Source organism: Tyto alba, unplaced genomic scaffold (genome assembly GCF_018691265.1).
Source record: "Tyto alba isolate M040663 unplaced genomic scaffold, T.alba_DEE_v4.0 Super-Scaffold_2, whole genome shotgun sequence".
NCBI lineage: Eukaryota > Metazoa > Chordata > Aves > Strigiformes > Tytonidae > Tyto > Tyto alba.
This window is the reverse complement of record NW_024881282.1, coordinates 44269655-44341743: the sequence shown is the minus strand read 5'-3', so window position 1 is coordinate 44341743 and position 72089 is coordinate 44269655. Positions and strand designations below refer to the sequence as shown.

At 36.6% G+C, this 72089-nt stretch overlaps 1 protein-coding gene across 5 annotated transcripts; it reads right to left on the bottom strand.

Annotated features, from left to right (window-relative positions):
- Window positions 1-12055: 12055 nt before the first annotated feature.
- SLC6A15 (solute carrier family 6 member 15) lies at window positions 12056-49947 on the bottom strand. Of its 5 annotated transcripts, XM_042792197.1 has the most exons (14): window positions 49699-49947; window positions 44458-45639; window positions 44238-44343; window positions 38557-39037; window positions 29609-29766; window positions 29012-29138; window positions 27055-27236; window positions 25650-25760; window positions 22328-22569; window positions 22032-22224; window positions 20631-20823; window positions 17693-17852; window positions 14905-15067; window positions 12056-13461 (listed from the first exon to the last, which is right to left on the bottom strand). In XM_042792197.1, the coding sequence occupies exons 4-14, from the start codon at window positions 38843-38845 to the stop codon at window positions 13090-13092; spliced, it is 2190 nt and encodes a 729-aa protein (XP_042648131.1). In that variant the 5' UTR covers window positions 38846-39037; window positions 44238-44343; window positions 44458-45639; window positions 49699-49947; the 3' UTR covers window positions 12056-13089. The 5 variants fall into 5 exon arrangements, with proteins under 5 accessions (XP_042648131.1, XP_042648129.1, XP_042648130.1 ...); XM_042792195.1 differs by having other exon boundaries at window positions 44238-45639; XM_042792196.1 differs by lacking the exon at window positions 44458-45639.
- Between the last annotated feature and the right edge of the window lie 22142 nt (window positions 49948-72089).

The following is a 72089-nucleotide window of genomic DNA, read 5'->3' as shown; positions in this document are numbered from 1 at the left end:
AACAAACACATTTTACGAGGACAGGGAAAACTTACTTTCAAATGAAATTTAGCCTCATGAAATCTGCAGCTCTGGCAAGTGTCTCCAATTGGCTGACCTACCCATCACCAGCAGTTCCTGAGGCGGGTTGAGGAAAACTATCAACAAAACACCTCATTCCCATGAGCATCAAAACATCCCAGCTGCCAAAAATAGTCTCATTTTTATGACTGTATAAACTTCCAGAGTCTAAATATGACTATTAGCCACAACACTGTGGAGAAAACAACTGCTTTGATTTTGTGAGGAGCTGAGTACTCAGTTCCTCATGATATAATAGTCCTAATAAGAAAATCAGGCCTGATATGGCCTGTGGTTGTCTAAGAACAGCTACTCCAACCAAGGTTTCAATATCTGCATGTACATTAACCATAGGGGTATTATTTCACTGAATATAAAGCCACCAAAACTGCTTGCATCAGTCTACACATGGTAGAGTTTTTATAAAAAAGAGAAATAGATCCCCCCATTACAAATAAAATCAGGATTTAGTACAAGGTTGCAAAACATGATGTTCTCTCCCTCTTTCTTCGAATGTTTTTTACCAGAAATAGCTGGAAAAAAAATTATATTTTCAAGAAAATTTCCATACAAAATGAGCATCTTTTTTCCACAAAGAATTTCCAAGTAACTGCCAACTTCAGCTTATCTTCTTTGCAAATTGATTACTAAACTCCAAACCCTCCTTGAAACCTGAACATAAACCTTTCTTTTTGTTCTGTAGTTCTCTGAATGAAAGCAGCCTTGACTGCATTCCTCTCACTCTATGTGATGTTGACTGAATCAAACCTGGACTAAGAGTGCCAAAATTATGGTGCTAAACCACTTGAGAAGGGCTCCAGCTAATGTCCCTGATGGATGCTTTTTCAAGTTCCCATTCTGTATGGGGCAGCTTTATGCATCGTTCCGTCTAACGCACTTTATACTTGATTACCTCAAGCCTGTTTCCATAAAACTGAAATATTATGAACCACACTGTATTGAATAGGCTGGATGCACACTTATGACTACATTTGAGAATGAAATGGGTAGACACTCTGCCCAGAATATAGTGCTCTATACTACCATAATGGAGAAAACAGATCAGTGTCATAGACAACTCTGAGGCATTTCTGTCATTGAGAGAAATGGTTTTCATGGGGATTGACTGATCTGCCTCTGTGCCTATCCACATTTCTGTCTCCATAAATCTACTTCCCAAGATCTATGCAGTGTTTCACCAGATGTGTTGCACAGATTGGAATCAGTTCTCTTATCAGAAAATCTTTGGACCAGAAGCACTTTAACAATATGCAATGGACTCACAAGAAATGAAAATGTACTTTTGTTAACAAATCTGTTGATCTCAGCTGGTATTTTACTGTATTGTTTTGAATTTATGAGCAAACTTTTGACTAAAATCTTAAAATTTACCTGAATTTCCTTATGCCTATGAAGGAGAATAGTTTTATTATTCTCCAGATCAGGTCATTATTACTATTATTACAGTGATAGGACTCATGGTTGTACTATTCCACACCAAGTGTAGTAATATTGGTAGTAAATTGGAGCAGTACATCAATGACTCCTGTCCTTACAAAGAGGATTTCCGTCCTGACCAGCCACAGCCTAATTAAAAAGGAAAGTGAAATTAATTATACACCTAATTACAAAAATACAAAGCCACTTTCCTTCAGAGAAAGAAAGAGCATATATTTATCTCTCCAAGTGGCCCCCAGCACATCTGGCTTAAGATATAAGCAACCTGAGCATTACTTGAGATCTCAGGCTATGAAAAGTCTATGTTATGGCTAAGTTAGGTAGTAGTGAAAGTTTTCTGTGGAGAACAAAAGTCAAGGGAAACTCTACTGCCTGTGGAGCTGCCTGAGCCTAATACCAACTATAAGACACCTAGCATTTTATCACTGCTGATCCCATATAACTTTCCTTCACTCGAGTGCAGCTAGAGTCCCTTATACCTTCCTGAGAAGAAACTAAAAGCATAAAACTTTTACTAACTAGGAAAAAGAATGCTCACTATCCTATTTTGACTGTCTTCAACGTATCAGTGAAAAATTTATTGTCATGGGAATGTTAAGATATGGGCTGCAACATATTCATACTTTATGGAGAAAATAATAGATATGAAAAGAGATTAATTAAATTATGTCACACAAGAAATCTGTGTCAAAGTTAAGTTTAGAACTGGTATTCCCTGTTGCCTAATTTTATACTTGAACCTTAAGAAATTATTTTCTGTCAGTTATTTACAGCAATTGTTTGTAGATACTTGTTGCATATGTGAAACAGACTTCAAGCTTGCATTGTACGTCTGTCATGACATTCTTGGTGCTCATCTGTTTGGATGTTCATTCACCTTATGTCACAGCTCGACAGGTACATTGTCCATACAGCATCTGCCGCCACATGGTCTCATTCTCTCAAAGGACAATCAGGTGCTATACATAACTACACACCAGCAGAAAATGTCAGTGTGCATTTGGATTCTCTACTTTTAAAGTAAACAGCCGCAACTAATTTTTTTACACCTTAAAAGCAAAAGCAATGGAGAAAAGAATAGTTAAAATCCTCAATTAAGCTAGGTAACTGTCTGCTCTTGCTGTTAGCTCAAAAAAGCTATGAAACAAGAACAGAAGAAAACTTAAGGTAAACACATTGGCCAAGGGCTACACTGATAACCAGCTCTATACTAGCCATGGGAAATTGTATCAGTATCCAGCATCTCTTAATCCCAGAAAAATAAATTTTAAAGTAAGGACACATTACTTCTTTTGGCCTCATAAGGAAAGTGTCAGCTCCTTCATGTTCTTTCCAAATAATGTGATCTGATCTTTGTATCTAGATCTGTTATAAACTTAATTTATGATTGTTCTAGTCTTTGTCTTCCCTCCAAAATGGAAATCACACATCCTATTTCATGGGAGTTTGTGCAAATACAAATTTAAAGTAAAAAAATAAGAAAAAACAAACAAACAAACAAAACAACAACAACAAAAAAACTCAAACAAAGCAAAACGTGCAACATGGGCCTCACAGTTCTGGGAAGGTGCTATAATGATCTAAACTATTCTTGCATTCTCCCAGGCTTAAACTGTTGGAGAATCAGTTTTGTCATAATAACATCAAATGGACAAGTCCTGTGTATCCTGTGTAGGTTGTGCAATCCACTTTGCACTGCACCGTTGTTTTCAGCAGCTCTCACAACTCTTATTCCTTCATTCCCAATTGCTGACAGTGCCCTGACTCCTGTAGGCCGGTACCTGACCCTTTCCAAAAAAAAAAAAAAAGACAGAGATGAAAAGTTAAAAGTGGAGAAATACCACGTATACAGCCACCTACAAGTCATACTCTTTTCCCCTCCCATATAACATATAGTCTCAGCAAAAGGTTTTTTTTTTACAAATAGAATAATTTAGTCTTAATAGCACCTACCAATGAGTAGGACTGACTCCACCATGTGGAAAGGAAGGACTTGCCAGCACAGATGAATTCTTTCTAATGCTGTTGATGATGCAGCTATATTAGTTCAAGACTAGACTGTCAACCTAAATTAGGGGCCAGAGCACTGAAAATGAAAAAGATACTGGCACATACTGCACAGTTTGGCTCAAATATGTGACATGCGAGCCAGGATGTGTAGTACATGAAAGATTAAAAAAATAAAATCTTCATCCTTAATGGTTTCATAGGGACACATTTTCACATGGTTAAGCTTCATGACACCCATTAAAGTAAACAGAAGTTTAAACCTTAAATCTTCTGTCCCACTTTGAAGACTTCCTCACTGTAGCATATACAGAACATGAAATACCACATTTTCCCCTTAAGACCTGCAGTTAACAAAATAAGGGGTTAATTCATTTGCTTTATTATGCACCATCTGACTCACCTTCTTAGCATCATACAAGCAATGAAAAACTGAATAGAGGACTTATTTTCTCAATTTTTGAGGGGTTTATGGCTGTACTTAAGCTACAACCTTTTATTAGTAGACTGTTTCAGAGAAGGGTCTGATCTCTTTGTGCACGTGTCTAGAGGTGGTGGGTAATTCTGGCTTTATACTGCTTTCCACAGTGGAGTTTATACCTAGCTAGGCTCCTGGGACATGTTAGCAGAATGAATAAGAAACTGTCTGGATCTGTTTGTCCCCTGCAAGGCTGCATTTTGATGAAAGAGGGTCCAGAAACATGCACTGTGCATTATGCATGTAGTATATGTAAGGGCGTACAAAGTCAGAGCACAAAGAAAATTGTTGCCCTCTCTGTTGCTGTTTGCTTGTTCCAGGCAAGTAATACTTGCAAAATACCCTTCATTCTTGATGCTCACAAAAGTTAGAAACATTGGAAATATCTTTTTCTCTTTATTAACCAAATGAAAGCAAATTATTTTCAGGTCTATATCATTGAGATATTAATGTTTGAACATATTTTTTCCTCTGAATTTTCCTTTCCTTGACTTTACTCCACAGCTTCCCTTTTATTAGTTTTCATTGTCCAGTCACCTGAATGATTACCAAAGTACTTTTTGACTTCAGTAGTATAGGATGTCTTGTTGTCTAAATGATCACTATATAGTGAGCTCAGTGGCTTTCTGGCTATCTGCATACTTTCCACAGATAACATGCATAGAATCATAGAATTGTTTAGGTTGGAAAAGACCTTTAAGATCATCAAGTCCAATCATTGGGACTGAGATGCTCCTGAGGAGCTGATTCACTCTGTGATGATAAAAGGGTTAACTTTCTGTCTAGTATCTGCTCCTGAAGCAGCTGAGACAGGGTATGCTCATGCTTCTGAAGGCAATGTGATACTTGTTGCCATTTTTCTTCAAATCTTCCAGCTGAAGAAACTCAACTGCCTTAACATAGCTGTAAACCATTCTGGTTTTATTCCTGATGTGTCTTCAAGTGAGATCTTCTACATGCTGTATGGCATGTAAATATTATGTATGGAGCCAGAAAGGACACTAAAGTGTTGCATTTTCATTATACATTTTTCTTCATTTCTAGACACAGTTTTAAAATATGTTACATCACATACTGAGTTTCTGAAGTGTTTTTCCTAGGCAGCACTCAAAACTTCCTATGTGTCTGCAAATGTGCTAGGAGTCAAATCTCAGATCTGAGTTAGATACATTTGCATTGTCTTTGAAGAAATGGGTTCCCATATCTAAATAATGATATTCTGTAAAATAAAATTAGCCATTCAGTATTATGACTGTGATGATGAGAGGTCAACATCACACTCAAGCACATGTCGAGACTGGGAAACCTATTGAGTCAATTCAGCAACAGTCAACATGCAGAGTTAAAAACTCTGGAGTGGCAAATTATTATATTCACATTAAAGTCACGATAAGGCACTAACTTTTCCCTCACAATTTGTTCTAGAGGAATGTTAACCTGCTTTACTAAGAATGCGCTTTATGAATTCAATTATTAATACATACTGTGAAAGTTTAGGTACACATAAAAAGGCTTTTTAATGATATAGTGGATGAGAGAATTGTTGCTACTAGGCCAAAACTCAGATTATCCAGTCATATGTCTCCATCTTGGGATAATGTTATATGACTGAGCAGATATAACAATTTCATTACTACCAAAAGAGAGAGGTCCATTCCCCATCCCACTCTGACTGTCTATTCCTTTTCTGACTCCATAGTCCTTCCCTCCCTCCTGCATCTGTGTTTATGCTCATTTCATCCTGTGACAAATCAGTTTAATTCACAACCTAACAAAAATTAAACTGGAATAAAAATGGACATGTTTTGCTGGGCTAATGAATTGGATCTGTCTGTGAAGGTCTGATGAATGCCAAATTGGACAGGAGAGTAGGAAGATAAAAACACCCTCCTTCTCCTCAAACTGTAAAATTTGTTCAACTGCTTTTTGATAGCACAACATCCCACAACAGGTGCTTCACCTAAGAATAGTTTGAAGTGTTTCAGAGAACAAGAATTAGGTCTTTGGGTCCTTTATACAACCAATACAGAGAGATGCATCATGTGTACACAGTCAGAGTGTGATCCTGACCAGACTCTTCCTGACCTGTGCAATATTGGCATAAGTGTTTTCTGTCCAGCATAGCAATACAGACTCAGCTTCTCTGCATTCAAACTGCAAAAGCAATTAAGAAATCCAATGCAGATAGCTGGAATGTAATTTGTGTGTGCATGATAAATGCTCTTAGGCTGCTTCTGCAAATTCCAGATATTTCACCAAACTGTGCTAGAAAAAGTTACCCCTGAAAACAGAAGGAAAGCACCATGGAAAGAAGATTAAGAATCGTAATTCAGTCCATTCTGTTGTTCTTTAATGGTTGTGATAAACTCATGATTTAGTGACACCAGTGCTTTTTATATGGCTATATGGTCATGTAACTGTACTCCATGTGTTGGCTAATTTTCAGCTACCTGCCAACAGTAAATTATATAAAACCCTTAAGAGACTGTGGATATTTTTGCTATTGTTTAGTTGTTCATAACACAATCTTCATAGAGAGAACTGAACATTTCTGAGGCTGAAAGCAAAATTCCATGTCTTTTATTTCAGTGGCAGTGGAGGTTTAAGCAATTTTCACCCTCAGCCCTTCCTTCCTGTTTCCACACCACCACATCCATTGTGCCAGCACAGCTGTTTGTTCAGCCTATGGTGAAAATGGGAACCATCTGAGAAATCCTGGGGCAGCAGAGAGGAATCAAAATCAAAAGGAAGCTTATAACAATGTGTGAATTAAGATGTATAAGAGATTGACCTTGCACTGGGACATCTATGAGGTATATGGAGGTCGTCTTAAGCTGACTCTAGAGAATCTGAGGTCTGGGGAAGATTTTACAGTTTCTTATGAAATTCAAAAATGTGTCTCAAGAACCATCTTATTTCTCCATTTCAGCAGCTCTTTCTTTATCTAGTGATCTTGTTTTTAGTCATTTGTCATTGTAAGACTCTTTATGGAATAATCTTCAACTTATTTGAAAATATATCTTCCTGAGGAATACAGACAGATCCTTAAGTGCCAACTGCTCCATCCCTCTTTTGCTCTTCTCTCAGGAATCCAGTTGAATTGTAGCTAGATATATGTTTAGGTATATGTATAGGTATAGGTAATGTATACATATATTGCTTACATCATTTTTGCAAGACACTCTATTTTTTATGTCAGGTAAGCAGTTTGTCTTGGATGTTTTTGCTGTCTAGGGGAGAGCAGAACATTCATGACATCTTCATTAAATACATCCATGTTATTAAACAATTTTTTATTCAAAATATTTTATACTTGAACAGAGCTGAACACTCAGTTTTCTTAAAGACCTGCAGACATTAATGTCTGACCTGATTTTACAGTTTCTCCAGAGTGCTTCAGTTTCTCTTTTTGAGAACAAGGGGTTCTGTCACACGTAAGTCCCACACCAAATGTTGATCAGTTATAGAGCTATAATTTTGGAACACTTCACTGTACAGATGTATTGCATATGGAAGGCTGGGTATCTGGTTTCCAGTCCAGGGACCAGGCAGTAAAATGCATATCATTTAGGTGCTTTGAGTTTTTGGCTAATTTCAAGTCTGTGAGTAATGGCTGGGTCTATTCATATCCTTGACGTTACACAAATGCGCAGAGATTTACTACAATATTAAATCACAGTAACATAGTGGTCTCCGATTCAGAGCTTTTAGTCGCAAACTCTTATTTTTCTTTGCCTCATATCCTCATACATTGAGTTTTCTGTGCTTTTAAGTAATTATTTTTCTCCTTAAACCTTAAATGGATGTCACAATTTACCTGCTATTTTACCCTGATAGTTTTGTCTTCAAGAAAGCTATGCCAAAATAGTTTTGTAAGGCTGCATTTCTTTAACATCTTTCCCTAGAACATCTCAAAATGCTTTATGAAAAATAACCAAGCTTTTCGGTATGTCAAAGGCACTCAAGTACTTAAAGGGAAATTGACTTTGACACAACCCAAGTCTTTCTTCCCAGCCCAGCGTTCTCCTGTCCTTCCCAATTCATTTATCCTCTCTCCCTCTCTTCCTATGCTAACAAAACTTCAACCACCTTTGATTCATATCTCTCTTTAACAGCTCTATCTAACTGTAGATTATTTTTTCTAAAGGCTTGATTACCCCATACTTCGCATAGACATCAAAACCTGTTTTCTTTCTGAAGTCCTTTTTTTAACCATACCTCTTTATCTTTCTGGTCACCTCCTACCTATTCAATTTACACTTTGTCATTCATTAAGTGAGCCTTTTTTCTGTAGTAACATTTTCCTTCTTCCTTCTTTTAATGAGCTCCATTTCAGTTCTATCCCCTTTCAACACGCTTTTAACATTTTCCTTAATTTATTTGGATTGCAAATCTGACTTTTCCTTTGCATGTATTTCCTTTTTGCTTTAATCAAAAATCTGAAAATCAACTAGATTTGCTTTGAAGCAAATTACTTTTTTCTTTCCATATCATTTTTCTTTTCATTAAGTTCTATGTCTTTTATTTAACTGAGTATCTCTTATCCTTGAACTTCTAGTGGTGGAAAACACATTCTTCTTTTTCATGAGACATCCAGAGGACATCTCAAAAGCAGAAATATATATGGGACTGAATAAAAAGGGAGAATGTCTACATCTGTTTTTTCACTGAATGAATTCCTTATCTTAACACCATAATTTACAGACTATGGCATGGGAGCTCTCATTGCCATTCTGTGTACTTTGTCGGGAAAAAAATTGACAACAAAGGTAGGTATTGATGCTGATTTGAGACAAGAGGCCTGTTTAAGAAGCCATGCGACATTTAAAACACTACCAGATATCAGAGTAGTTGCTTTCCTCAGGAGCAAAGCTGCAGGCTTGAGTCACTCCTTCAGCTGCTGTCCCTTCTCCATGCTCCTTGCTGTCCCCACAGCTCTCATCTCCCTCCTTGCAACTCTTGTCATTTACTGATGACAGCAGTCAGAAGCACTGAAGTCTTGAATATTATTAGTCTTAGTAGTAACATTAGTCTGAGATTCTCTTACTCCACTAATTAATTTTACAACTAATTAATTTGCTAATTTAAGAGAGTAGCAAGTAATAGGATATCTGAAAAAAGGCATGTTAAATTACTGATTTCAAAATATTGACTGAAGAAGCTGCTGCTTGCTTTCACAAACCAAAAACATACTACGTGGCATTGGGATACTGACAGTGTGTTGTTGCTTTTACTAGCATTAACAACTTGTTACATCTTGTTTTCTTAGATACAAAAAAACAAGTATCTATGAAAGCAGATGAAGGTATAGAAGATTAGTTCAGTTCTGAGTTTTAATGAGACCATGATCATTCTGAGAGTTCTCTGTCTTGATAGAGAATAAAAATATAGCATTCTTCCCTTTTAAAAACTCCCAAACATGTCATTTTACCAACACACATGAAATATGAGCACCATCCAGTGGCAAAGGAAGTAAATTGCATCTTATATTTCAGAACAACAGAATCTAACTAGGCATTTAAATGTTTGTATTGAATTTGCTGCATTTTTTAAAAGTGGCATAACTACATTTCTGCTAATTTCTCAAAGATGCTGTAGCAGTAGGAAGGTTTTTTTGAGCACACTGCCTCTCAGTTGAACAGTGCATATTAATCTTTCACGGCAGTCAGTATGGTTTTTTCAGAGTATCTAAAACCCTTTTGCAAACACATCATTCTTTTCTATGGTTAAGTATTTTCAGAGTATCTAAAACCCTTTTGCAAACACATAGTTCTTTCCTCTGCTACTGCTATCACATCCGTAACTGATTCCTCCTTAGTGTGACAAAATCATTGTTGCCTTTATGCCAGCATGAGGATTCATCAGCTTACATGTATCTGCTGCACCCTGAGAATAAGGTTGTGATTGCTCAACTTCTGTTGATTTGTGTTTTTTGTCATTCCTACATTTTTCTCTGTTCTCTTTTTCCTTCTCTGCATGATACTCTAAGGTATTGATAAAATTTTGATACATGACAAAAGACTAAAAACAGGCAACAAGACTGTATAATCTTTGTCTTGCACTTCACTGGAGAACCTCTATTGACGAGTATCGAAGTAATGACATGGCCTTCATTTGTGCCCTGCTGATGCTGACTGATTTTGTTAGCTTGCTTTGGGGAAATGAGATCTCACAAAGTATATTGGTTTCAGAAACCTTAGGCCTTCTGCAATAAATTGTATCGGAAATCTATTTTCACTTTCCACATGGAAGATTTTGTTCTTAGGCTATTTCTGATTGTGTAAAACACAAATAGGATTTATTTTAAGCATGATGGCCTTTTGCAATGATCTTTTGCTTAAAAAAAAAAAAAAAAAAAAGAGGCAAGTTAATGGTGGTTATGACTGACACGACACGCATTTTGTCTTTTAAGTACATAAACCTCTCTCCTACCTTCTACTCTTCTTTTACTTCTTTTTATCCATAAGAACAGCAAGTAGCAACTTGCTCCCAAAGTTGAAGTATGAAAGCAGTGTGAATTCCCTTGGTTTTAACATTAATCACACATACAATTTCATACTTTGCTTCAGCAGTTCCTTCACTAATATCTAAGGTCTTGAATGTTACACTTTATAGTAATTAATGTTTTTAAACCTCCACATCTAGGGTTTTTTTTGGACCAGTCCTTCTTCTTTAGGCAGGACAGAGAGTACCTTCGGTTTTAGCCCATCAGACTAAACCAGGTTGAAAGAACTTCTGCACTTCAGGGTGTTTGGTCATGGTTAAAATCAAATTATGAATTGAACATCTGGCAGAAGACAGGACATACATTCTAGGTTTTCTCACACCTGAAAAATTTCATGAAGCTGAGGTGAGACATGGTAATTGGCATTATTAGGAAGAAACTGATCAAAAAACAGTGGTTTAAATTAGTGGAAAATCTAACTGCTGATTAAAAATGTTCAAGACAGGCAAAAGGGCAGAAACAACATATATATTCCCCAGCGGAATAATCTTCAGCAGACTGCTTAAGTAGCATTAGTCCCCTTTGTGATGCTTTAAACAGAAGTAGCTATTCCACTTAGTAAGATCTTGCTCACATTCTTTTTAACAGGTCCTGTGTAGCAGCAGACATTTGGCGATCACTTCAGATTTAAAACTAGGATCTGTATAACTAGAAACACGTCACCACAGGCAAGTAGTTTCTAACAACAGAATTCTGTGCTCTGTGGACTGGGCACAGAGGGGGTGCATGGCAATTCCCCTGAGCCCAATGTGATATGGTGGTGGAAGTCTGCTGCTGCCCTGCCACAGCAAGACTACTGTGTACATACTTGCTGTGTGTCTAACGGCAATCCATTATACACGTACTAATATTGCCAAACGATCAATTATGAATGAGTAATCTGCTTAAATTATGCTAGGTCTCCCCTCTATGTTTTAATACGTGCATTTTAGAGGACTACTTTAAATCCCATTTTATGTGCACAACTTGTAACAAATGCAAGATAAGCTTTAAATATAGCTTTTTCTCAACTAATGCTAGTAGTTCCACTTTCTGATGTTTGGAAATTACTTCAAAAGCTCCCAGGTTAGAAACTGAAAATTATCTGGGATTACCCTACAAAGACAAAAGAGGTATCTCTAAGTAATTTTATCAAGTTGCCAAGGTGGTTTAAGATTTTGCTCCTTTTCATTTGTTTGGCTTAGCTTTCTCACACTGACATACTCAAAACAATTCTGACAGTTGTATTTACCTCATATGAACTAATCTGGTTCTTTGTCTAATGCTGGGACAATGTTAACTAAATTCTGCTCTTTGCTTACTAGACATAGCAATGTCAGAATTTATGCCTAACTTTAAAGCTCTTCAAGGTAAGGAATAAATCATGCACTAGCTTCCAGAGTATCATGGCAGTTTACAGTGCTACATCAACTATTGTATTCACAGTAAAGTTCTTGTCCAGTAGTTTATTAAGATGACTGATACAGCATTTTTTGTTTTCAGATTCTTTTAGCATCTCTATTCAGCTGCTAAATGTTATCCTTTCAGATAATCCAGCTGAAGGAAAGGCAGACAGTGTTATAATAAGTGTATTAGGAGATCACAGAGAAGTACCATGTCAATCTCTTTATTTATAGGTTAAAATGTAATGACATACAGCTCTTAACAATTACTGACTGAAAAAAATGGTCTGCATAAAACAGAAGCAAAACTGAAGGAGACTAATTAAAAAAGCCATCTTGCTTCAACTTTTGAAATGATTACATACAGAATAATATACATATTTACATTACAAGTATATTATATAAATATAATATATATGTAATCTTGTAACCACAATAAATATCAAGGTCTTTTTTAGGCACACAGCATAGAAAAAAATGCAGAATCTGCACAATCCTTAAGATTCTTGGAGTGACTCACTCTAACATTGTTTTCACACTGAAAAAGCAAATATTTTACACAAAATATACAGCCACAGTTATGCAGTCCCCAGTGAACAGGGACTCTTTCCTCACTTTCCTGTAAGTCTACTCCTTGATTTTCTAATCCTATTGCTCTATACAGCTATTACATAAGAAAATAGTTCACAGGTTTGTTCTTTACTCAGCTAATAGCCTAAGTAATTATCAGTGCTAACAAAATAAGTACAGCGTATCTACAGAAGGTATACACAAGTGTTTACACAAACATGGGTTTGGTGAACTACTTCTGAGCTCACTTTTAATACTGGGGAGTTAACCTGAAAGCACAAAATAAAAGATTTTCAGTGATATTACTTCAGAAATATTTTATCATTTGAGTGAGATCTGGGCTTTAGAGATAGAAAGCTTTAGATTTAGAAATTAATTAAAAAATCAAATTCTTGGCTGTGCTGGCAGATGTAGGCTGCAATTGATTTTGAATGTGTTCCATTCAGTGCAAATGAAAACCCAGAGAATTAATCCAAAGAGAGTTTTCTCTGTACGTACAGTCATGACATTTTAAAGACTGTTGCTGTGGAGCACCTGAGATCACACCCTAGTAAGTAAAGCTGACCACTTCTCATAGGAGAGCCATGATCAGTGAGAGAGGAGAAACAAACAGCATTTTTTTTCTGCAGTTACAAATCAGACTCTGGCATATCAGGCATATCTGCCATCAGGTACCCAATACCATAACGTCCATTTGGAGCAGTGTCCAGAGTTGGTGATCCAGTCTGTTTTCGATATATGTTTTTGCCAAAGTTTGGAGACGGCACTTCACTTGGACTCTTCCCATGGATCAGACTTGTATTATCTCCCTCCAGATTAACAGGTTCCTTTATTATCCGGCCTCTTTTGTAGGATACAGATGCCAAACTACCGGAGCTGTCATCAATAAGGTTGCAACGGCGCACCATGAAGACTATTGGAACTGGCAGTATGGCCAACACCATCAGAGATATACAGACAATCATTCCCCATGTTGGATAGCTGTGGAACTCTTCCATAGCCTGAGCAACCCAAGAGAAGCACTATTAAGACATCTTTACTTAAAAAAGAGCAAACCTGCAGCCCTCACCAAGGCCTGCAGTTTTCAAACACATACTCATCTTTTTGTCACCTTGCACCTACAATGTGGGCACCACTACAGGTCTCAAATTTGAACAGTCATGGAGATGTAGGATCGCTATCTTTCTGCCAGTGAGTAAGACCAAAACACTGCCGCACAGTTTCTGAGATGCTGAAACGACTCTAGCAGAACCCCAAACAAGATTTTCACCTTAGGCTTTCTGCTACATTTGTCTGTAGTTGTTCCCTGATCCTTTAAAGGATGTTCAGAACAGAGAAGTGTGCAGTGGTATCTGTAACTGTGCCTGGAAAATAAGGCCTTGCTCTGTAGGCTAATAGCTGGTCTAGACAGGGACTGACTCAGATCAATCTGTGGAATTGTCTCATTTTGTATAAACTTCATGTAAACTGTAGCACATTTACTGGGGCAGTGACTACACCCCACACCTCTGCTGCAGCCATGAATCACTGGCCAACAGACTCAGTTTGCCTAATTTTATACATGGAAAGGAATGGTATGTTTGGTATTCTAAGGTATTTCTCCTAATTTTTGAGAGCAAGAATCAAGCATAACAAGAGTATTTTTCTGAGAATCCTGAGAAAGTAGTAGTGGTTGTCTGGAAGGCATCTACCCCTAGTAAAGCCAACCTCTTGTATTTACACCTTACCTGTCTTTGCTGTGATTTTCCCTGCTGGCTAACTCGGACAACTGTCCATTCAGAAGCGTCCCTGGGATTCATTTCTCTGACATTTTACTCTCCCTATATCTTGTATGACAAGTCTGTAAAAACAGCTGAGGGCTGATGAACCTACAAGCTAGAACTCTTAGGAGTTAGCTTGATTGAATCTCTTTTTGGAGCCAACATGCAGCACTGACTGCAGTTCACACAGAGAATTTTTTTACAAATCAGACATTCTTATCAGGGACAGGTTTTAATGCAGCTGTTACCTACAATCTGGTATATGTTCCCAAAGGGGAAAATTTATGACATGACTAAATCTCAATATTTAATTCCACATAAAAAATTGATGTGGTATATGAAATGATTTATTCAGTGTTATCACCCAACTATTTTCTGCAGTAAAGTAAGATTTAATGAAAATGAACAACCTCTTAACCTTAAGAATTTCTTCAGCATACATCAACAAAGTAAAAGCCACAAGAAGCATGAAGGTTCATGTCAAGCAGCTATATTTTAAAGCAGAACTACTCTAAAATTAAAAAATGGTTGGTTTTACATTAATGTTACTTTAGACAAAAACAACTATGTCATTATTTAGACTGATTTTGAATTTAAAATTCCAGAATTTTTGTCTTTTCACGTATTTCTGAAATACTTCAGCTATGATCATTAAGATGGTGATGTCATCTGTTATATACATACCGTATCTTCAATCCAAGCATTGTAGCCAGGAGGACTTAATCCCATTTGGACAATGCTAGCTACCAGCAAACATAATAATACTAAAGGTGAAACATATTTCCACATGTAGTAATAATACTGGCTTGGAGAAAACCCAAGCATATCCTTCAGATCCTCCATAAATCTGTGAAGGGAAAAAAAGGTTATTGTTAGTTCATACACTGAGATTCCAAGTGCTGTAATTGATACACTTGATTTGAGGGAACAGACACACTGAAAAAATGTATATGTGTAAATCGCTGCAGTCTAGATTACTAGATCAGAACAGATGAACAGAAGGAATCATTACACAGTGCAGCAACTTAGTAAACTGCTTGCTGGACCATGCTGGAAACACGTTTAAATTTACCTTTCTTTTGTAAGGTTCTTTTTTACATCTTATTATATTGTCTGTTAGGTTGTTTACTAAGGCAAGTGTAATTACTTTTGAGGACATATACAACCAGCACATCTTACAGATTCTGCAAAATTAGTTTTGAACCTACATGTGTGCTACAGTGTAAAAAATAACTTTATGCATACACTATGGTTTGCAACATGTAAGTTGCTGAAATAAAACCTTGTTAAGTTTTAAATCTGCCTCCTTGTGCCTCAAAATTGCAAGTTATGATACGAACAGAACTCCTATTTTTGTACTCTTGACGGAGGAGTACATAGTTCCAGAGCCAGTAGAAAAAGAGAGAATATTTTTAGAATTAATTCTTTTGTAGTGTGCACAAGCACCAATTCTGTTTTAACTCCCTTGTGGTCCCACTCCCTTTTGAAATTTGTGTCTCAAAAAAGCTCTTATAGCAATAAATACATTTTCAAAGCAGTTACACATGTGAAGCTACTGTCATATAAACTCAAAAATTTTTTTGAACTGCTTAGGTTGGAATATTCTATCCTTTGTTTACACTGCAATGACACACATCATTAAAAAGAAGCTGAATTTACAAATGGATCACGCCCTCTATAGATAACCTTTTATATCTGGGATCTCCAGTTCTTCATCCAGTTGAACATAAATGTATCTTCACTTTAAAGTCTTTCATCATCTCTATCCTACTTATCCTCTTTTAAAAGCTATTAAGCTCCTTTAGCACCAATTCTAGCATAGCACATTTTTCTTCTTGGCTACAGGGATTCATGTGTTGTCTTTTTTCCTATCCTTTGGTTGCAATCCCTTTAGATGCAATAGTTGCTATTTTTTTTTTCTATCTGATGAAAGACAATGTGTCTAATAAGACATATATATGGATCTCCACCTACGAGGAGGACCCCTTGGTACTATCACAGCCAATGACAACCGGAAGTTGTTTCTGGCAGTTTTTGCAAACAAGAATGCTAAGTTCCTGAAGAAGGATATTCTGGAGAAATACACATCAGAAGAAATATTAAGAATTCTCCAGAGCGAGGTTCAGGTGGCTGTTACGAATGAGAAATGTGGCTGTTAACTTTTCACTATATCCTGTCAGGACCCCTTCTGAAAACATGAATCAACTGCACTCTAATTCCAAAGGTAAGTATTACCAGATTTTAGCTACTCCTAAACACCAGCTTCCTCAGGCAATTTGCTGACTACTGCCCTTGCATGTCTACTTCCCTTCACAGTGGAACTCTACCTGACTGAACATTAGCAACCTGATAATCAGGTCACCCGTTTCACCTTTTGTTTGCATGTGTAAAAACATCTACATGGTGTTTTCATGTCTATGTGATCAATTTTAGGATTATACATGTGGCCCAAGTGAGAATTCTCCCTTAATGAGTAAGTAGACCATGTACTGCTTGCACAGACCAGAAACAATGTCTGGAAACCATAAAACTAAATTTTCATATAGTTTTATTTCATTATGGCAAGGGACTGGCCGATTACTCAGATTGAACAAGTGAAAAGTCAAATGAAAACCCACCCATTCTTTGTCACCCTTTGTACATGCAAAGGAATCACAGATGTTTAAATTACTTCAACATGCTAGTATAGCATACTCTCTTTTATCTGTGGATGGCATGAGTTATTTCTGATATAAACTCTTCTATTCCTTAAGTGTGGCACACATTGATCTCACTTAGTGAACACATTCTGGTGATTTCAGTCATACAAGGTAAAAAAATTAGAGGGATTTAATGGTCTTTTCAGCTGTCACCTAGACAAGGTCACTTCACTGTCAACTGTGCTGTTCTCCAGTAAGTTTTGACCCTGTTCTTTTCTATCATTTCCTCTATTTCCTCTCTCACAACTAATGTAAAGAACAAATAATTGCTACAACACCTCTAACTAAATCTAATTATTAAATTGAAACTTTTTTATTGTTACCACCATTAGAGTTTGCTTTGTTCCTCTCTCTGGCTGCCTGGAATACTGCAGATGTGTTTAGAATACTCATTATTATCTGCTGCTTAGACCATGGTTATTACTTCTTGAAATTTTTCTCTTGCCGTCTTATTTCTACATACTTGCGTTCCTCACACTTGCATGTCCAGCCACCTTTATAACTCTCTAATTTTGTCTCTTCTACTGCGTTCTTCTCTCTTTGGATCTGTTTTAATAGCTCCTTGAGTTTCACTACGCTGTCCCGATGCAGTGTATCTTGCTCCAAACCTGTTCTTATAAACAGAAGAGATTTACATCCAGACTGACCCACTCTCACATGTACTTGTATTTGTGTGTACACTGCAAATACTTTGCACAATATAATTAAAATCGTAATAACTATTGCAATTAATACTGTTGATACAGACAAGGAGATACATTTCCTTTACTCACTTGTCTATTCCATAAATTCGGATGACTGCAATATTCTCCAAAATGACCACAATAAGCAGGGGTAGAGTAGCTGAGTAGTCATCAAACATTGTCACAAAATAATTTCCAGAGCGCTGCACAAAGATCAGGCCAATAAAAAATGCTACCAAGCAGCAGATGACTGGAATAAAGAACAGAAGTGTGAGCTGTAATTATATCAAAGCTTCACAGACAAAGAAGAAATAAAGAGTTCAAACCAGCAAAGATATACTATCAACACATTATTTCATATAAACAAATCTGATAACATTTTACTTTTTAGGAGGTCTCAATTTTAAGAGTATTAAGAATCCTACCTGTCCCCTACATAACAGAGAAGTTATGAAATTAGAATTATTATAATTGCCATATTACAGCAGTCCTGATTAAGCTGCAGAGACTAATCAAGTAACTATTTCTCATTTAACATTTAACTTAATGTGAATGCAAGGCTAAAATAAACAGAACTGGTAAGCTAAATGTTATACATCATGTTACTTGGTTGCTAGATCAATTTTTGGAATTTACAAGTGAAAAGAACCAAAGTTTCAGACTGTGATTCTAAAATATATAAAGACTGAATAGACTTCTCCTAAAAGATAATTTGCTGCATGAAGTTCCATTAGGATCTGAATAAATGTATTTGTGCACTAAGCAACAACATTTCTGACCCTTCTCTTGTTTAGGGACAACAGGAAATATATTTCTTGAATGCTTGATGCCGCATAATGAATCTCAACAGAATTTTTTGCTACTAAATTCATCAAAAGTACGACTGAATGCTTAATAGCCATAAAATAAGCTAAATTTCAATAAATTGTGAAATCAATTGTAGGTTCCTAACCTGTAAGACTGGTTCTCCCACTTGAAGTGCCCGCTATTATTTTCCCCACTGGGAACTTAGGCTAAGGATATGCCTGAGCAGTCTAAAATTAGTTGCAATGAATCTGGGCCAAAATGCAAAATATCCTTATAGAATATACCCACTGCATAAATTCCAAATTACTAATTAATATTGATTATAATAGTGAAAGGAAGACGATGACACTTTTTAAAATACTGTGGTACAAAACAAATGGCTCTTTTCAACCTCATAGCAACTATTGTTCTAATGCCATTCAGAGAACAGAAATTCATGGGATTGAAGAGATCATTACAAATTGATGTCAACTCCTGATGCAAGACAACAAAGCCAAAAGAACACAGATAAAACCTCCTTGACCTGAGTCTCATTTTTCACACTGAATTTTACTACTGACCCTGAGAAAACAATTAGAGCATCAGAACCATGTGTATGTGAATTTAGAAATCCTTGGTTTTCTCATGTTCTCTCATTGTGTGTTACCCTTACAGCCCCAAAACATGCATCTTTAGTTGTAAACTAAGGCTCTGGTAGGCATACTCATCATAACTCAGCACATGCACATGCAGAATACACTTGAACACGAAATAAGTTTAAGCATATGAGTTGGTTTCCCTGGACTCAAAAGGAACTGAACTGGAACCACACTGCAAAAATTTGCAAATGTGCTCACACTTCTGTAAAAATTGAAGATTTGTGTTTTTTAAGCACAAACTCTAGTGCTGGCATAATCCTGTTAAATTCCACTGATACTGCATGAAGGCAGGCAGTACCAGGCATTTTAATTTTACAAGTTAATTACAAAAACACCACATCAAGTTGGAATCCTTTGAGTAAAACTGAGTTTAGCAAAAATCATGCACGTACATCACTCAAAAAAATTACAAGACAAAGGCAGTTCTTGAACATTTCTTTATCTTAATAAGTTATTGCAGTTTTTGTTAAGCTCAATAACAAGGAATTACTGTAAAATGATCCATTACTCCAGAGTAATGACTATGTATCATAGTATTTGCATATATACTTAGGAAGAACAGCTAATTTTTAAATGTTACACTGATTATTCTGAAAGAATTTAAGAGAAGATTAAGGAAAAAACCCAAAAGAATCAAACAAGTGCTCGATAGGTTAGGACATCTGAAAAATCAACTAATTTATCTTTATTAAGAATTTTATTCTTTGATCTAGCAAAGCAAAAAATACATGTTTCCTGTTAAATATTACCAAAGGTAAGGAAAACAGTCAGGGAAGAGCAGTTTTCTGCTGCATCAGGGGTTAATTCTTATAAAATACATTATTATTTCCTTATTTCCTTCACGGAGCTAGATAAAGCTAAAGCAGCTTATTATAGTTTTTATTTTCTATCCCTCCTGTCGCAGGTATTGACAGGAAATCTGAATTTGTGTGTAATACATCAAGTCTCTTGCAGCTGTCCTGAAGATTTTCAGAAACCTAACTTTCACATTTTATGCTGATGTTCTATCTCAGAAAGAGAAATTGGTACAGGATCATCAGAGATACATGAATATGCTACACCTCAAATAACTTTGGGCATTTAGATTAAAAAACACAAAAAAAAACCCAACTAGACATCTTATTTAAGACCCTTTCACCTTCAACAGGGAAAAATATTTTTCTCTAGAAAGTAACTGTACTGATTTGTAACATAATAAACATTTCATCATAAATTAAAATTTCATTTGGCCTATTTGGGTATAATTTGTAGTAATTTGCAATGTATTTTCACTCTTTCCTTTTCCTTTCTTTCCCTGATGGGTGACAGAGGCTGCAACAGAAAGTATTCTGGAACAGCTCAGTAAGACTGACCATACAGAAACTTGTAACAGAAATCCTCCATTAAAATTTAAGTTCTAGGATAAGGTTTACTTGCAGATATTAATGTGCCTGTGCATGGAAGTACAGTCTGCAATTTAGTTGTTTACTGCTCGGTAAAGTATCAGCACTGAAAACTTTCATGTCAAAAAACAAGACTTCATACTCTCAAAAAAAAAATTTAGCTTAGAGCTCTAGTGAGAAAAGAAAATGTGTGCAACTCACCAGTAAGAATTTCTTTCCTGACTTTGAAGGTATCAACAATGGGTGTGATGATGCCTTCAATAGTTCCAAACATACTTCCAAGTCCCAAATTTACCAACATGAGGAAGAACATGACTGACCAGAAAGGAGAAGCAGGGAAGTGGGTCATTGCTTCTGTAAAGGCAATAAAAGCTAAACCAGTTCCTTGAACTGCCTGTCAGTGAGAAAAAAAATCCATTAGTATTCATGGACAGTATTTTTTTTGTAGTGTGACAGTCTGACTTTGTGTTCCTGCAATGTTGTCAATTAAATCTTGAAGGTACAGTGGGAAGCTGCTATCTAGTATGCGATTCTTCCAAACCTACAAACTTAATGCTATTTTACTGAACATCAGATTTGGTTGAGAATCGGTAAGCTGATTGATACTAACAACACACTTCTTTCACAGAGTCACAGAATACCAGGTTGGAAGGGACCTCAAGGATCATCTGGTCCAACCTTTCTTGGAAAAAGCACGGTCTAGAAAAGGTGGCCCAGCACCCTTTCCAGCTGAATCTTAAAGTGTCCAATGTTGGTGAATCCACTACTTCCCTAGGGAGATTATTCCAATGGCTGATTGTTCTCATTGTGAAAAATTTACCTCTTGTGTCCAATCAGAACTTCTTTCTCTCTTTCACTGATAATTTGGCATGATATTTATTATATGGAACTGCTACAAAATACACCGTTTTCTCCATCAAGTACGTAAAGGACTTTGTTTCTATATCTGTTTGTTTCAAATCTAAATGGCAGGAAGAGTAAAGAAACTTTAAACATCTATGTCACCGATTTTAGCTTCCAATGCTGGTGCAACTGTATAGAGGTCAGTGCTTAAAGCTGCAAGTTGCTCTGAAAAAGCTAGAAAAATATATTTTCTTTTACAGCTTACTTTTAAGATTTCAAATCAGGATGATACTCGTTAAACAACTACCTAATAAGTAAGGAGTAACTTTTTTACTTTCTAGTGAAGTAGTTTTAATATTGAATAGTTATATCTTAACATTAGAAGACATCACAATTGGAGATGTTGAATAGGTACACCTCTGCTTAGTCTTTGGAAAAATTCTCATGCTCAACTCTTCTTAAAAAAAAAAAACCAAAACAACTTTAAAAACTCATCATCTTCCAAGGAGAGAGATATCATGATCAAAATACATTATAAATCACTGAAGACTGTATTAAGACATCAGATCCAAGAGTCCTCAGGTGAGCTGGAATGCAACCCTGCACACAACCATGTTTTCATATGAATCTCTATAGCTGCCCTGCTCATAGGTACACTGCGATGATACTCTGTATAAATATACTTCACAGTTTATTTCAGGCTTACAAATATTCATCCATTCATAATCTCTGTATTTAAGACTTACTTATTACTCTTACCTTGTTAAGTTCATCTTCAATTTGACAAGATTTCAGACCGAGAGACTCAAACTCTTCTTCTTTAACTTTCTGAATAATGTCATAAACTAAATTGTAATCTTCTGCTGTAATGCTTGAGAAATTTATATGATGTGGGATCATATCCTGACTCAGATTGCCTATTTTCAAAAGTTTTAAAATCTTTTCTGAATTTCTGTAAAACACAATAAAACAGATAAATTAATGATCTGTGTTAATTCATAAATGAAATATACCATTAAAAAAAAAGTAAAAAAAAAAGAAAGGGATATTCATACTGGATAACACATTTTTCATTTATGATATTGGCTTTGAAGCCCAGAACTGCAAACACCACCAAAGTTGCCAGCACAGAAGTGAAAAAATTGATGAAGGACACCAGTACAGCATCAAAATGGCAGTTGTTGTCTCTCTTGTTGTAGCTTGAAAAGGCAATGACTCCACCAAATCCAAGCCCTAAGGCAAAGAACACCTGAGTAGCAGCTTCTCTCCAGACCTTGGGCTCCAGCATTATTTCAAGCTGTTTGAAATTAGATATAATATATGTCAGCTATAAAATGCATTTCTATTACATGAAAATACAATAGAAAAAAAAACAGGAAGACAACCTACATCATAAAATGCTAATACACTACTACAAAGGTATTTTCATTATGATAAAATGAAAGCTGAATGTGACACCTGAAGTTGAGCCATGTATTTGAGTGACAGCTAAGCCTTTTATCAAAAAAATGAACTGTATTGCTCCTTCGGATGACCATACTTCAAGAAATCTTTATTACAAAGTTATGAGTCATCATCTGTCTATCTGAGATTCTTCTAGATACTGAACCATAAAAAAGAAATACATGTGAAATGTAAACATTAGATTTTCTCAAGTTGATTCAGGACCTCCATTTGTTTAGCAGTGAAAGACCTTACATCTGCACATGTGACTCTTTTTTTTTAATATTTTATTTAAACCCTAGGCTCATTGAAAACAGTAAAACTAAAAAGCATCAGCACAGATGTCAGCATCATTAGACTGACTCCGTTGCTCTGAGGAAGAACAAAATCTGCTATTGTTATGATAACATTTTGAAAAAAATTCCGTTTTTCCATAAAGGTATAGTATTTATTATATAGATAGATAATAGATATTGTATTTATTAATTTATATGTAACTAAAATATAAGATATTTGGGGAAAAAAAGTGTTTGTGGTGATAATCTTGTTTCTGACTTACAATTTTTGTTATAATTGCAATGAACAAGTAGCTTTTGCACATATTTCAAGCTGTCTCACAGTCATGCTACAGATTTTCCACCAGAGGGAGCTCGAGGAATAGTCTTAATTTTACTTAATCTGTAAACGGTTTAAGTATTGAAATACTTCTCGCTTTCTGCAAGGTATCCTTTGGTATCATCAGAGGTAGTATATTCTCAGATGAACATTACTTAGCATTTCAAAATAAACTTGTAATTGATTTGATATTGGAAGACATTTTCTGTGAAATTTTGGGGGCTCTGTATTTAAGTTTCATACAGTCCTACAGTCTCATTGCAGTAGTTTACTTCAGTGGGCTTTTCATGTATCTTTCTTTAAATTTTTCACTAAGGTTACTATTTAGAATTTCTGCTTTGTTCATCAACCATGCCAAACAGAGAAATTCTCCCCTTCTTCATCAGCCCTGTGCTCTCACACCTGCATCAATGTGTGCCAGTCCTCTGCTGTGCTGGCACAACTCTTCTGTGGCAATGTGTTGTGATTGTGGTCAAAATGTGGCTGTTTGGTAAACTAATTGAGGCTGAAAAGATGTCTCCCCCTCCCTTCTCATGTCTATCTACCTGGATAACTTTCAACCTTGATCAGTTTAGAGATCTTTTTTACTGTCTGCCTGCCCAAATACACTGTTTGCACAGGGAAGTGAATGGAAACAACAGGTGGGGGAGTCTGAATTCCTTCAGGTAGTTTCATATGAACCTACAGTCCAAATCAGTGCTCAAGTACAGAAACAGAGATTATAATGAAAATACTTTTGAAGGTTTATTTCACATATACTTTATGTGACATACAGGCCTCCTAACCTCAAATTTAAACGACAACTTAAATTTTGGGATACAGAACTGGAAACCAGTAGAGGAAAATAAAAACATTTTTTCTTTCAAGACAGTTTATCTGAACACTTGAAAAAAATGTATAATTAGTTTTTAACGTAACTATAAAGTAAGCATCAGCAGCAACATATTTTAGGTCTAACTCATGAAAGATAAAATGGTGAAGAGGTGTTGGTATTCAAGGGGAGTTTCAGTGTTTACTTTCGCTCAGTATCTCTTGATATTTTTCTAGTTAAAGAAAGGATTAATACCGTGATTGAGAAACCAAATTATAACTTTGGGAGGTCTGTATTCCATCTCTGCTATAGACTTTCTCTTCATCACTAAGCATTTCTCTGTTCCTCAGATTTCCCAAATTTGCCTGAGCAGCCTGCAAGTTCCTGGAGAACCATGATTCTAGCAGTGACAATGAGTGAAGTGGAGCACAACTGTGTATCACAATGCAAGAAATAACAATGTGATAGCTAACAAAGGTCATTTTTATACAATGACAGTTCTCCACAGACTCAAAACACCTGGAATTAAAACAACTGACAGGACCCTGTCATCAGGCATTAGCCATTATGTGCACTGATTTTAATAATCTTACTTTCTGGCCTTCGTTTTTGAGACATCAGTCCTGTTCTGCTCAACTGTATTATGAAATGGACTTGCTGGAAAGAGCATTTCATAATACAATACGAAGCCCAGCATTATGCATTCCTGAGTATGGCTCTGACTACTCAAACATGCTGTTCCTGTAGTACAGATACAGTTACAAGCATTTGAGGTGGGTGTGAGTAGAATTCAGATATTCAGACTAAACAATGATTCGTAACATGCCTTCTAACCTCCATAGTTACAAAATCTAAAGTTCTGCAAGACACATTCCCAGTAAAAATGTTGACAATAAAAAATGTATGTTTAGACCTGCTGATACCTTGGCATGACAACCGTTAAGAAACATGGTAAGGAAAGCTGAGAGGTGAGTACTTACACTCCTTTAGTATTAAAGACTCCTGTACTTTGGGCTACTATGAAAGCAGCATTTATTTATATCTTAAAAGGAACAAATTTATCCTCTTTCAAAAGGGAAAAGTTAATTAAGTAAAGCTTTGACAGCATTCAAGGTAAGGCATTTCACTGTGACACCCCAGAACTAGGCATTTCAATTCTAGAGAATAGCAAGATTTAGGATTCGCTTCTCTTTTCTGTATTTGGAGCTCTCTAAACATCCTGAATCCTGTAAATAGCACTTCCAGTTGCTTAGCTTTGTAAGGGCATCTAACTCTGGAAACCTTTCACCTAAGGGAGGTAACTCTACACAGTTCCTTGGAACGCTTAGAGCCTTTGGACCTTATGGCTTAATATTGTGCCACTGAGGTCAACAACAATTTCACAACTAAACCAAACAGAAGTACGGCCAAATGTTCTATGAAAACAATAAGCTTAAATGAGAGCATTCATACATGGTCAAACTGCCACTGAAACTTGAATATACTGCAAACAAAAATTAAGCACGTACCTTAGGTGTGAACATGTGACGAATTCCATCCACTGACCCATTAAGGAGCAGTCCTCTGATCAGAAAGCATAAAAGCACCACATAAGGAAAAAGGGAACTAAAATACATGATCTGAAAAACATTAAGAAGAAATTTAACATGACATCCATGGACTTTATTTTCAATAGCTTCATTCACTACTCAGTATGTTTTGGATATATGACTGAACTGATAATCATATGCTCTAAGAAATATGCAGAACACTTCCCATTCCCCTTGTCTCTGCAGAAGACAGCAAAATCACATGACTGTAAAATAAATTATGTACTGTATCAAAACAATACAGTCACCATTGTGTTGAATGATAACGAAGTGCTGGGCTTCCAGGGAAATTCAGTATGAATTCAATGAGATGATGATGATAAGGACAGAAGTAGATTGGTTTAGAAATGTTTCACTTTACAAATTCACTTTGGTTCAAGTACGTATCATGGTAAAAATATGTAGCATGAATAGAAACTCATTCTGTCTTCAGAAAGAGAGAAGACAAGAGTTAATGGAAAGTACATAACAAACGGATTCCAAATCTCTAAGCAATGCTTACGGCCAAACCAAAACAAAATAGTAATCAAATATGATCTTTCATTCTGCATCACTGAAAAGCAAATCTATTCTGTACTTTAAAGTTTAGTAAGATGATTCTCTCACTAAATTTGTAGTTGTTTCTTTAACTGAAATACACTAAAGAGGTCACAGAAATTTTCACCTCATTGCCAAACTTTTTAATAGCAAAGAATTTTGCTATTAGAACAGATTATTTTTCATCTGAAAATCCCACTGAGATCAACAGAGCTAGCAAATCATTCAGTAGTCAACCCAGCTGCCTGCATGGAAAGGAAAAGACAAGGTGTCATGCTTAGACACAAAGGGATGGTTAGCCATTAGTCAAAACAACCAATCCAGAATCCTGAAAAACGTCTGTGTTAATGAGAGAAGCACGGATATCAGTGACAGTAACAATAAAAAGAAAAATGGCAAGGTGTTTTGAGGACCTGGGTGCACTGCAATCATACTGTGAGTATACATGGAAACCTAATTCCTTAGACATTCAGAAACACACAGACGCTGCACAATAAAGTTGAGGTACAGTTACTTGTAACAGTTACGCTGATAAGAGCAGAAATCATTATTCTTTGCCTCTCAATTCCCATTAAATTAGTACATTTTCGATTAAAATTACTACAATTTTAATGCTTAACTACTAACATTCCTCTACTTGACATTATACAAATAATGGGGCGAGTCACAGTTTGTAACCTGCTCCTACAGATTTTGTGAGAGAGTAAACAAAGGGTGTGGTGAGCAAAAATGTTGTGAAGTGTTTCAAAGTAAAAGGTGAAACACTGTAGGTAAACAGTATACTCACTTTGCCTGAAGATTGAATGCCTTTGATCATGGCTAGGCATACCATGACCCAGGCAGCCAGCAAGCAGATAGTCATCTTCCAATTTAAACCTCCGCTCTCTGACAGAGAGCTGGAAATATTCAGTGCTTCTCTGTACCAGTAATAAGTGGTTGCAGAACTTTTTTCACACTCTGGCTCCACAACTGTCAAGAGATGTTAGCAAGTAAAGAACGGGTTCAGGACAGAAGTATTTTCCTAACATTCTGTAACAATGTTCCATCAGTTCTCAATATCTGTAATTGTGCCGTCACCATTTACTGAGAAACTAAACTCACAAAGAGTTTTAAGACATTGTCTAAAGGTGACTGCTATCAGTGAAAGGTTCTGGATATATCTTTTTAAAACACCCTTATGGAATAACGTATTCCTCTGCATATGGTCTATCCAAGTCCTAGGCAGAATGTCTTTTTCTCTTAAGTACTAAATAGTAGGCAGGCCTAGATGAAGACATACATTCCATTTATCACACATAATATTAGATTACCTACATATATGAAAAGTATCTCTCTGAAATTGAACACAATTTAGAAAATGTATAGCAAACAAATCCTCCATTGTCTGTTTTGATATGACACTCAAATAAACAGACATGTAATTACTATTATAAGCAATAATGTAATGATACCAAAGTGATGAGAAAATGAAAAAATGGCTCCTAAACAGCTGTTAAATGAAAGTTGCTATGAGTATCCCAGATTTTTTTCTTATACTGTAATTCTGCTTTACTCACGTTACAAAAAAGGTTAAGAAATTGTGTATATCTAGACATATAGCACATATAAAGAATTCTTAACTTTTTAATAAATTATTTATATATTACAATAAATCATATCTCTAAGTTAGGTTCTGAGTTAATTAATTAACGAAAAGAAGGGAAAAATATAGTAATTTTAAGAAACCTAACACAGGTGTCAGATCTTCACTGAAATGAACTATCAAAAATGATAGGATGTTATCAAATATAATACTTTTCTTTGTTTAAGCTTAGTTCAGATGACCTTTGCTGAAGTTAGGCTGACATACTATAATATTTAGACAGGATAAGAGTACATAAACAACCACTTTGGCTCAATTAATGGACAATAGCTTCTGGGCTACAGTCAATTTACTGTGTGCCAACACTCACAAATACTGATTATTTCAAACAACTGAAGCAAGCAACTCTGGCAAAGACACTATAAAAATTGTACAACTCTTCAAATGTCCCTGTTACATTCTTTAATAAAGTGGTAAAAAAAAAACACAAAAGGAAATTAAAGAAAATTTAGGAGCTGAAATAAAAAGAAATTAAAAGAAATACTTCATATTTCAATAACAAGGATAATGCAAAGTTTGTAACTATTATGAGATAACCAAAACCAAGGAATAAGGAACTTTTAACACTGTTGTATATGTCCATGTGACACCATCTCACTATAACAACAAACCAATGACCAACTGTCTCATTTCTACTGGTTTAGAAAGCAAACAAAGCTTTTATCACATGAATTTCATTAATGTTTACAATTTTCCATTTTCTACGTTGTTAGAAATGCATTTGTTAGTAATTTGCTTTTTGCCAGGAAGTATGCTACCAAATGAAATGCAGAAATATCCTTCCACCTTTCTTTTTCACCAAGTAAGCAGGAAAAGCAGTATCAACATCAGAAAAAATGTAATCACATTTTTTTTTTCTGCAACACACTAAATAGTACTCTCTTAATTTCATTACTCTTTAAAATGCTGTTGACAGGGATGTTCCTTTCCAAATACAGTATATTTATCTTAAGGTGTTTTGTTGTATTTTTGAAAAACAGCTTTGCATTCAATGCTTTTTCCCACAAATACCTCTTTGAATTGTATTTTTTCTCCTTTTTGTTTGAAAATCTCAAATCTTATATATTTTATATGTTTTTTAGGAACGCTAATATAGACTTACAGGTATGAGATGCATTTTTAACTAAAGGACACTGGTCCCACGGTAATGGATGCTGAAAAGACTGGGAAAAGTAAAACAGACTCCATCCAATAATGACATTGTAGTACAGGGCAACAAAAAAACATACCTATAAAAAAAAATAAAGATAAAATGTTACAGTTATTAATTACATTTGTAAATTAAAAAAAAAAAAATTCCCTCCTAAACTTCCACATATCTCTGCACATCAGCCACTGAACCTAATTTTAACTAAAATAAGTCAGAGTAAGAACTGAATGGCTTGTCCCATTAAAATACATGACATTTTCTAAATTTTCACTTTTCTCTGTATTTATCATGTAGCACCTATACTGTTACAGGTGTTTTTTCTCCAGAACACTACTCTGTTCCCTAGTTCCTAATTTCAAAGGAATCACAAAATACAAGTTGACTAGTTTTACAGACATATCTTTTGATGTACTAATTTAAGAACTTCCAAAACATTGTAAACTGACTTTGATGCCCAGCTACAAATCAGTGGCCTTTCCCTGCAGCAAAACAGAAAGTCTAAATCATACGGACTGAAAGCAAACCATACAATTAACATTAAAAACTTACTACGCAGCTTGCAAATCCGATTCCTCCAAGTTTAGGGCTGATATAATTCCACACACCGATACTCCCTCGGCGGATCCTCTGCCCCACAGCAAGCTCCAAGAAAAAGAGCGGAATCCCTATTATCAGTAGCAAGATTAAGTATGGCACAAGATAGGCACCTATGAAGGGAACAAAGTATAAACCAGAGTGATCGGAAGATAAGTCAGAACATGACACAACAAATGTGAAACCTTCTAACAGCTTCAAGTTTGAATTGGCACTGCAAAGCTTTTTTGATCACATGCAAAAAGTAATTTTACCTGAATCTTAGCCATACATATCATAAACTATAAAAACACCAGAGACACTGACTTTCTAAAGCACTGTAACATTCTGAAGCAAACCTTACTGAAAATGAGTTACTATCTAAACTAGCTGTTCACCTGTGTGAAACTCTGGGCATCTGATCAAACTTTTTAAAAATATAGTGAGGCAATCAGGAGCTGAATCAACATTTCTTAAAAAATGAAAACAATCTACACTTGTAACAGAGCAACAAGACTGCATTTATAAAGGAAATGCAGAAAATACTGTGCATACAACATTCTGAACTTCATCCAATCTTAAGTGATTCAGAAGATCGTCTGCTGATTTCTCCATGTGCACCTCAGAGGCTCAGAAAGAGGATTTCACAACGTACAGAACAGTGATTCTATCCAGCTAAGCAAGAAAACTGTATCAGCCCATTTCTACCAGGCTCCAGACAGAGACCAGAGACATGAGGTGGAAATGAAATGGAGTATTGTAGATCCAGATCTTGCAGTACTCACAAACCCTCCTTAAAGACATATTTGAAAATGCAACTGTTACTGCACCTTTATACATATAGATATAAAAAACAATTCCTTTTTTTCAAGTTCTTATTCCCAGAAAGTGGTCATATACAATTCTAACTTAAGGATGTATCTCCATTTATTTCAGTAAAACCAATTGCAAGCAAATATACCCACACACTAAATGTACTGACAAGTTCAGAGCCTAACTTCCTCCTTGGTGTTAAGGAGTATTTAGTACTAGAGCTAGACAAACATTTAGGTATCAGCAGTTAGCAACATGGCACCTCATTTTCAAATGCATGGCTCTTATGCTGCAATACAGAGTACTGTGCTGGCCAACTAATTCAAAGGGCTTAGGACTTTTGATTGAAACCACTCAAAGGCTAAAGAAAAGTACTTGAGAGATGCAGACTGCAGCATGTTGGAGCAAGCTACAAAGCAAAGATCTAAAGACCTCAGAGGCTTAGACTCAGAGCTATTAAGTTATATAATCAGTCTATTCATCTCCTTGATGAGAGAGAAGCTGAACAAAGTTCAAAAACCAATTTGGGATTTATCCTCGACTCCAGCTAAGTCCTAAATTTCTTCATCCATCATCAACTTTCCAGGGCTTTTTTAGGAGTCTATCAAAATACACTGTCATTTGCACATCCTTAGTAGGCAGCTTATCTCATGGAATGCAGTTTATTTTAGACAAGTTTAACTGTCCTAAACTGTGCAGGTGGTCTCAGATTTTCTGGTACCCTATTTAGGTCCACTTGCTATTATGCTATTCATGAAATACACACAAATTGGACATCACCTTCCATTATAAAGATCATACAAAGATCCTAAGCATGGAGTAACTACAGTCTTGAGTCTAAGAATAGTAGGAAAACAAGATAGAGGACAGAAAATCTGAGAAAAGCTACTGCTGGACCAGACAAAGAACCTTATTTACCTCACAGCCTATAGGCTATTGTTAACAATGAAATATCTCCTTGAGTTTTCTTTTCATGACATGATAATATGATATGCAATTATATTGTTTATGCAGCACTTGGTCAAAACCTGTGTCAGGCTTGGAACAATATCCTGGTTTTGAAATTACAATAGTCCCTTTATAGAGCCAAACATCATGGTCTATACTCATTTCAGCACACTATGAAGTGTCTATTTAGGTATTATTTCTACTGAGGTAGCAGCTACATTCCCATTCAGTGCTTTGGTGTCTCTTGTAGTTCATCTTGTATGTGCACATAATGGAAAGAACACAAAGGACTTACTTTCTACTATGAAAAGAGGCAACAGAGACAGAAGGAAAAAAATGTGAGGAAACTGAGGAATAGATTAACAACCACATTCCAAAATGAGGAGGATTATCTGTCTTAGGAATATGTAACACAAATAATACCATGAAATAGCCTTGATTTATCATTAACATTCTCTCAAAATTTCTGGGAGACAGATATAAACTGTTAATTCACGTTGCAAATGAGCAGCTTTGGCATCGCTACCTTTAAAAATTTGGTCACACAAATAACTGGAAGCCAACAGTACACAGTTTTTTAAATTTTGTAATACCACTGTAAATGATACCTAAGGCTTCAATTAGACAGATGTTGCATAGCTGAGCAGAGACAAACCTAAACAGCTCAAAAAAATTGGGGCCTAAGTGACTTACCCTGTATCCCACTGGATGACTGTACTAGAGCAGGAACTGAACCCAGCTCTTCAGTGTCCCAGTCCACAACCTTAATCACAAGGCTGCAAAGTTAAGCACATGTTTAAAGACTGGGCTGACGTGGGTGTTAATGGTGCAGTATCAATGTAAGTTGCAAGATTTATCAGTTAGATTCAACTAAATGCACTAAATAAATGTGGTGTTAAATCCACATTACATTATACATGACACAACCCTGTAATTCAGTGTGGGTAGCCAGCCGAGTTCACCTCTATACTGCAGGGCTTGTGCAGTGCACCTGAAGCACTGGTTTTCTCATCACTCAAACGTGCTGAGCTCCCTCATCATCTTGTACCCCTCCCCAAAATTAGGACATTATGGAAAATAATGCTCATATGAGTTTCAGTGTGATACAATTTGGACGTAGCTGGATTCTACAACTGTATATCACAGCTGCAAAGGGCTTCTGTGCCCTATCATCAATATGAAACCACAGTATCTCTGGACAAGTATTTTGTTTCAGCCTTCCATTGAAGCTAGACATACTTCAAAGCACTCAGACATCTTCATCATAAAACCAAATCACTATGGAAACAGCTCAGCATGTCTCTTATTTGCCAGTACATGAACACATGGGTCCTGGGAGTTACAATATTGAATAAGGATCATTCTTACTTGAATTAGAAAAATAAACTACACATGCTGGCCTTGGACAGCATCCCACAATTAGTTATATTGACTGCTACATCTATCAGCTAAGCAGCCTTCTGAATATTACAATCCTGTGCAGTTCAGAATCCTCAGGTCTCCCTTCTACATCTTCAAAATTATTCTACTGTAAAGTCACAATTTTTTTTTGCATATTTATTTTGGCCTTAAACATCAGTTTTAATATTAAAAAATTAATCTCAAATTCATAAGGAAAAAAAGTATCTAAAAAAATTGCCTCATCCTTCTTCACTAGAATGAATGACAAAGATACAAAACACTACAGGAACTGGTGAATGTTAATACTGTGCACAGCACTACTTTGATTTCTTAATTTTTTTATTTAACCAAGCACCATAATGGGACAACTAGTAAATTGTCTCTCTTGATATTACAGTATACACTACATTTGGCAACATCATTGATAGAACTGGAATATTAACATTGGTTTTGATTTAAGTTCTTATAAATGTTCATGGGGGGGAAATAACATAAAATTACATGATTCATAGTGATTAAAGAGTTGGAAAAGAATTTCAGAAGCAATAATGCAAGATGACATAACCGTTACCATCTTGATACTACAGAAGAACTTTTCTTCTCCTAGCCATTCTTAATGTAACCTGAAAAATACAGTAACTTTCCAGATTTGTTTCAACTGTTAAACTGCTGTGCTAGTCTTTAAGTGTCTAGTGTCCAATTTAATTATTAGTGAATGAAGCTGACCTTTACCACCATCTTGAAGAAATATCCCAGATCTTATAGCTTACTGAGCACTTACTAATAGAAAGTCAGATGAAGATCAACTAATTTTCAATGTCTAATGTAAACATTTTCAAAGTTATGACAAGTGGGCAACGAAACACTACAGGTTTACAGGCTACTGAACTCCTAGAAGTGAAATTATTAACCACTACAAAACAAAAACTGCTTTTAGCAGGAAAAATCTGATGAAAGGTCTTATCTGCAGGTTTTTAGCCTGTCCTGATGATACGACAGTCTTCCTGTCACTGATCTTTCACAGTTTAAATATATTCAGGTGTGCCTGTTTACATAACTGTGCTTAAAGGATGAAAATCCCCTTAGCCAATAAGCTTTAATGAAGAATTACACTTGCAAAATAAAAATAAGACATTTTCATCACACTGAATTAGAACTAAATTTTGAGGCTGATAATACAGTTTAAATCAGAACTCACAAAATAATATTGAAGTCATTAGTGAATTCAAGGCACTGATTATAAATTATAAAAGCTAAATAATGAAGACACTGAATCCATACTTCATGTTGGAATACAAGGGAATACTTGTTTTGCTCCCATTCTGCTTGTATTAGACAATCAGACTGTAGCTTCTAATGATTACTTAGTCTTTAACAGTTTATGTATTATTTCCTCAGCAGTTCTCAGCAATTGCTGCTGTGCTTTTACGAGACCACAGAACTTAACTGTTCATTTCAGTATAAAATCCAGAGTACTTAACTGTAAAAACTCATGATGTGACTCTACTCCGTTAATCTTTTCAAAACACAATGGCAAGTTAATCTGCTACAGATTTCCCTATGCTTCTCACTGGTTTTATCTGTTTATCATTGTTTACTAGTTCTTTTGACTTTTTATGTTGCAGAGATATTAAAAAGACTGACCTTAAAAAAAAAAAAATCAGGAAAATTAAGATATTGCTCATGAAAATGCAACACAAAATCTTTGGGTGTGCAGTGCTTTGTAGACTCCCAGCAACACCTGCAAAACTACAAGCACCTCTTAGATAACTATGTACACTTGACTTCATAGTAACACTCATTCAAATATCATTTATTCTAGCAGAACAACTAATTTAGCTTACTTTTGTTACTTCTAATATGTGAAAGTACTATTTTACTTCTGCTAATCCTAAAGGAAAACAACAACCCAAACAGAATAAACTTTAAGTATTTCCTTTGTTTGAAGAAAGTGAAAGATGTGCAAGCTATTCACCAGACAATAGCAATGAGCAGCCGGAAAATATAGTCTAATTTGTCACTATTTATTAGTGGCAAGATTGGGTAGACCTGAGAGGTTTATTTTTAAGGCTCAGTATCAATCATAGCAAGCTGAGGCAGCTCTGAACCTACCGCATGCTAACACAGCTTATGAAATTGTTATATAGGAACTGTGCCTGTCTGACCAAACATACATATTTGTCTTCATATAGTCAAAGACTAATAAATAAACTGTACAGCATAAAAATTATAAATATAAAAAAACTCTAAAGCTAAATTAGAGCGTACCCAGCTCCAACACAAATCCCCTTTCTGAATTTTCAAGGAAGAAACAGCTTTTTTATGTGTTAGGCTGCAAAGAGTGGAAAAGGTGCCGTAAGTACCAGACGGGGACCGGGCATTGCCTACAAGGGGTAAGAAGGACCATGTGGTGAGGACAGAAGTGAAGGAGGCAGAGAGATCTACAGTCAGTTCCGCAAAACTTTACTAAATAGCTTCAGCCCCTTATTCCCAGAGCCTAAAACTTTTTCAGGCCCTCCCTCTCATCCCAGGTCAAGGAAATGAACACCCTGGAGCGCTCTCTCAGACTCCCCCTAGCCTCCTTTTTTCTCTTGATACTTTCTGCATTACAGCTGTATCCCTAATGTGGATCAAAGTTCATCCCAGATGCATACTAGACTCTTCTCTCACCTCGCATGACAAACTTTTTTCTGGGAAAAAGCCAAGTGTGAAAGCCAGCAAAGAGCTACCCAGCCTAGTTGTCACTTAGTTGAGCATAAAAAAACCCCAAGTATTACTCTAAATATTTATGAGTTCGTATGAGATAAAGCAAATGGAAAAAATGTTAAAGGATCACAAGAAATAAAGTGAAGGATACTGTTCTGGTGGTACAGACCAGACCCAGAAACAGAAATTGGAAAGATAGCTATGGGCATCCAAGTATCAGTGCTCTGTAGCCATACACAAGCTACCTTTAAAGATGGTATCACAAATACCTCACTGAAGCAATACAGAGCTCTGAAGCCATGAGTGCTGGCGTACCACAGGCCACAGCCATAAACAAACCCAATCTCCCTAGAAAGCAGTATGGTAAACACCCAGGTTTTTTCTCCACAAAATCCTCTAATAATATACATCAATTTGGGCTAACTTGTCTGTGTCTTTTCTGTGTTTATTTTGTTGGCTTTGTTGTTCTTGTCACAGAAGTTTCTTTAAAAAAAAAAAAATGGAAGATTACTACATGGTTAGGATTTGCCTTCTCTTTTACTGGTGACTTTGGAACACTTTATGCTGGAAGAAACCTGTGAAGGAAACTAATGAGTAACTATGTTTTTTACTTCTTTTTGGTTTAAATTTGAAGTGCATTTATTGGTTTACCACTTTGAAAAATGTTTGAACAAAACTGAAGGTGGAGACTAGCCATATGCTTCACTGAAAAGGTTCTAATGAAACTCCACAGGAAGGCTGTTTTACCTTATACTCAGAGACTTCAACACGTATTTATAGTAAAGCTTTCTCAGCAGAAGACTACTGGACAGTTCTAACCCTGATATTTAGAATGGGTTGAATAAAACCACTCTAATTTTATCTAGAATGAAACATATGTGAAATAATGTAGCAGAAAACTGGAACCTCATAGAAAATGTGTGGGTTTTTAACCATGCATTTGAACTTTCCCCTCCCTCCCCCTATTGATTTACATACTTGTGATAATTATTTGTCCATATACACACACATATATAGGCACCAATGTACTTTACACATTTCAATGTTTTGTGTCACCTTCTCCATCTTGCATTATGGTGAATTTGAAAACCAAGAAAGCTTTTGCTCTAATGATCACTTGCTTTTCTGTGTTGTTCTGAAGGTTGCAATTATCTAAAATGGTGCAAAATTGTTAAAAGCCAAATACATCCTTGTCGCAGCCATGTGCAGAACACATTACATCTCCACAGACTATGTTATACATCCAAGTTCCTGCAATCACAGTGCAGGGGAAAACATTTAATTTCAACCTGAAATTACTCTGTACTTATTTTTTCAAGTTTGATTAATAAAGTGTCATAATCCCTGAAGGTTGTGGTTGTTTCGTTTTTGTTTTTTTCTTCTAAAATGTGAAATTATTAATTAATTTAATACATTTATATTTGGTCTGAATTAAATTTACACTCACTGGCAGAATAACTTTAAAAGCACCTGATGGTATGAAACCAACAGCCTAAGGAGCATACAGACAGATCTTTTCTGTTGTTTGATGGAGAATCCAATGGTCTTACAAAATTAGTAGCTAACTAACTTAAATACAGACTTTCAAAAGGGGCATAACTACACAGAACAAACCACTGTGATGCATTAACCTTGAGACTAGATCTTGACGCCATACTTGGGATAAAACAACACAGAATATAACATTTTACTAGCTACACCTTTAACTGTGAATCAGTTTGTTTTAAAATTTGTTAATTAATAAATGGTTCAATTTTTTTCAACTAGTAGCAATACGCAATCAATTCTATACAGTGTCTAGTAGACTAGATGAGATAGCCATCCACTGAAAAGCTATCGACTTGAGAAACTACGTTCAACATGTTTTCTCAGTTAATATTAGTTACAGATGAAGAAATTTTACGTTTCACAGAAATCATTAAGTCAACCACTTAATTACTTTCTTGCCAGAATAAAGGAGAAAAAAAGGAAGTTAAACGAGTGAAAAAAATTTACAATATAAAAGAATTTAGACTTTATCATGTAGATGGAATATTTAAAAGTATAAACTCAATTTTTACCGCTTGAACTAAGGAAAAACAAATAAAATATAATATTATAATGTGATTATATTCTAGGCTCATTTCTATACTCCTTAATTACATCAGTTTTGTCACTGAACTTTTAAAATCCAGCATGAATAAAATGTTGTTCTTTTTTTTCTATTCTGTAGCACAGATTCACTTCTTGCATCATAAAAAGTGGCAGTTTTTTTTTTGAGCTCAGCTAACTAATCAGCTACAATGGAATGTGCATTAATGTAGTATAGTAGGGTACAGTAGAGCATAGAATAAAACACTAATCCTGAATTCACAGAGGAAGGTCTCTAGCCTCATAATTCATACTGCATTCAAGACCATATATGGACAGTTAACAAATAAACAGCTTGATGTTTTTGTTCTAAGTAAAAGGTAACTTGTTATTTAGGAAAATAGTTAACTATGTAACAGCACAAAGCAGATACATTCCCTTAACGAAATGATTTAAACTATTCATTATCAGTAAAAAAATCCTTCTCACTCTTACAGTATTTTCTTGTTCCTGCAAAGTAAATCATGATCAAAAGCCGTAGGAGCTAAAAGCAATTAAAAAGTAAAGGTGTGAAGCTTTGTACACCTAAATGCTAAAGACCAAATACTGCTATGGTCTTTAAAGTGGATGCAGACTTAATGCAGATTTAATGCTTTGATTTATTGTCCAAGTACTATGAAGAACACTTTAGCACAATAGCCAGGTCCTAAATAATGCAACCCCTCCATAAATATGTATTTTACTTAACCACTAGTTTGACCACTAGTTAAGGTCATATCAAGAACTTTCTCCCCTAAAATGAGGAAATAGAATCTTAGAAGAATCTGCTACTTACTTTAACAGATGTGTCTCTCTCAATAGAGCTCATAGGCACGGGCAGAAATTAACAGAAAAACCTGACATGCTGGATCAGGTCTTACTGTGGATATCTCTGCTAACCTTGAAATCTGAATCATTTAGCTACGACTAGCTATCACAAGACTTACCTCCACCATTTTTCTGACACAGATATGGGAATCGCCACACATTCCCCAATCCCACAGAAAATCCAACTTGTGCCAGAATATACTGAAGTTTGCTGTTCCAAGCAGGTCTTTCATCTTCTACATCTGAGCCTTCTTCAACATCTACATCTTTTTCTTCCTGATCATCAACCATAAGTTCACTCTTCTTAAAGGCATCATCTGAAGAGTCTTCATTAGATAGAAGGTCCTTAACTGACTCAATGACTTCATCATCTAGTTCTCTTTTCACTACCTTGCTGTTCTTAGGCATTTGTAATATGAGAAAAACAGTAAAGAAGTCAAGTTCAGCTGAGACAGATGGACAAGTGCTGAAGAAAGCTCTCCCTCTGCTTGGCCAAAAATATTGAAGCAACAGACTTAAGATGGTGCCTGATGAGTCCTTGATATCAGGGAATCAAGAGTAAGGACTTCTGTTTCTGAATGTTTGTTCTACTGAAAGTATCTGTGAAAAAAATAAAGAAGGATATTATACTATTATGCAGAAGAAACTTAATTTAGAAATTGTATGCTTTGGTTTACCCATTTCTGCTTATATCAATGATTTGACAACAGGAGGAAAAGAGAAGAAAGGGATGTTAAACTACTTCCAAATTGCAGGAATTAAGTCCACTATTTGCCCTTAAATATTTATGTAGAATACATTTCATTCACTTGACTGAGGGTTTTATCGGTTTCGGTTTTTTATTTCCTAAAGACTGATTGGCTAATTGCTCATATTTTGACAGCATAACATAACAAGATTCTTATCAGGCATACTGGGGTATGCATTTTACATAAAATTTAGGAGCCCGGTTCCATTACTTCCTAACCTAACAGCTGTACTTGAATTTATTAAAAATATATTTTAAACAAAGTAGATTAAGTTTTTCAGATCATTTCAGAAAGTCATGCAGAAATTAAAATTTTTATCTATAGGATGCACCTAGTGCTTCAAAAGCAATGGTGACTTATTTTCCTGTATTATGAAGGAATATATAACCATAATCATATTTTCAAATGAGAGATTCTCATCTCTTATGAGCTTTGATGCTTTAGGTAGTTTCTTAGAAATAAGAAATAATTAAACATATCTGAAACATCTGGAAAGCCATAACCAAGTCAATTTTAACGGTCTGCTGTTTCAAACATTTATGCACAGACACAAAAACGCCTGCATTTGAATAAATGTTTTTCCTTAACACAATGAATCACTTCAAAAGATAGACTTGCTTGCAGCTGCCAAACTGAAGGTACCCATAAGATTTTTGGGGAGGAATGTTGTTCAAGAAATTCTTCAGTAATCACATGGGATAAAACTAGTATGTGCAAAGCCATCTGCACAATTAAGAGTCTTAAAAGGGATTTAGATTATGTGTTAAGCTTCGTGAAAACCCTAAAAAGGGAATACACAAGGAGTCTAATCAAGAACTGCTAACTGATGAGAATCAGAAATTACTCTGGGATACTTGAGACCTCTCAGCTTTTGCTTATGGACTTGCTGCAACATCTGGTCTATGGGACAAAGGCTGTATCATGTTCTGATGAACTCGCACATAGCTGAGAACTGCAAGGTGTTACTGGACTGTTAGCACAATAATTGAGAGATAAGCACCTCAGGGCTGCTTCAGTGACAGACCAGAAGAAAAGACTTTAAGCCACTGGAACCCAGCCCACAGCTTACCGAAATGAGAGTTCACAACAGAACTAAAACCTCTGTCACCATAAATACTATCACCAGTCTCCTGACCAACAGGACAATTACCTTTTTTCAATAGTTTCCAAGGATTTGGAAGTTGAACTTCACTCCAGTTGCCTACTGAACTCCACCGCAACCTCTTTTCATTCATTCCCTAGACTCCTGTCACTGCCTTCTCACTTTCCCTCTCCCTCCTGTTACTGCCTCCTCTCAGCAACTCCAGCGCTGGCAGTAAGCCCAAATTTTTTAAGCACAGTAGAGCCTCCTGCCTTGTGATCTGCTGCTTCATGCTCACCACAGTTCATGGAAGGGTTCAGGGTCCTATAAACCTTCCTTTTGACATGTAATGAAACCAGTATCAGGCTTTGTTTAGACTGATACCAGTTCTTAAAAAAAATTAAGTGTATGAGCTATACAAAGAATAGTACAATGGGTAAAGAGAGTTGTTAAGACAACAGGGAAATCTTAACACTGTATCCTGTATCTCTGAGCTAACAAATGTCTATTCAGGCCTCTTTTTTTCTGTGTTGTGTTTTGGGCTGTGAACTCTTCAAAGGGCTACACCCTCTTCTAGTCCATGTTCAGTAGCTCTTAGCTCTGACTGAGACATCTAGGTAGAACCAGAATGCAAACACCAATAATACATTAAGTTGAAGCATTTAAGCAGTCCTAATGGAGCTTTGGGACTGTAAGACACAGCATCTGGTACTTCAACCACTACCTTTAGTCACATTTCAAACTTCTCTTTTCCTTTTGTTCCACTGATTTAAATTAGAGCAGATTCTCAGTTCTAGTAATTAGTAGTAAGTTCAGGGAGTACGTTAAAATAAAAGTTTGCTCTCTGTATTTAATATAACAGCTGCACAAGTGAAACTACATCAGTATTTGTCTGTAGGTCTGAAATCCTTCTCTGACTGTGACAACCAAATGGCATTTCAGTCAAAAAGGCACAAGCCATCTATCAGTATTTATTAAAATGTTTTTAAAGGTCATATCTGTATTAATTATTTTAGATATAGTAACTTGCAGGGCAGCAGTATGATTTATCTAGATCTCTCACAGATGAGTCAATTCCAACAGAAATTGCATCATTCTGTCCTGTCATGCGTTAAACATTGCATTACTATACTCCACAACAAACCGGGCTTGATATTTTATTCCTAGCACAGTATCATATAAATTTCCCTTTCATTACCCTTCCATTAAGCAGGATGCTATCCACAGCACTATCACTATATAATCTTGCAATACTTGCAGGGCTTGAGAAAATGTGGGAGGCACGCTCAGCAGACTGGTGCTTGGTTCTAACAGTGGTGGTTTTCTGAGTACGTACCATGGGCCAGACTGCATGAAGGATGCAGGGTAGTCCCTCAGGATACATCACAAATCCACAGGTGGTCTCTGACTGTCAGATTTAACAACTCATCCTCTGTACTAAACAAGTCAGTACCAAACCAAATGAGGTGTCCTACCTCACCAGACACTACCATCAGGTACACATGTTCAAAGTATGGTCCCAGCTGGTTTGTGCAAGGAGCCTGCCGTTCTGTGCTCAGCACTCCCAGAACATGCTCAGAGAGGTACACAGAAGCCTCTCTCTTTGATCCAAATTAAAACCACACAGAAGACAGATACCAAACTACTCAGCCCAAGCTAGGTCTAGATGTGAATGCTCCCAAGTGAAGACTGAATAGGGAGACAGCAAGTAAAGTTACTCACCAGCACAGTTCAGCTAAACACGAACCACTGAACAAGCTTTTTTAATATCACAGTATTGAACTTCAGCACTTCGACCTATAAAAACCTAATTTGGGTTACAACATCACTTGGATCTAGTCCAGTATTTAAGTTCTTCTTTAGCATTAAACAGTAATTAGGAAATGTCATGCCAAATTCTGTTAAACTGCTCTTTCGGTTAGTTCCATTACTAGCTACCTTCTACACAGTCTCATGCAGTAATACAGCATTATGTGATAGGACCGCTTCTCCTATGCATCATTAAGAAATCTACGTAACAAGCCACCACATTTACTAATGAACTGCAAAATTCAGTATAAGTAGACTCAGCCATTACTGGGATCACTTTAAACTCCAAGTCCAAAATATTGTGATGTATTTTAAAACGTACTATACTATGCAATTTCCAGCATCTTGGATTAAAAGTAAAATGTCTAAAATATAATTATTAAAGCTGATTGTTTGGAGACTTGGTTTTCTATTTATTTTTTGTTTTCTATCTTAGCTCTAGATCATGGAATTTGATCAATTGATTTAATTATGGTTTCCAGGCAGTTTCACTCATCCTTCTCCTAACTCAGTGATGTCATGTCAGATGAAAACACTGAAAGGAAATTTTATTATCACATTTACTGCAGAATATAATATTTCCCTGAACTTTTCCAAAACTGAAATGAACAAAGACTGTATCCCTTTTCTTACATAAAATCCCCTTTAAAAAAAAAAAAAGTAATATAAAATTAATCTTAAACTGACCCAGCAAGTATCTGTATTGTTTGAGGGAATTTAACAGAATGGAAACTGCTAAACAGTAGTACATGGTTCAGTTAGAAGAACATTTAGAAAATTATTCTGTCACTGAATTAACAGTAATCAATAATCTGAGTTAGCATAAACAAACTTTTGGAAACAATTTACTAAATCAAACAAATAAACTAGATTTTCATCATGTCTTATTAGACCTGTCCGTGATATGTTAAAATCTCTACTTCTTTCTAATTCTGAAAGATATAACAGTGAGTCTTTTTTGACACATCAAGTAAACCGCAGCCCCAAACTTCCTTTCTTAGAACACAGTAGGAATTTTGTTATTTTCTTCTACAGAAGAAGAATCAAGCCTTAATGCATCAGCATGCAGAAGTAAAGTAACCTGATTAGACTGCCACATTATTAGCAGATTAAGCAATAATAATCCCTTGCGATGGGGAATTCAGACTCAAATTAGCTCCCTGGGAGATCTGGGCTTGCTATAGAACTTCAGCTTCAGGCCTGCATTCAGAAATGCTGGCACAGGGAGATACGACCCATAAAGCCTCTGCTGATGAAAATGTGAGCGTTTGCAGTAAGGTTCAAAGGAACTTCATTAGTCAAAGCACCAAAAGACACATTTAAAAATTCTGCTGCCCTTTTCTCCCAATCTTTCTTACACGTGATGCTTGTAAGGGAGCAGTACTAGTTCTGTCCACCACTGCCTGCTCTTCACCCTTACATTGGTGACGAATCTTACGTTGGGCTACCTTTTGATGTATCTCTATTAGATAGATCTGCAGCCCAATATACAGACATTTACTAGATGAACATTGTACTTCTAGTTCTCTCAATTCTGTAGTACCAGTAAACAAAAGTTATGAGGCTGAAGATTTTCACAATGTGTACAGAAAAACAGGCACCAAAAAATCTCACTTGCTTACAAATTTGAAAGTATAATGAGTACAACTGCCCCATGTTCTTGCAATTACAGCACAAGTCTCTATAAAAAGACATTTGTAAAGCAATTTCATGTTTAGAACATCTCACAATACGGTTGCAACAACTGATACAACTAAATATTAAAGAACTTCTAGCAATGCTTTTCTGGCATAAATTAAAACACTATTATTTTTACATTGTGTTCCTTTCTAAAACCAGCACTCCCCTCTGAAAAAGAAAGCCCAAAAAATCCTCTGTTCTTTTCGATCACAATGTATTTTATTATTTTTACATCTGAAGAAAACACATCAATTCAGCAAAATTATCTACATTCAAATTTTAATGCATTACAAATAATCCTCAAATCTCCTTTGATCAAAAACAGCTTCAGTCTTCAGTGTGAGTTGGAAGGAAAGGGGGAAAAAAATTAAAATACTGTGTTTCTACTTCATAAAAGACTATCAAGATAGCCCAGACAGAAAGTAACATTGTAGATGGCTACTATAACATTATAAAAATAGAAAAAAGAAATAATGGATACCTTTTTAAGTTCAATGTTTGCCATTAAAGGGAGAAAAGGATTAATATTCTGTTCCTCAGTGCTCTGCTTTCTTCTCTGATGAAGCAGTTAACATACCAACACGCTGCTGTGGGGGTAGAAAAACGCAATATAAAACTGCAGCCAGCTCACATTTCTCTAATCTCTGCTTTGAAGGTAGACTGTGATAGCGCAGTGTACCAGTCCAGTCCCATAAGCTTACGTCTTGCGCTCCTGTTAATAAGATCTCCACATCGACTCCCAGTGAAGAAACCAGTATGATTCAGCAGAGGACACAGAACCAAAAGTCAGGATTCTCACCATGGCAGATGTTCATAAAAGATCTTGACTGATATTCACACCAAAGGTTTCAGTCTGTATGAAATCACTGGATGAGGATTATATGCAAAAGTAAGACGAGCTTCTGCACCTTGAAGGAAGCCTATAAAATGCATCTCAAACACAAGTCCATGAACTAAGCAGAAGAAAGCATGATGGGAGCAACCAATATCGAAAAAGGAAAACCAAAGTTTTAGGAGCAAAGGACTACTGTGAGTCTGCAAAAAGGAATCAGGCCACTGGTGCAGGCAGGATGGAGAGAATAGCTAACGACCATCATATCTGACTGAGTGAGAGAGAAGTCTGCAGGAGCAATCCAGGTTTTGTGGGAGTACTGACTGTGAAGAATGGCTATCGCTGGGAGAATCTGTGTACAGATCATTATTTCAGCAAGAGTTACATTGTGTTACAGTACTCACTGCACAGACCGAATTACTGCTGCAATGCAGCATTGTGTTCTTTGGCGGAAATAAGAATAGCACCATAGCCTTTTTGCCTAGTCAAGCCCATTTTTATCTACTGAAGCAGCCATTATGCTACTCTTCAGCGTGAACTACATGATCTAGCATTTTGCCCTAGATAGTTTAATACAGCCTGTCAGTAACAGATAGAGATTCGATAAGTACTTAACTCAATCATAATGAAGGATAATTATAGTCTATACAATGAAACTTACATTTCTCTGCATTCTTCGGTGATGTTATCTGAGACATGTTAATGCATGATACATAGCAAAAAAATAAGAGCTCTTTGGGCTATAGGAGACTTGAAAGCATTAGGAAAAAGGAATGGTTTTGATTCTGGAGTCTTTATACAATTAAATCATTTAGGCTATAGCAAAACTATTTAAAGACGCAAGACTACATTCACACCTGCTGCAAATACGGGTATTTATACAGACTTCAGTGACACTGCATCTGTTTCAGACTGCTGGAAAATTTCTTCTCCGTTTCTACAAAATGTTCTTCCCGACTTTTTCTCACATCGAGACCCTGTACAGTCTCAAATGCTGACAACTTTTCTCCCAGATTAGTCTCCTTAAATTTTAGTTACAGAAGAATACTTCCTACAAAACAAACACAATGATTTGACAAAAATAGTAAGATTACTCTCTCAGAATTGTTCATTGCCAATAGATTTAATAACTCCTATGACTTATTCTTAAATCAGTGGCCCAACATAAATATCTAAGAGAATGGTACAACCTAGAGCTTTTGAATGTCCAGTTTTTCCTTTTAATTGCTTGTAATCTCTAAAGATTTTGTTGGCCTTACTGTAGTTTCTCACCTGCTTTCTCAGATTTCTCAGTATTTCCTTCTCACAAATCAACTTCACTGAAATACTTCACAGACTTACATGGTATGCTAACTGTAATTTCCCATTCAGATGGAGAAAACGTGTCACTTATTCTAAGTCTTTTCTTAGATGTACTTTATTGAAGGAACAAAATCAGCAGTTACCACTCCTCCAGCTGAAGCTGCGTGAAGTAGAATACTCCTCCCTTGACTGGTCAAGCTCAAAATGCGTAACTGCTGGCAACCTGAAACAAAATCTCCCTTTTCTAAATTCACCATATAAGCTACAAGAGGACCACAACTTTATTATAAAATCTTATCACACTTCTGAGAAGTGAGAGGATATAAAAATATATTAAATATTTCATTAAAGGACTGAAGTTATTTAAGTTGCAAAATCAAATACTGGAAATTAGACATTACCAGATATATAGTTGCCCTGACACCTTAACTCTATGCCTTCTGTGCTTTGGAACAGATCAGTAACTAAATCAAGTTGTCCTTGGGAAGAGTTTATGTGATTGTTCATGTATAAAATACAAGCAAAGAAGCAAAGAAGCTGAACTGTTCCAACACTGTATATGTCCTATTCCAGTTTCCCACCCCTTCTCCATTTTGGCTTAAGAAGAGCATGCTGAATCATTAGCACTGCAGTACACGTTTCTGACACTTGAAATGCAAAACTAATATCATTTGCCAGCAGCAAAAAACTATTTTCCCAAAGAGGAAAACAGACTACTGGCACCACGAGTTAGATTCAAGTCACTGTTGTACACAGTGTTATGCAACCTTTTTCTTTTCTTTCTCCCATAGAGAAAATTAGGAACCCCTAGTCCTAAGAGTGAGGGCTAAGAATGAAGAGCTCTATTTCAGCGTAGGCCGCTGGGAAGCTCAGCCCAATTATTGCCATTGCCTAAAGCAACTGTTTTGGCAGTTACCATTGCTCTTTCACACTGCTGTGTATGGGCTTGTCAGGTTTTGTGCATCCAGTTCTCAGCAGAACAGCACTCAGTTATCATTTGCTGATAATATGTTTTCTTCCTAAATTATTCAAGAACATTTCCTGAGTAATGGCAAGGTTACTTTGAAGCAAATTTCAAAGAGGAAGGGAGTTGCTTAAGTTTTGAGATGCCACCTGCTGATTATTCTGCAACCAACTAAAAGGTCAGAGATGTTTAAAGTCACATGGAAAAGCTGCTACTGGTATTAGCATTTTTTACAATCCACTGTCACACTGATTTATAAACTTTATGAGCAAAGGACCCAACACTGTTCTTCCAAAATCAACAGGTATTTTGTCTTTTGAGCAAGAACATTATTCCTTGATATGAGTGAAACAGTGTAATGGAAAATAGCTGGAGACACAGATGAACATGTCCTTAATGTTGTGGACACTTCTGCTTGTATACTAAAGAATTTCAGAAAATAAAATATGTCTTCCCAAAAAGATTCCTACCACAAATACATCCCAAGTGATGTAATTCCATACCAACTACTCCAATATATCTTAACAATACAATTTATACCAAAAGGAACAGCTGTAATTAGTAGATTGTGTTTCTGGATATTTTTTTTTCTTTTCTTATAAATTCAACAGTTTAAAAGTTTTGTGCATAGAGGCTTTTGCAATATACGTCAGAGAAAAGAGAGCTGACAGAGTTGTTCCATCTATATGGTTCTCATCTGCACTACTACTTTTTCACTTGCTTGCCTGTAAGAAAAAAGAAAACTGTAAGAATGACAAGACACTAAAGGTCAAGAGGAATCAGTTTATGCTGCAAAACTACTCTGAAGATGCCTTAGCAGTTTCACTCAATCAGTTTCACTACCGGTGGCACATCTGAACATCTATGAAATGGTTTGGTTTTTCATGCACAGTTCAAAACCAATGGGATTTTTCATTCTTGAATCTGAAGTGCAGAGCTGAGCCCAAAGGGAGTGTTTAATATGCACCGAATGCAGGCTGTAATTCTATCATTATCTTAATATGGTCTATGCATAAACCAAAATCTTGTACATTAGCCATGACAAAATTAAGGAATCTTTCCTAAGAATTTTTAATGCTTCCTTTTTAAGGAGATGTTGATAACAGGAAACAGACGACTAAATAGAAAAAACTCAGTATGTTGTCATCATTTTTTAATCAAATGGAGTAAGCTGTCTGCATAGTACATCATCAGATAACAAAATCTTTACTTCATTTATACTTTTCTTCGGAGGGGGAAATGGAGATTTGGATCCCTGTTCTATAGTGTGTCACAGTGACATACTGATGGTGACATACTATTTAAAAATAATTAGGCTTTTCTTAGAAATCAATACTACAGCAGTGAGCTTGTTATGTAGCAATATCACACAGAAAATAAAATGGCTGATGAGGATAAGGTCTTGACTGCATCTTTTACAAATAAAACGAAGTATGATTTACTTAAATGGAACAAATCCCATTGCAGTCTCCCATGTGGCAGGTCTGTGTGACTGTGCAGACACATTTCAATCATCTCATTTACTTCCATAACAAAAGCAAAGCCTTGCAAAGAAATTCCAGTTCCCTCCAATACTAGTAAAATGGAATGAAATAAAAAAAAAAAAAAACACCATAAAAAACCCCAACACCCAAACCAAACCACAAACCAGGCGATATGGATGGGCATGGGAAATAATAAGAAAACCGAAGGGAAAAAAATCACTGGAAGGAAACTGTAGGTATGAATCTACCCTGTGGATATGCCGTAGGACACAGAGGACTGCAACCATTAGAATCCTGAAGAGAAAATAAATCCCAGGCGCACAAAGGTTGCGCGGAGGTCCTCATTACCATACCCACCCAAACATGGCTGACACCAGGGTGCACCAGCCCCCAGCCCTCGGGGCTGCTCCAGCCCGCGCGGGGCGAGGGATGCGGGTGGCGGCAACGCGGGGCCGCTCCCCGCGGGGCGACGCCCACGCACCCGCGGCAACAATGCCGCGCCCGGGGCGGCAGCGGGTCTCCCCCACCTCCCTCCCGCGCCTCCGCCCGGCCCACGGACGCGGCGACAGCAGTGTCCCCCCCTCCCCACGCCGCTGCCTCGCACGCTGCCCGCCGGCACGCGGCGGGGACGGCCGCCCGTGGGCCGCTGTCGCCGCCCGTGACTGGCGACATTCCTGCCCCCTCCTCGGCCGGAACGGCGGGGCTGGTCTCGTTCCCCCGCCAGCGCGGGGAGGCGCGCACACGCGGGGAGGCGCGCACACGCGGCGCGCCCGCGTGGGAGACAGCCCTCGCCCCCCGAAACGCGCGCTACACATACAATTTAAGATGTTTTACGCAACATGAGGGAGATGAATGAAGTGTCTTATCACTCACGGTAGGAAAAGGATGTAAATTCCCCGCCCTAAACCCCCCCCTCACCCAAATGATAATAATTATTATTATAAAAACAGCCCCGTACATCCTTTTAACTTATCGCTGAGTTAAGGCACATGGGCGGCTTCCAGCGGGCACTCGCCATTGTCTCCCAGGGGCCGGCTCCCTCCCTGCCAGCGAAGCTGGCGCCGTGGGGAGCGCAGCCTCCCCGGGGGTGGGGGGGGGGGGGGGGGTGGGAAAAAAACCCCTGCGCCCCACAGGAAAGCGGACCCTGGGCGGGAAGGGCCCCCCCCCCCCCGGCACATCCTGCCCCTATCCCCCGGGAGAAGGCCGCGCTCACCCCGCGGCCCCGGCCCACGGGCAGGGCTGGGAAAGCGCCGGTTGCGGCGGCGTCCAGCCCGCCCGCCCGCCCGCCCTCCGCTCCGCGCAGCGCTCCGCGCCCTTCGCCTCGCCCTGCCTCGCCTCGCCTCGCCTCGCCTCGCCTTACCTCCGCCCGCGGGGCTCGACGGGCGCCGGCTGCGGGAAGGGGGGGGGGGGGGGGCGGGGATCCGGGTGCCCCCGCGGGGGGCGCGGGGTGGCGAGCGGGGCCGTGCGGGCGCGGGGCTCAGCGGCGGGCAGGCGGCAGCAGGCACATGTGCCCCCAGCCCTCGCTGCGACGGCGTTTAAAGACAGACATAAAAGCGGCGGGGGGAGAGGAAGGGGGAGGGCAGCGCCGGGCTGGGGGAGCCGCACCTCCTGACGCAAGGAGGAGCGCCCCCCCCCCCCCCCCCCCTCCCCTCGCCTGCAGCAGCATCTCTGCTGCCGGAGGCGGGCGGGGAGGAGGCAGAGGCGGCAGCGGGAGGAGGAGGAGGAGGAGCAGGGGGGGGGCAGAGGCCCGCCGCCGCGCCAAAAACCCTGGGGCCGCGCCCCGTCCCCGCGGCTGCCCTGTCCCCGCGGCTGCCCCGTCCCCTGCCGCCTCCCGCCCGGACGCGTGGCCATCACCGTGTCCCCGGGTCCCGTGTGCCGCACGTGGGCTGCGAGCCGCCCGCCCCGGCCTGGTGTCGGCGGGGTGGAGGGGCCGGGGGGGGGGGGGGGGGGCGGTGGCCTCTGGGGTGGCCTCTGGGGTGGCCTGGAGGCGGGAAGCAGGCGCAGGGGTGCGAACTTCCTTGGAGAACGTGGCGGTTTTCCAAAAGAAGAGGGTGAGTGGGTGAGGGGTGCGGGTCTGAGGAAGGAAGAGGGGTCGGTCAGGAGCAGGGGGGTGGCGGGGGGGCTGCAGCGGGTACACCTGCGTGCTGGGGGGGGGGGGGGGGGGGGGGGGATGGAGGCCTGGCAGGGGGGAGCCTGGAGGCTGCGGGGAGGGAGGGAGGAAGGAGGGAGGGAGGAGGGAGGAAGGAGGGAGGAAGGAGGGAGGAAGGAGGGCACCAGCCGGGACCCGCGGTGATGGTGCGCAAGTCGTATAGCCCAGGCTCCTGCTGCTGCCGCAACAGCGTGAAGATGATGTTTCACTTTAACACCACCCCCCTAAACTTTCTGTCATTAAGTCTCTCCAGTGGGTCTTCTACCAGTTTTTTATTTTGCTTGCAATTTTCTTAAAAAGCAACAACAACCAAAAAAAAAAAAAAAAAAAAAAAGAAATAAAAAGAAACAAAAGCAAGAAAAAAAAAAAACCACAAAGCACGAACAAATGAACAAGCAAATAAAAAACATCGATTCTGTCTAGAAAGGAAGCTTGTAGTAAAGATGAGAAAATACACCGTTCAGAGGTGCAGCAGTCAGACAGGAAAGACATGTTGACTCGGGTAAAGGTAGACACGATGCAATGGAGAATGAACTGGAGATGTTCACTCTCCGAATAAATATTGCAACACCTTAAATCTTAAGACATGATGAATAAAAATATACAACTCCCGTACACCACATGAATCAAGGAGAGAGTTTTCTTCAAAGAGTTACAAAGTTAGTCTGCCTAGCTGATTTGCATTTCCTTCATATTTTACTGAGAAAGCTGTGATGCAAGCTTATTTTTGTATTTCTTCTTAATTATCAAAAGCAATTTGTCATAGTACTGTGCATTTCTCATTATAGTTGCCAGTACACTTTAATAATTTTCATGATATATTTCAATTATGTGTAAAGTCAGCCCTGTAAGCAATAGATTTTGCACCTAGTGATTGAATATTATTTGGAACTTGGTAAAAATGAACTTACCTTGAGTAAATTTCTAATTGTGAACTAAACCTCTTTTATACTATCAAGAGGAAGAATTTAGGCTTTCTATTGCCAGATCATGAGTGATACTTTTATTCAGTAAATTAATAATGTTATCACATGACTGCATAGTTCATCGACACAGGAAAAGGTCATTCCTAGATTCCTTTGGATTCTGTATAAAGTTAATAATGAGCTTAGATCTGTAATCATGTTCACAATTATTTGATGCCTCTAATTTTACGATAAGGAAAGTATCATTCAACTTTTAATGTCCACCAAACATATCATCAGATATAAACAGCTTTTTGCAATTTCTCAAATCCGTGTAAAATACCACATTGGCAACCATTCAGGAGCAATCTTTTCTTCAGACTTTCTGCAAACTAGCAATCTACATTCGGAATTGATGGACTAGGGTATTTTTACTACAGCTCTTGTAAATGGTGTATTTTTTACTCCAGTGCTTGTAATCGCCTTTGTAATCTTTTTATTGGGTTTATTGGAACTTAAAACATCCATCTTTAAATTCCACTTTGGTTTGATCTTCAAAGTGCAGATATTTCTGACTTAAAAACTTTAGAAGGAATTCCACTTCCAGCATAGAAAGATTTCCACTTTTGCTTCTGGGTGCAAATAACAAAAATATGATACAAAAATAGCTTAGTATTGTTTGCCATTTTTTAAAAAAACACAAGAAACCACTGGCAGACACAAGGTTTGCAATTTAGCTGTTACAAGGTTGAGCTACATCCTATCATTCTCTGAGATGAGTTATGGGCCTATACAGAGAGAGAGAAAACCTCATTTACTGGTCAGCCTCTCTGCATCTGTGCTTGTGACTGGAGGTTTGAGGACAGAGAAACAACCTAACTGGAAAGGAGAAATGCCACCATGAGAAAAAACATTTTCCTAGTGCTAAGGTACTACTACCTTGTCAAAACTTTAGATTAAAAAAAACACACAAGCAGAGAAAATGAGTGTAAACTGTTTGGAATAAAATGTTTTAGTTAGCAGTTACACCGATTTTATTTTTCTGATAGGTTTTACTATCTTGTCACTTGCATAGAGATTTTAAATATAATACATTATTTTATAATTTTGTTGGAAGTAAACATGTATGAAATAAGCTATCTAATAAAAAGTATTTTCAAATCTCTTCTAACTATTGCATAACTACAATCTTAATTATTAATGTATTGGGTTATTTAAAAATCTCTTCTGCCCTGAACTATTTGTATTCCTTAGATTGATAGTGTGAAAGTTAGGAAGAACATTCTTACAACTAGAATAAAGTAGACAAACGCATACCAAAATAGGAGTACAGATGAGACAGTATACACCAGTAAATTTGCATGGAAACAGTAGTAAGTGATTGTTGTTATTACTGGTTAAAAAGCATGCCTCAGGTTCATAGTCCAGGGCTTGAACTTCCAAGACAGAACCTTTTAGTGTTTTAGACTTTTCCATGATATCTGTTCCATAGTGCTTCAATAAAAAATTACATTTTCTTGTTAAATGGACCTTTTGTATACAGCATTATTAATATTCTCAGTGCATATAGATAGATGACACTTTCTCACATGCTAGCTAAATGTGAAATTAGATAATATTGCATTTTGCACCTTTTAAATCTTTTACTATTGTTAATGTTCTCTCTTTGTCTTGATATTAGCTCAGCACTGAATTTTAGTTTAAGCTATTGCAGTTCAGAATATGGTGGCTTGTAAACAATTATATCAGTAATTATCAACTATACTAGCTATTTGACCATTCTGCTACAGCTGTACCATGATGACCTAAGTCTCTGGAAGACTACTTTACACTAATACTTTATAGATTTTAACCAATGATTTGAGGCACGGTAAACATGCAGAAAAACCCCTCAAAAAGTCAGGTATGTTGTCAATAGCAAGTCCAGAGTTTGTGCTTACACAGCAAGATGATTGTTCTAAGGATCATGTTCAGGCTGAGTTTTTATCCTGTGTTAGTTTCAAACTCCATTAGAAGTTGAACAAGAAAATATCCTTGACTTCGTTAATACAATTTGTCAATGCCTATTGACAATGCCAACCTCAGTTTTAGATAGCATCACTTGATAGTGTGCTGTCAAAATAGAAAATTTTTAGGCTTTCCACCTTGGATTGCCATTTATATTTTCTGGTTCAGCATTTAACTTAGTGCAAATTAACCCCCAGCCTAAGTTTTTAGCACCGATTCACTCACTCTTCAAACCTGCTCATAATTTTTTTCTGTCTGTATGTGCACTTAAGGTTTGCAATTATCATCAGATAGAAACTCTCAACTAGTTTTGAAACTCCAGTTCTGGACAATTGAACAGCTTTTCAGTTTATTATAATATGTCCAAATGCTTGTGATCACATTTCTGAGTGCATTAATGGGAACTGCAGCATAGAAGAGAGAGAACAATCTTGGATTTTTGTCTAACTTAACTTACACTTGAAAAATGAGAAAATTTCAGGCAGGATGACATTTCAGTCTGACCCTACAATGCTTCTCACTGTAGAACGTAATAAATAACACATGCAGACTTCTCTGGACAAGCAAACAAACATAATAGTTGTCTTCCTAAGTGTCCGTACCAAATCTACAAAAAATATTGTAGACTTGGATGTGGTTCTTTCATGAATGATGCGCTACAAATGACATGTCAGCATATCTTGGATCAGATGAGAAGCCACTGGGATTTAAGAAGTAGTAGGCAATGTTTATATAGCAAGGGATCTGTTGAGATTGCCAACTACTGTGAGCAATTGTAAGCCACAGTAGTGGCTCCTACATGTTGCAGTAATTATGGAGTCCTTAAATTCTGGCTATACTTCTTCAGTTTTTTACATTTTCATCTCTAAATATTTTCTAAAATATTAACAGATATATTTACTGCTTTTTGCTGGCTTTATCAAAGGACATGTCTGTTTCTGTGTCATCAAATATGTGGATTGTCTGTTACACTGCATATAACTTCGTTGCAATATTTAAGAATCTGTTGAAAAGATGACTGAAACATTTTTACAATTGTACACAAAAATTACTCAGAACTGGCTACATAATATGGAAAATCACTTGAAAAATCCTCTGAGAATACCAGTGGTGCATTCAATCATAGTGGCAGGGCAAAGGTGTATCTAGGATTAGCTACTAAACTCACATTCTCACCCTCACTTTCACTGGTTAAGATGCACGAAGATTTCAATGCATAGGATTTCTGTAATACAAGGGCACTGCAGAAAGAAGCGGTTGTAGCAACTGGCGGTTGCTTAGAATTACAGTATGTTAATCTCTCAGCCATGGTCTTGCATGGCCTTGCCACATGAATATAAGAGAGCAAGACAGTAGCTGATGCGATTCCTGCCATCATTGCTGTGTGTATCATGCTGAGAGAGGAAATTCCTAAAAGTTAAATCTTGCCTTCAGGCTTTGTCTCTTAAATATATATATCTAGGCAACTCTGGCAGCTAATTTAGGAAGTTGCAGCATACCTCATTCTAGTAGGGAATAACATGAGAAACAAAGTCCTGGAAGTTGTGAGCTATTGTAGAACTCTGACCAGAATAAATCTGTCCTTCTGTCACCCATTGAAGGAAAGAAACTATCATAGATACTTCCAAATGTGAAACAATGACATCGTACTCAGTGCTAAAACAGAACATGAAAAGGTTTGCAAATCACAGATGCTCAGAATGCCACATGGTTCATTACAGGTTAAACATATATTAAGTTAGCATCCAAACTGAACAGAAGACTCATATATAAAGTCATATTTTAGCAGTTATTATCTAATATAAATTATTATCCTACTTGTAAAAATGTTGAAAATTAAGATATAATTCTGATAGTGGAGCCATTCTCCAGACCTGACAATTTAGAAAACATGAAAATTAGGTTGATGACAGCAATGTAGAAAGTTAGCAGCCACCCAGCTACATCTTCTTTTCTTGAATAAAAAACAACAGTTATAATAACTACAGGAATTTATGTCTATACAAATCAAATTTGAAGACACCAAACTTTTAAAAATAATATGGTTGAGTGGGTTGAGAATGAGGCTAAGGCTAAGGAGCTGAGAAATCCCCAGCAAATGCACAGCAACTAGAAAAATAAAATAGGCTCTGCAAACATCAGCCACAACTGCAAAACACTGAAAGAGATCCTGGACAAAGTTAAAATGTGAACTCTTTAACATATTATACATTGGAGCCTTAACTACAGTTTTCAAGAAGCTATCATTTCTATTTTTCCCATATTTTTCAAAAAGCTTCATGATCCAGTAATTCTAAATCATTTATGACTATTTTCAACTTAATTTATTTATTTTTTTAAATGTATCCTGTTTAGTTAACAACTTCAGTGATCTATTCATGGAACTGAAAATACGCTTTGTCTTCAACAGTAGCAGAAGGGTTAAAAAAAAAAAAAGAAAAAAAGATAAAGAGTAAAACCATTTTATGTAAGTTGCCTATTTTCACTGATTTTGTGATAATGAACATGTTGAGGAACTTCAACTGAACAGCACAGAACCACTGCCAAGTCACCATGACTTATCGCAGCATTGTGCCAGCGGCTTTTAGCTCTCTAGGAGATGGCGTCTGGTCAGGATTCTGAAGGACATTTTTGCTTATCCCTCAGGCCATGAATTATCCCTTTGGACATAGTGAGCATGGATTTGCTGACTGCGCACCTGAGCTTGTGTTCTGGAGACATTTAGGAAGGCACTTTATTCTCCCCGGTCTGGGGTAAATCAAAGTGCATTGCAAGATTTGGTCATGTATAGAGATTAAAATATTCAGTTCCAGGAACACTGTGAGTTGAGGGTTTGACTAGTTAGGTTTTAAAATGTGTATTTAAAATGTAATTTTCACTAAATTTAAGTTTTAGGTATAATTAGTAAAATGGTACATTGACACTCATTTCTTCAGCAGAACAGATTAAAGGTGTCTTATTTTACTCAGAGAGGAAAGAAATATCATTGAAAATATTTGATTCATACAAAGTATCATGTAAAGTGTAAGTGTAGCCATAAACATGAATCTTCGTTTTGAAAATAATGCAGAGCATACTGCTTACTAAGGACTGATTCTATGTGTCATGTTCAGCTATATAAGACATGATGAGAATCTCAGAAATTATATCCTTCATGTAAACCCAGCAGACCAATATGCTTACCATAAAATCATATCAATAAAATCATACCTAGGGGAAGGAAGTACTTTCTGATCCCCAAAACTCACTGAGACTAGAAGAAAAGATTACAGCACCTCAAAACTGTGCATGAGTCAAAAATAGGTTATTCTCATGGTATGTTGTATTTGAGATGACACATTTTCCAGGAAATTGTTGGGGATGCATTTTTTAAATAAATTAATACTTTTATGATAGAATGCAACAGGCAGGCACTATTATTTCAATTACTGCAATTGAGAATACCAGGTAAATAATGGAATGTAATATTCAGACAAAAGAAGAGGGTTTGTTTCCAGATATCCCCAAAAGAGTCTTTTATAGAATGAATCAATGATAAATTAATTTTTGTGACAGCAAGGAATAAATAGCATAGGATGTTCAATTGCAAGCCAGACACAAGAGATTTTTAAATGCTTTTAGACAAGTAAATATATATTTGTATGGAGTGTTCTACATGGCCATCCATGACATACGGAAAAGAACAAATACTCCACTCCAGAAGTCAGAATAAGAAAGATGTCACAGTCATGGATATCATTGCTAGGGCTGGACTAAGATAATAATTACTTTGAAAATGAAGAGGCCAGCAGTTTACTGAGTTGTTTTCTCTATACCAGAAGTCTGTGTAGATTTGTGATGCAACACAGTATTCAAAAATTAAATGTTTAAATAAAAGCCTAGTGCTTTCACTTTGTCATATACTCAGATTTAGCACATTTAAAATTAAGTTAATATAAGCCATTATTATTATTATCTTTTAGGCCACTCACACATAAGCATCACGTAATAGTCCAATATACAATATAGTAATCTGTTCATGGATGCACTATAAGTCTTGAATGAAGTGATAAAATGGCAGGAAGTTTGTTCTTTTTTTTTTAAAGCTTGCGGAATACCCCTCTAAAGAAAATTATTATTGCTTGTAGAATGACACTGTATATCACATTTTGAGTACTACACTGAGGAATCAGTTCTGAATGGTATCTTTGTTCAGTTCTTGCCTGGAACTGCACGATACTCAGAATTAATTGTTCCTTATGATTGAGCTAGGTAAACTATTCTAAATATATACTTTTGGTATGCTTTGGTGCTTTTTTTATCATATCATAATGAGATGAGCCAGAACAAAATCCTAGCCTCACCAACATGTATTCTAAAATTCATGTATCTAGGTTAACATGGTCTAAGTCTATGTTAATGTGTACATTGCATGAAGAAAACTGGTTTAAAGAAAAGTTGTAAAATGTCTGTGGTTGTGTCGGTTGTCTCAGTGAGATTTCAAAGCAAACCAGTTTTACAGTATATTTAAACATGTGACCACAGATCACAGGTTTCTGGGCTGAGAAAATCAAAACACATTTCTTAATCTCGGGACTGTCAAGGGCAAATGTAAGGCTCCACTCATGTCTGTAATCCTATTGGTCATCACTGCCCACAGAAGCTATAATTCTCTACTAACAGTGTAATAACTGGGTTATTTCATAATATGAAATCCAGATTAGATTTTACCCATGTCTTACACATTCAGTTTTATGCTTAGTTATTGGTGAGCAAGGCTAGAAATTACCTTTTTACTCCTGAATTGAATTTTCTTAAAAATCTGTACCATAAGGGACTGGTGTATTGCATATGCCTCAAGCTTATGTATCAATCACCATTTGATCCTTCTGTCAAAAGACACAAGCAATTAATTTGAAATCATTTCATTTTAATACTTTACAATCATAAAGCAAATCTGAGGAAAAGTAAGCATATAGGATATACATAAAATTATAATTTAGTTGTTGGCTGTCAGTTAAGGTCAGGGAGTGAGGACCAAGATGTGTGTTTCGTTCACAGGAGTAAGAGACTGGAGGGCACAACTTGCATTAGCAAATCCAGTTCTGTGATATCCTAGTCAACCTACCTGTATAAACTTATTCCTTAATTTATCATGTTCAGTTTTAAAACAGCTTAGATTTCACCAGTGCATCTTGTTTAAGAGTTCTCCAGAACTTTTCTCCTGTGATGGTTAGAGACCTTCTTCAAACCTCCGGTCACATTCATCATAATATTTTCTTGTTCCTAAAATTTCTTCAACTGTTTCCAGTCTTTGTATTTTACGTATCATCATGTATTTATGGAGAGTAACACTATCCCTTTCTCCTTTTGTTTTGGCAGAGTGTATAAAACTGAGGTCTTTTAGAGCAATGAAAGATAATATAAATCTATCCTCGTGCATATTAGTCATGCACATCATGAAGAGATGTTAGCCTGTATCTTAAAAGGAGCAGACATGATATTTTACTACACTATTGTAATAGCAAAGTGTTACCCCTGAGGTATTTTATTACATCTCTGTGAAAGACTAAGTAGCTCATGGACAATACAACACCGATATAGCACATGTTGTTTCCACTTATTTATAGGACCAGAGCAAAGGTCCACCTGAACAGTATCTGTGTCCAGCAGTGGGTAAATGTTAGATATTTACAGAAGAGCATTAAGAACAGTGCAGGTATGATTTCCCATATTATATCAAATGCTTAATAAATTTCAGATGCAATTTTCTGTAGTTAAAAGATAAGGCTAGTTTATCAAAGAAAAATATGAAGCGAATATGCATGAGTTATCCCTAGTAAACCCATACAGAACTCAGTGATTTCTATTTCTTTTTTGACTACATTTTCTTTCAACTTTGACTGAAAAATCTGTGTATGATTGAAGTCAAATGAGTAGTCTCACTGCTTATCCTTAAATGTATATATTTCCATATATATTTACAATCCTTTAATTTATTAATTTTCAAAAATACCTAAGAAAAATCTTAAAAACATGTATTAAAACATATCATTCATAATACTTCTGGTATTCTGGTTTGGAAGTAATGTGCCTCTTACCTCCCTCAACTGTCTCCAGATACACAGAAAGGGAAGTTTTACTGTTGAGGTTTTCTCCACTTTAATCATTCTCATTAGCAAATTTCCCGTTACCACCAAGAGTTACACCACCAATTTTGCCAGAGACTCAAGTAAGCTCTCATAATTTTTACATATTTTACTTAAGAAGATTCTGCATTTGCTCATTGTGTAAGCCCTCAAACTTCTCTAATTAAAGTTTTCTAACTTCTTACTATTGGCTCCTCTAAATCCAAAAATGTTAGTCACAGAATTATTTAATCATTCTATTTATGCAATTGACCTAGCTTGTGATCACTCAACTCCTCCTTTAACTGTTTTTTTTTTTTTCCATAGTGACTTCACTGCTCCCCAAAACAAGTTAATATTAACCTATTTTTGCTTCATTAATTATTTGTAAAAAAAAATATCTCATATGTCCTGCTGAGGAATAGTTGCCTGTGGTAGTAATATTTTCTCTCCAAACTGTCTGTAGTTTCTATTTGTATGAAACTGGCTTCACTAGTATTTCTCTTGCCAGTAACATTATTTTCTTCATATTAGTGTCCTATTCTGAGGTTTTATAATAGACCTATGTTATTATTACAAAACCAAAAAAAAAACCTTCCACCACCACCCCAAAAAATTATTTTAACCAAAATATATTTTATTCATGCTTAATTCTGATTTACTTAAAGCTTTCAGTAGCAGCTTCCAGAATGCTACAGATCACCTTTAACTTTGTCTCTTTTCCATATATTACACCAGCAATTCTAAGTCTTTCATTTTACTTTCAGAGGTCTTTGCATTAATGTAAAGATACAGTATTTTCTCTTGAGTTCTTCTAACTTCCTAGCTGAATTAGGCAATCTTCCTCTGTCTTATACGCTGACTTCTGTTCTTGTCACTCTCATCACTGTTCACATTTTATTTCTCCTAGAATATTATTCTTAATTTTCTTCATCTTTTACCACTTCATTTATCAATTTTTCTCTTCTTCTTTACAGTAAGTAGACTGATTATCTGAGACTCTCAGATTTAAAAAAAAAAAAAAAAAAAAAAAAAGGAAAAAGCTGAGGGACCAGCTTTGATCTTGGATATCTGGGCTTACTTGCATGCTTAGAATTGACTCCATCTGCTGAGAAAAGTCCTTTCCCTGCAAATACCTCCCAGAAGTTGGACATCTCTCTTAAATCTCCTGTTCAGCCTCGCTATCTAGATCTGGATTTCCAAAAATCTGCTGCCTGCAGGCTCCACTTCTGAAGGGTTTATATCAATTTAAATAATCAAAGTGAGTCCTTGCTGTCTCACTCTAAAGTCCTAAAACTCCATTTGCGGTCAGATTCCTTCTATGAAAACTGCTTGACTAGCAGCACTCTTCTGTTCACTGACTTCCCACTTTTATGAATTTTGCCCATGTCTGCTATTTATTCATGGTTTCCAGTGGAACTCAGGAAGTTGTTTGGCCGGACATGAAGAGCAGTCAATGGTTTTTCTGCGTTTGAATCCTTTTCAGTCCACAGTCAGTATCTTAAATATTGTGTCTGAATCTGCCAAATGGGCAGGCCTCTTTAATCTTAATTCCTAACCACAAAGACCCAACTCTTTTGATGTAGTGAATTTCAGACTCCCTACCATCTGTTCTATTCCTGTCTAAGGATCATTCTGCCTTGTAGACATTCTCATGTTTCCTGTGTATCATCCTCCTTGCTTTTCATCTGGTTCCTGATTGTCTCTTCTTAAATTTTACTACTGAGACAAGCTTCCCTCCTCCTATCTATGCCACCCTCTCTTATTTTGGTAGAAATAAGGATACGTTACTGCTACTGATCTGCAAAGCTACTTTGCAGTTTCGAGCAAATTCCCAGTCCTTCTAACCTCCAGAATGGTGCTATTTAAAAAACAAAATTAAAAAAAATCTTTCAATCACTTTTCTGTGTGTCTTTTGATAAAGCATTTTAACATTTTCGTCTTTCAGTTTTGCTGTGTTTCACATAATGTTAATCATACTGACTGTTGTAGAACCACAACTAATAAAGTACTGATTTACATTATACTAAGTAATCAAAGGTTTTTGGGGAAATGATGTCAAAAACTATTTATTTATCCAGAAGTTGGGTTTGATCATTTTGCTTTTATTTCATTATTTCCAATGGCCTACAAGAACAATAGTGAAAATAAAGTTTTGATTCAGACAACACTTTTCTTCTCTAAACTGCTGGAGAACTTCGAGTTGAGTTAAATATACACAGAAAGGATCTGGATTTTGCATTTTATCTATTTGTTTTTACTATTTTGTTAGCAAGAAGTTACTCTCTAAAGACTACTAAATAGTAACACCAATTAATTTAGAAGTGGTTTTTAGTGGAGGAAGCCATAAAACTCTTCAATCACTCATTTTTCTGTGAAGAAATGCAATTGCTACAGCTACCTACAAGCTAAGGCTGCTTGCATGTAGTTTTAAAGACCTATTTTATGCTTTAGGACTTTATTCCTGTATGGGATAGTACTTTATTTCTTTAACAAAAAAGTTAATATCGTGTCATCACAAGGGAAAACAGAATTGGTAATGTATTGGAAAATTGTTTTTCATAGTAAGTAGATGCATTTGTTTTAACTACTAACATGTGAGGGCAAGCTATAACACTGGAAAATAAATTGTATTTTAAAAAACTAATTTTAGTAGCTATTTTTTCAGTTAGTTTTGTGAATTATAATGAATCATATCCAGCATTTTTTTTACATAATATACCTTGCTTAGTATTCATATAATTTGAGAAATTTAAACCAAATTCTAGTTTTCAGTGGTGCTTTTACGATCTAGTTTGGATTAGAAAAATCAATAATTCCTTCAAACATCAAAAACTATGTCCATCTGGAAAATCAGATGCTTACTTCAGTTGTTTTTTTTTTTTTATTATTTTGTTATAGGAAATGCATCATATATGGGTGTATCACAATTACTTCAAAGGCAGGATTTAATTAACACAGTGTCAGCCATCCCAACATTATTGTTATTTACATTACTCTGGTGGGATTGAGTAAATTGCCCTGTGGATACCTGTTCTGTCCATCAGCTGAAAAGAAGACAAAATCTTAACTTAATCCAGACACCTAATTTTGAAGCATCTGAAAAAATTCCATCCCTCACCCACACACCTTACATAGATACAGCTTTGAGATCTCAAGTCCTTAAATTAGTCTCATTATAACAGAAATATTTTTACATAAGCTTGAGATTCAAAATAAGTAGCTGTACACTTTGACTAAATCCATATTATGAGAATTTATGAAGAACAAGGATTAAAAAGATGGTGAGGTTAGAATGACATCAGTTTCTGCAAGATGATGTAAAAATGCTGATTTAAAAATATTAGGCTGTAGAAAAATTGGCTCTGTAGACTATTTTGGAGTCTACATATTATTTTACATTCTATGTGTTATATTAATATGCATATTATATAAAGACTACTATGATTCATAAAACTTCCTCAAATCACATTTTTCTGAATATATGGCTAGAAATGCTAGAAATCATTAACTATATTTTCTTGAAAAGACAATAAACACTATTTTCTGTATACAGAAATAAAAATATGCAATATTTACACTAATATTCTTGCAGTATGATTTCTTTATAGAGCACTCTAATTTGGTTCCCCTTTACTGACAGACAAATTACATATCAAGGAATTTATATTACTTTGATGAGACTTTTCTATGAAATTATACCTAGACTTTAAAGAGTCATTCTAGCAATGCAGTTTAAGGTTTCAAAATGAGAGACATATGGCTATACAGAGCTTGTGACTCAAAAGGAAACCTTAAATGCAATTTGCAGAGGCTCTAGTGCAATTTCTAGGTGCTGGTATGCAAGATCGGGGTTTGGAGTTTGGGGAGGTCTTGTTGGGCTGGTTCTTTTTCCCAGAGTTGTTGATTTAGCCTGGTCAGTACTGTATACCTGAGAGCAGTATGGGGTGTTATACTGTGGAAGTGGAATCACTAATGAGTATACTGTGAGTTTAATTCTATGTAAATGTGCTTTTCTTATGATATTGTCTGTGTTACATGGTTCAGGGCTATGACAGCAGGGATTGATCCAGTGCTTAGTGAAGTCAGTGGCAAAACTCCCATGGTAAGTTACAATTAAGAGTCTCCCTGTCTTTGACGGTGTGTAAGTACATGTGAACAAAAGCTTTATTTTGCTGCAGATATGAACTAGCAAGCAATAACTCCTCAGAGTAAGAGAAGTAGGCAGGAATGTGCCCCGCCAGCGATGAGTGCCTCGGGGCAGGCAGACATGGTGCCTGTGAGCACTGCTGCTGTGCCCATCAGACTTGATTTAAGCTAAAATCTCAAAGGAAGCCAGTACACAGAACTGACATTTCAAGTGACAGCTACAGGCTGAGAAAGTTTGTCGAGCTTGATATCTTTGTTCAGGTGATGTATGTGATTAAACAAACAGAAAGCATCTTTACAAATACACGTTTTGTTGACAAAAATAGTATGTTCAAAGTAATGAATCTATTGTGAATATGTACAAAGAGACAATTAATGCTGGATTCACATGAAAGCACCAGTTAGAAAGCTGATTTTCCTGGTCTCTTATCTTTAAAATGCAATGGTCTTTTGTGGACATGACAAATGGGGACGACAACACCGTGCAAAACAATCCTTGTCTACTTCATAGTGTTGATACCATTGTTTAATCAATGAAAAGGATTGATTTTGTTATAAAAAAAGAAAATATATTCTTGATTTCCTAAGGGATCACAGTGAAAAAGCATGCAAATAATATTATTCCTTTTACCTGTAAATTAAACATATTACACGTAATCAAACTTTAGTCTGTAATTACGGGAACCGCTTATTCAGACTGGGGGCAGAGAGTTACAGCCATGTTTATCCAATAATACTGATAAATTCTACTAAAATAAATTGAATATTTTTCCAGCTGTTTTACAGAGGCTTATGTATTTCCAAAGCTTTTCAAAAGTTTGTCAAAAGCTGGAAAAAGATGAATAGCGATCAGAGCTTCTTGCTAAACAAAAAAGCTCTTTATATGCCAGAGGGTGGGAGGATGAGGTTTGCTACATATTTCATGATGGCAACTTGAATGTTGTGTCATTTTGGCAGCCAGGATCATATATGCATAACAAGTATAGCACTCACGGGAGGATCAGCACAAATGGTGATGCCGCAGCACCCAGGACTCAGTTCAGCATTTAGTGGAAGAGCCAAGAGTGGACTATGCCAAAGAAGGTGATTTAGGCTAGCAAGGCTAGTTCTTCAAATCACATACACATATTTGTACTCTTGTATAAGTGTAGTGTGCCATGTTTCAGTTTTTATTCATCAATAGAAATTATGTGCTTATTTGGGGGATTTTCACAGAGAATCTTCCAGTCATTGGAACTTCTCTAATTATTTTCCTTCTCTCTGTTACTTTAAGTAACAAGATTACTGACATTTAATACATAAAAAAGGCAACTGTTGAAAACAAAGATTTAAAAACAAAGCTTTAAAAATCTTAGATAATTTGAATCTCTCATTATTTTAGCCTAATTACTTTCTGTACCAGTACAATATTTATGTCTTTGAGAATTTAACCTTGTACTTAAAAGAGCAAATTATCTGTTGTATAAATTGACTAGGCCAGCTCATGCAGTTTGAATTTGGCTAGGTTACAGTACAGTGCATACTTGAGGGCTTGGACTTTTCAGTCAAAAATTAAAATGGGGTTAGAGGAGGGAAAGGTGATTTCAGCAGTTCAGCAGTTTTAGCTTGGCTTGTTTAGAAAATTTATGAGGAAAAAAAAAAAAAAACAAACAAACAAACGACCAGATGTTCTTATTTTCTCATTAGAGTGGTTTAGCCGATTTTATGTTTCTTTTATTCTTTAGAATTTTCTCTCTTTTATCTGAGCTAAAACACTGTAATATTTTCTATGTCATCTCCTTTGGTGTGAAAAATAGAAGGATTATAAATCACAGAATTCTTGTAAACAGAATCTATTAAGTCCCTTGGAAAAATTGTGTAAATGAGTTTGGATGCACCACTGTGAAACCCAAACTGAAATAGCTTGTGTTCTAGGAAGAAAAAAGAGAGAGCTCTTACACCAGCCAAAGGATGATAGCTATTACATGCAGAATGCCTGATGTGAAAGATTTAGCTATAGTTTTTACACAGATTATCAGGTAAAGGGAAAAATAAAAGGAAACTTTATAGATCTGAATTCATAATCTGAGCAGCTGGTAAAAAAAATCCTGAGTACATACAAAAGAAAGGTTATTGTTCTACAAATGCATTTTAAAAGGTAATATCCTTGAATATTATGAACGGTATGTGATGAAATTAAGTCTTTGAATAAATAAATATTGTTATGAAATACTTCTGCATAAAATAAAACACCTGTGGCTCAATTCATGTTCATTGAAAACAAAGGAGTTAGTAATCTAGCATGTGTTGTTTTAATTTAGAAAACAGACTTTGGTTTATGATGGGTAAAAGAAACAGTGTGACTGTACATTTGGGCTACTTAAATGGATACCGATTATATTACTCATCATCATACCACTTGCTTCTTATTCTTAATTGCAAGTCTGGCAGTGATCAGATCAATCATCCTACAAACCATGAACTAACATAAAAACAGCTTCAAAAGTTAACTCTTGTTGGCTGGTAGGTGTCCTTACCAGATAATACTTTAAAAATTGTATATATTATTACTGGAGCTGACATATATTCTCTATACATAAAAATACATACATAAACTATTCATATATATGTACACCTGTATATACATTTGCATCTATATATATGTGGATATCTATATGTGTGTGTATACATGCATACACTCACCTATAGATAAATCATACTCCACAGACAGAGAGAGAGGGAGAGACAGATGCATATCCATCTGTCAGGTCTACCAACACTCACAACTCGAGTTGCTTGTCAGTGAAGACTGGGACTGACAAAGTTCTGTCACTGAGCACGACACAGATTTGCTGTGGGAACTGTGTGGTGACATCTGATGGTCAGGAGATCAGCTGGGGCCAAGAGCGTGGCCAGTGGGAGAGGGTTAGTCCAAGGGTGGCATTGAATTTGGAACTCTGTGTCTTCCTCTGGATGAGAATCTTTCTGCCCATAAACACAGGCATCCTGGAGAGACTGTGCCTCATAAAATGGACATCGGAATAAAGTAGTGCCTCACTCTGCATGGTAGAAATTCAATATGATTTTAGTGCCTGTGTAGGTGCATTCTTGTCTGACTTAAAAACAGGTCAAAGTAGAGTGATGGTAAAACAACACGAAGAAAATCTACTTAATTTGTATGTTTGCTTCTTTTATTTGCCTGGGTTAACTGAGCAGCTAATGCCAGTTTCTAGGGCATATATTGGACAACATTACGTCTGTTTTATATAATCAGGAGAATGGTATCCTGCCAGCTTCCCAGTTGTGAGCCAGAAAAGTTGTCCTCTGGCTACACAAAACTCAAATTTAAAATGTTGTCATAACTTGCAAATATTTAGAAATTATTTACTTTCTGCATCTTGTTAGACTAAGTATAAACTTTACCATTTATTGTTTTATTATTCACTTACTTCTTTTCCTGTGGAGTAGAAGAAAGTCTTCCTGAATGTATTGGGGATGAGTGCCAAATGAAATCTGAAATAAAATTGTCCAAAACAAGCAGTGAAGTTGTACATTCCTTTGGCATGTTTTGGTATATAGATTATAATCATCTCCCTTAGGATATAATCCTATTCTCCTGACAATAGGTATTTGCTTCTGGCTATGATTTTCAAAAGTGTGTAAGTTACTTCAAAACATGATTTTTATCAGTTTGAAAAGGAGCTGTGCCTCTGAATTATGGAGATAGATTAAAATTGCTTTCCTTTCACTTTAGTAAAGTACACTCAGATTCTCTAATATATGAACATAGATTACTTTTTATCTTTGAACAATTTCTACAAATGAGAAAATATATCCTTTTTTTTGCTACGACATATTCCTTGCTTTATTATCCGATAAATTTTTTGGCTGATATATCATTTTAGAATGAAAGCTTAGAGTATTCCCACTCTTATCCCATAGGGGAAAATATACTTTTTGTGACATCTCAGATAAAACAGTGATGACAATAAAATTAAAATATTACACAGCCACTTGTTTAAATGACTGAATTGTCCAATAAGCTAAAAGCAGATCCATATATGATTTAAAAAAGGCACAGATTTCTGACCACAGAAACTTGTGAATTTGCTTTCATTATGAAGATTAATTTCAATTAAAATTTCAGCTTTAAGGATGTGGAGAGTAGGACATATTTTATATGTCTTCTTAAATATACTGTATTTTCCTAATACATAATTCAGTCTTTTTTCCCTTCTCTCTTATTTCTAAGTTGACCATTGAGTTATGCAGTGGAAAAACCTACTGCCACTACTGTCTATGCAGAAACATTGGACTATGAGGGACTCTCTCAGAGATGCAACTCTGTGGGATGGAGCAAGGCAATCCACAACAGTATGGTTGGAGCATGGAAACATGGACACTGGGAGAAGAAGGTTGTCTCCCTGATGATTCTACATTTACTCTCCAATCCATCAGTTACCACTCAGAGCCCAGTTTTACTCTCAGTTTTGAGTGACAGTACTGGAGGAATAGAAAATCACGAACAAATCAGATACATCGCCCTTCAGACATAAGATAATCAGAAGGAAGGTCCAGAATTTTAATTGAGCTGCCAGGTTCAAAATCCTGGACAAGAGCTCTGGCAGGGTACACCCACTTGGCCATGCCCTGATAACAAGTACAGGGTCCCCCTCCTGGTACCAAGGAAGGTAGACACCTTCTTCACCTAAGTCTGCTCACCACTGGCTTATAACAGTTGTTTGGTGATCAGTTTAGGGTGGACAAATTCACAAGTGCTTTGGTTATAGCCTAGATAAGTAAGCAATTCCTGTGCTTCTGTAAAGTTCAAATCTCCAAAGTCATTACAGGCCTAAAAGCTATTCAGGATCTTCCTTTCCTTTGCCTCCTTTTCCCATAGTCTGGTACTTATAGCCACATCCAGAGCAGAAGTACCAATAGTCTGGATATGGCTATAAGCCCACTCAAAAACAGAAGAGGTGAAATAGTATCTAAAAAAAAAAAATTAAAAATTAGTCTTTAATCAACTTACCATTCAACAAAGTTTTTAATTCTGCAATTCTTTTTATTGTTGTAAATCATAAGCCAAAATATACACGTGAATGTTGTAATATATTTAACTATTGAGCCTAAAACTCAACCACTCATCCCTCGGTTTTTCAGTCTGCAAATCATTTGGGACAAGGACAACTATTTGCTTATGCAATGTGGAACGTAATGGAACTTCTATACTTCTGCTCCCTACTCATCTAAACATGACACGACGACTTTTAAAATATCACCTAGCTTAAGATTTATACTCTTGCATGTTAAAATACGGGAAATAAATTTGAATGCTGGAACTTTTTTCATTAAAAGTTCATAAAATTTGGGTTGTGCTAATACAGAATAAAACCAAAGTTTGACACCTTGAGAATTAGAATTTGACACCTTGTGAAAAAGAATTTCTCTCCAGTGCACTCCAGATTCTTGGCTTAGGTGATTTCAAACACACAGCTGTATTTCCTCATGACAAGGAGACCTACAGGCAGAAGATATTCACTAAAGAATTGGTCTGAAAATTCTAGCTACTCAGAAATTTTCAGAAAACAATGTTTCTTTAAATAATATCAATCCCCAAGCAGAAAAGTGAAATCCATCAATTTCAAAGTTCATTGCAGGATCAGGGAAGCTTATACTTCATTAACAATTACAAATTATTTTGTATCAGGCCTAATTAAGCCTGAAAAACTAATAAAAAGCATTAATTGGAAAGTGTTTGTTGGCCAAAAGGTAGTCAAAATTTAAGTCAGAGTATTCATATTCTTTCCCTCCAAAACCCACTGATACTCACACATGCAGAGGCAGAGAAAAGCCCCTATGTCATAGCTGTGCATGCAGATAATGAGGAGTGGAGATAATTGAATCCATTACCAGATGATCACTGCTATAATGGAGGCGGCAAAATACAAGACATTTTCAGATATTAATGAGCATGGAGAGAAAGAGTATCTTCTAAAGAGCAAGGAGAAAACCGTCAGCGAAATATAAAAGCAGTAATGTGGACTCAATACTTATTCAGTGAAATTTGTCAGATAAACCATATATTTCATTAAAGCTATAATTTAGTGAAATACTTCACATCAAGTCCATCAATTTTAAACTTCCATGAAAAATCTGAGAGTGCATCTAAATTAATATTTCATTTAGCTTTGGATTTTTTTTTTTTTTTTCTGCTTTAACATCTTGTTTGGAATATTATGTTCAAAGTTCAGGGCAACATCACATGTTGCTCTGCATGTCTTAGCCTGGCTGAAAGAGCTTTTTATCTCTTTTTTTTTCTTCCTCCCAGCTGATTAATTCAGTTTAGTCATTTGCTCCTCCTTCCCATAACTGAAGGTTTGTTTATGTTTGGCTGATGTGCATTTTGGTAGCAAGAGTAAACTGGTTTCTGATATAGCTCCATTAGTACCAGCAGAAAACCAGATGGATGCCTGTTCCTCCAATCTCATCCTCCTCTCTTTCATTCTCTTTTCTCTGCTTATTAAACAATTTGTTTTTCAAAGGCCTATCCTGATATTCAACCTCTTCTCTAACTTGGTATGTGAAATTTAGTAAAAGGCAAATCAAAACGGTTCCTTACAGCATTTTCTGCTAATGGCAGGAAACTAAATGTGCGTTGAAAAATGATGACCAAAATGTTATTAGAACTAAATTTGCAGGTTTAAGGGGGTTAAAGACAAGGAGAGATTTGAGGTCTAGAAAAAAAATGCCATGTCATCCTGAAGTTTTGACAGTACAGAAATTCTGCTTTTTAACTTTCCCTATTGAGAAACATATAAGGTACTAAACATGCCAACCAACTATACAGTCACTACATAAACACAGGGACAGGGTACTATGAAGTTTTCCATTAGTAACAGAATTTTGGGTTCAAGAAATGTATTCTTTAGTTACCTACTTCAAACCATTTCAAGCACTGAAGAGCAATCAAGAAGAAATTATGAATATGCTATCCTCTTGTTATTACTGCTGCTACTTAGCATGATTTCATGAATTGTAAAGGTCTTCATTGAAGGGAGAAGATTATATCATATAAAATACAGCTAAAGTAAATACTGCAGTAGAGATCTTATAACCTAAATGCTTAGCTTTTATGTGTACAATGCATGCATGCTTGGATTGGAGAAGCAGCACACTTTTCTTCCTCATGATTTTATTCTGATTTGCATATCGCACCATGATTCAGAGCAGCACAGCAGTCTGTGTGAACATCAGTGTGCCCACAGTTACCCTCAGCACAGTGTCTGCAGGCAATCATACCGAGAACAAGCGGAGCAATTGTTGTGACTCACCTACCACCAGCAGCGAGTCTGCTCTTGCGGTCTGTTCCTCTGTTTACACACATACTCAAACACACACACATGCATGTACCCCTTTTCTAACTTGGAGAGACTTCCCCACCAAGATGATAGTAAATATGAAAAGCAAACATCAGTATGCAACCTAATGTGTGCCACTTCTAGCCCATTTACAACATGCCAGTAATCACTCTGAGTAGCTTTGCTTAGAAGTGATGAGAAACAATTGAAGAGAAACCTCAAAGGATAGTCAAGAAATAACATAGGCTTTTGCTTTAGTTTTCCTTGACATGTTTTCTTTATAAGTCTCCATTCAACTTTAATTGAGTTTTGCTTTGCAACCTTGAACCTGGAACAGTGGATTTCTTCCCCTCATACTAAAAACTTTACCTTGTAGATAAAAAAAAAAAAAAAGTCATAGAGCTACACAGAGCTATAATCAGCAGATCATAGAACGAAAAGATTACAAGTTTTATACTGGCTAAAAAAAATATTTGAATTCATTATCTTTTTATGAGTTTCATGTACATGTGAAATATCAAATTAATAGGGCCTTATTCCATTCATATTTGGTGATAGAGGAGTCTTAAGTGAACAAATGTAATTCATGCTCAATTTAAGAGCTCTTCAAACTAGCACGATGTTGAAAAGTGATTAAGGACTTGGCCCAGAAAGCTTCACCTGCTTTAGTAGTTTAAATTAATATAAGCTGTAGGCTTGGGAGGGGGTGGAGGGGGCTAATGTATACCTGAATATGATGAATAAAATTCTACATCAAATAAACCACCTTTTTTGCGCTGGAATATATTGTCTTCAAATTCATTTATATATCTCTGCTACGAGCCCTATCATTACCAATCTTTCCTTTCAACGTAGGATTACAAAGCCTATACTATTGCTCATTATATGATTCTGTGTGACAGATGCAGTGGAAACATGAAGTAATCAGTCAAAGGCAGAAGCAGTTACAACTCTGAAAGATCAAAGAGCAGGTAAAATAAATATTGAAGGACATACTTTCTTGTATATTAAACAGGCAGATTGTACTCATTTATGATATATATGCAGATATGCCCATCAAACATTTTAAAGAAAATTTAGATAAACATTAAATA

Excerpts from the sequence above, each read along its gene's own strand:
- SLC6A15 (XM_042792195.1), bottom strand. The coding sequence starts at position 38,845 with ATGCCTAAGAACAGCAAGGTAGTGAAAAGAGAACTAGATGATGAAGTC. Across the intron at positions 27,237-29,011 it reads TAAAAATGCATCTCATACCT|TTGTGGAGCCAGAGTGTGAA; the intron begins GTAAGTCTATAT and ends ATCTCTTGACAG. Across the intron at positions 13,462-14,904 it reads ATGCTTGGATTGAAGATACG|GCTATGGAAGAGTTCCACAG; the intron begins GTATGTATATAA and ends TGGGTTGCTCAG.